Here is a 72,089-nt window from a genome sequence, read left to right as displayed (position 1 = left end):
TAAACCAGAAACCTACACTATCGAAAATTGAAGTATTTATACTGGGTACTCCTAAAAGCTAAATGTTATGTAGTGCACAAAAAAGAAAAAAAAACACACCATAGTAAAATTTATAATCAAGTTTGCTCGGGGTCTAAAATTAGAGACATTATAAATTATAATCTATATTGGAACTGTAACGTTTATATTATCTGTTGATACATATCTATATATACAATATACCTACATATTATAATTATATGTTATTTTAGCTTTTAGTTTTGCATTAAGATTTTATTTTCGCTAAAAGTTGTTTTTAAAATTTATTTCAATTTTTGGTTTTAACAGTTAATTGTTAATAGTTAATAATTATAGGAATAAATATTTTAAAAAAAAAAGTAGGAAATGGGTATTGCTCTACTGTACGGTATCAAGTGGGTCACCGTAATGGATGCATTAAATTTTAACTATTTTTGAACTTAACCTATTTCAGCCTATATCATTGTGTATATATTTCATATTATTGGTTTTAATATTGCTATTAGGTAAAATGAATTATTTTACTATTATACAATAGGTTCAATACATTTTTACTAAAAATATTGCATTTTAAAATATAGTTTTGTGTTCCTACGAATAAAGTTTTCTGAACCATAACAAAATGATAAGTATCGTTCATAGTTTAAGTATGTAATTTTGCCCAAAATTTGACTTAAAATGTCTAAAAAAAATTTTAATTTATTTTTATAAATTTTTTGGGTTTAGTGAATTACTCAGATGATTTTTACATTAAATGTTCAAACATTAACTATAAAAGTTACACATTTTATAAATTTTTAACTTCAAAATTATTTGCAAATGTTTATAATATTGATGAATTTTGTGAAAATTTTAACTTTCAACGGTTATAACTTATAAAAATAAATTATGTCTATGTGACTACTACACATTTATAGAGAAACTTATGTAGGATACTGCATTACATTTTTAAGACTTTTAACCGAGTAAAAAATAACTTAAAAAAAAGTTAAAATATTTTTAAAATTTTACCGTCTATTGAAAATTGTGATTTAAATATTTGATGTAAATTTTTTGTATTAAGTATTAACGGTTAATCATTTTTGAATTACAACAAAATAAGAAGATGGATTTTATTAAAAACTAGATTTGTATAAAATTCCTGTTATTCCTTATTTTTTTTTTTATTGTTTTTTCAATTATTTAAAAAAAAAATTCATACTAAAATCCAATTTTTCATCTGAAACCTCCCAAAATTTAAGAATTTTTCGATTATTTATCGTGTATATACATAACACAGTCACAGGAAAAAACCTACCTAATCATTCTAAAACCAATACATTTATTGCTTTTCTAAAAATCTAAAATTTAATGATTTACTATACCGATGTAATTAAAGTTTTTGTGACGATTTAATTGTCATGAACTCAAAATGTGATATAGTGCAACTCCATATTACAACAGTATTAACTTATTAAATTTATTAATTAATTTCATTTTTGATGGCCATAGAATATAGGTAAAATTTGAGGAATAACAGAGAATGGAGGATTAAGTTCAATCAACTCATTGAAATATCATAAATACTAGTAATATTTAAAACAATTTAATGTACAAAGATGAGAAAATTTTTTGAAAATTTTCAAGATTTATTTTTACTTTCATCGTTGGATCAACATAGAAACAATTTTCCAATCAAAGAAAATATTATTTTTAGATAATATTATGGTGATTTTTTAAAATACCACAGACATGTTTATAAAATGTCACGGTCGTATATCGACAAAATAAAAACGTCAAAATATAATGAAAATATATTATGCATATACACCTTTGATAAATGGTGTTTATTAAACGGAATTTACTTAAAATAATAATGAATAAATTAAATTTACTGTGTATAAAGATCGTGGTCGTATAACCATTCAATCAATAAAATAAATGATTTAAAACTTAAGTATTTTTAAACTCATAGGCAGTTCTTACTAATTCATAATTATATTAAATATTCACATTTCTACTATAAAAAAAAAAAAAATAATAATAAAAAAATACAAACCAATCATAAACATTTTCTCGTTTTCACCTTCATCGGTATTAGCTAGCTAGTTTTGAAAATAAGCCTTCAGTATTCAAATTCCTTAGTTGCATTCCATACAGGAAAAAATATTCTAATAACCACTGACGACCACCCACTCAGTATCGTGATGAAGTAAGAAGGATTGACAATGGCTTTTTCAAATAGTATACATTTAATTATTTATTTAGTACTTAATATTTATGGTGATTTGAATTTTTGAATGATTATTGTCCAATCTCTATAGAACGATTAAATCATTGTCGAGTTATAATTTTAAATTTAATAACTGATATAAAAACTATTACTTTGAATATTTATTTGAAATTTTGCAATAATTTTTCAGTTTAATGAAATTAAAAATAGACGAAAATGTATTTTAAAATTTTTAAGGAAACCTATTTCTTCATGGAATGTGGCTTTGAAATGAAGAAATAATTAGGCTCTTGAAGTTTTGATGTATTAACATAATTTTCATCAATGTCACAAAATTTTCAATCATAAGCATTATTGTCATTAAAGCAATACGTAAATACAGAATAAATAAAATTATTTGTTGTGAACTATTATGAATCAAATTTTATCTGTGATAAAAAATCATACCTTTAAAATTATCTTAATTAACCGAGTACCATGTATCTTGTAAAGTCTATACATTTTATGTAGTTTTAGGTCTGAAAATTTTTAGAAAAATACGTTATTCTTATTTTACTTACATAGATTTATTTTTACAGATTTAAATTAAATACAAGACTTTTATTTTATAAATTTTAACATTTTCGTTAGATATTTTAGGTTTTTTCCCCTCGTTTACGTCATTTTTCATTATTTTAAATTATGATTCTTTAACTATCGTAATGTATTTTATACTGCAGTTTACGAGATTCTAAGTGCATTCAATTCATAAACCTAAATTCAATATATGAATATTTGTTTAGCCCGTGGTTAAACATAAAATATTTTAATATTGTTCTAGTCATCTTCAATTCTCAGTAGTCAGTTGTCTACATTTATATAACTTCTGTAACAAACGATTGTTCATGAAGTAGGTATATTCAGTGAAATATTTGATATTTGGTTTGGAAAATTATATTAACACCGTGTTAACAATGATAATTTCTGATTTCATAAACATTGCAATATTATTGAACAGTCATGAATTAATTTTTGTGTTCGATTTCTAACCGTCATCGATTCGGATATGATCATAAACCTACCCGTATGTAGGCAGGACTCATAATTTGTACGACTGTACACTAGTGTCCATGTACCTACATTTTCGATATTACGATGTATGTACTTATACAATACACAATCTAAATTGTATTAACGTCATGACCCGCGACATTGTACGAGTGCAGCGTATTTAAACAGATCGAATATTCACTTACGCCGTGCTATAACATAATATTATTGATCGGTGACACATAATAAAACGATTCGGGTGTGTGTTTTTACATTAAAATTGGCATGCGGCGGCGGCGGCACGCGTTGGGAAAACATTTAAAACGCACAAGGTCCTTGGCCCGGCGCGTCCGTGTCCGCGCGGCGCCTTGACCAACATTGTCCGGCAGCAAAGACGACGATTGGCGCCAATACATTTTTGATGTGTCCGAGTGGCGGCGGAGGCCGATGCCGATTACATCGTTATCACACAATTATTATTTTTTATTATTATTATAATATTGAGTACCACCTACTACTATAATATATTATTATGTCACGTCAACAGTTCGTGTAACGTATAATTATTATTATTATTATTATAGCATGAGGTTTTGATACGCCAACATACGCGGAATGTTTCCAAAAACGTATCCAAGTGCAAATCTATCCGTTAATAAACTTAGAATACATATCAGTATATCACGAACTGAATCTTGGTCTTATAATGATGCGTTATGAAAAAAAAAATATATATATAATAATTTACATGCGTGTGTAAGAATTCTATTTTCTGAAAACAATCCCCGAGTTTTTTGCGTGTCAGCATAACGAACGTCTATGTGTATGATCTATCCGTCCAGAATATCTTGAATGTTCAGCCTTAACCTGAAAACTTTTATGTACACATAATATACGTCTTCGGCTTAAATCATAAATTATTATACATTTTTCCATATAACATCTGTTTTATAGTAAAAAGTGAAAATATTTCATATTTTACTATAGATAGGTACGTCCTTTAATAGCATAATAGCTAGGGGGTACATCTCAAATTATAGTTGTTTGTAGAAAATTTTTTTTTTTTTAATTTGTATTCTTCAACAATTTATTTACTATTTTAATAGGTATTTGTCGTGTAAGGTACATACAAGAATAACATAAAATATTAAAATATAAATCGATTTGATCATAAAGTCTCTAAAAATTACCATATAAAATTATACTCAATACTCTATAATTAGTATAACTATTAGTGATATTATTTTATACTTAACATACTACATTATCATTAAACTTATCTAAATTATCTAAATTTATGACAATATTTAAACATTGAAGTTAGTTTGTTATTTCATAAAACAAATTAAAACAAAAAATTTCACGAAAAAAAATATTGACATTGATATTATATTGATTAGCATTAATAATCAATTATATATAAATAATCATTAGATATATTATATAATATATAAAATTATAAATTTGTATACATTGTGATCTAATTTTAATTAGTTATGTATAGGAAGGGCACGGTTAATAGAGATAAACTTTTACCCCACTCCTATAGTATTTTCACCAAAGAATTATTATTATTAACAACATAATTTTACTCCTGATGCCTTGATTTAGATATTAAAAATCCTATCCTATTTGAAATTCCTGAGCACGCCCCTGAGCACATCGTTAAATCTACTACACGTGTGTAATTATTTTGAGGTATAAAATTTGATTAAATCTTTTAATGCTAGTAAAATATACATGTTATGTTTCAAGTTTACTTCTTATTAAAATGGACTTTGTAAAATGTGCACGCACAAATAAAATACAGACATACATACAAAATCTAATACAATTGAATTATTTTGGAAATACGAACTATATTATTTATTTAACATATAAATAAATAATACTTTAGTCCAAGGATCAATGTTATTTTATAGATTAAAATAATCGGATTGTGAATCACCAATGTCCAAAATAATTTGTGTTCGTAATACGTAGTATCTACTCCATACTAGTATACTACCTTGGGGTAAAACTGAAAAACGCTAATATATTTTAAACTTCTAACTTTTTAAATATTTTAAGATTCACCGATTCATGGTTGACTCATCATAAATAAAGTCATAGACAAAAATTAATAAATATATATTGTTAATTGTTAATTTTAATATCCACGACGATCATTTGGTATTATATGTATAGGTATAATAAAGCGGGTATATACAATTAGTAAATGATTGTGCTTTTTTGGTACTACAAAATTGTATAAATACAATAAAATATTATAATTTTTTAACTAATATTAAAAAAATATATATATTTATAAAATTTATGAAAGGTAATATGTTCTATTAAATTAAAAATACATTTGTTGTAAACAAAACAATTTTAAAATACTATAGTTATAATCATGCATAATATTAATAATCCTGAGTACCAATTCGTATATTATAGTAACTGGCCGCCCATGACAACGAAATACTCCAAGTTCACACTTCCTTTCTGTGAAGCTGATTAAACATTTCTATATACTTCCTGTTATCGATAAAAACTATGAATTTATTAAAATGCAGATGAGTGTTCCACAAAAAAAAAACCTGTAATAATACAAATTCCAATAGGACGAGTGACTTATAGTCTATAGATAATAGTTTGTTGTCATTACATTAAACATTTGTATGGTGATTTGTCATATTATGCGTGAACAAGAATTGGCATTAATAATCGATAAAAAATACTACACTAATTCACACATATTCATCCGGTTTCTGCGAATTTCCTAACAATATCATTAGCATCCCGTCTGACTGGTAAACGTTCAACGGTGTTGGTCATTATAAATAAAATGTAAAAATTATAAAACCAGTAAGGTTAGTGTGCCTTGTCGAGGACATTTTTGATTTCATATCAAAAAGTGTACATAATGTGTCGTAACAAACAAGATTACTGTTCGGCCATTATTTTAATAACTATGCATACATTACGGATGAAGATGTTTTTTTAAAATTTATTTTTATCATTATTTATGGAAACACTGGTGTCCTGTCACCCTGAACCCTATGCAACCTTTGTTTACTTTAATTCTATATATCAAACGCACGGCACAGTTTACATGTATTTTTATCCGACTGATTTTGAGGTCGTAGTTATCGTAAATACAACTATTTCGCCCACACGTAATATGTTACGATTTTCTACCACGCAAAGCTAATATAATAATAATATTGTTCATAAAAAAAATTACTGAAACAAAAGAGATCGTGCAAGTATTGACCATAAGTGTTCTGTGGCCTTCGTAAAATTTCTCCGTTTTACAAAACTGTAGTATTAAAAATATATATCAGTAGAACCTTTGCATGCACCCACGTTTCGTGTGTCTGGCGTTTCCCCAATGATATAGAGTAATATTAAATTGTTTTTGTTATCAGAGGGACAGCGAGAACAATGGTTAAGATAGTCCTTCGATAAACCTGGACATTTTTTTAAAAATCAAAATATTTTATTTTATTGTATGGGTGCGTCATTGGATAAGTCAAATAAAAATTGGCAAAAGTTCTATTTAAAAAAAAAATGTATCTTAGAGTTTAAGGACGAATTTGTGTTTTTTTAAATTACGTGTTTTGTAAAAAAAACATGTTTTAGAGTGGCAAAAGAGTAGATATAGAATGTTTGTCTACTACTCGGCTTATTTAAGCTATAAATATCTATAACTAATTAAGTAACAAAGAATTAATCGTTTGAAATCAAAATTTGAAAATTCTCAGAAAATATTTTATTTTTGAGTGTTAAATTTAAATATATACAATGGTTTAAAAATATAGAACTTGAGAAATGGTAAAAAGTTAAATTTTTGTCTTGAAAGTGTTGTTTTAAAACAATAATGTTATTGACTTAGGTAATGTAAAAAATAAATTTTAATAAATAAAGCAAATGTTTTAAAACATTTAAATATTTTCTGAAATAATAGATGTTTATTGCTAAAATAATCATTTAATAGTTAATATAATTTATAAATACATATAATATTATAATAATCCATAGTATATTCTCAAAAATATCCCTATAGTGAAGTGATTTATAAATAATATATATTTACCATATTGTATATTATATTATCGTAATTTTCTTCAAATATAAATAAGTAATTATGCTGTTTAAAATCCTTATTAATAATTGTTTTAAGTAAATTTAAAAATATTATTTTTTAAATGTATTGATACCTACATTTTTATATTTTAATAGTAAAATATTTAAACTAACATTTTATTTAATACCATTGTTTACAATTCTGTATCTGAATTTTAATAATATGTTTATATGTATAATAACACGAATAACAACTTTATAGTAGCTATTTACATTAAAAATACGCGTTTCTCATAGCTACTGCAATGTGTTATGTTATAGATTCACACGAACACAATAAAATTAGTTTTGAAAATATATAAATTATCATAATTTTATTTGCAAAAGTACATAATACACATATTAACGCAATGGCATCTGGAATGATAAAATCCATTGACGAAAAAGTCGATGAAGATTTCTTGTTCTTTTTAGATCATTTTTATAGAGCTTTTAATACTTTAAGATCTTTGAGTGACAAAGAAATATGCGGTGTACGTACTCTATATCCTCTAGATGTTTTAATTTTCTGAATTGTACTATATGTGTATACATACATTTTTAGAAATGGTTAGATAAACTTGCGATTGAATCGTATAAGACAACAAACGAAAAACAAACACGTAATATATATTTATCACAACTGATTTTAAATATGAATGGCCGTAAGCTCAACGCTCCATTTAACGAACCCCCCAAAATCAGATATGTTGTCTCTGGACGGTGTTTTTAAAGAAATTACTGCCAAACCTATTGTAGAAGCACAAAGTGAAAAAGAAGTAAGTGTCTAATTCGTATACACTCGAGAGTACAAATATCGCCTTATGTTTAGATTAACTATAACAAAAGTAAATGGTCCCAATTTGTTCGAAACCGAGAATTAGAAATTATCGACTTAAATCACCTATCAAATGATGGACGAACTTACATAGCATGCAGAGCTTTACCCAAAAATGATGGTTTATTTGCATACGTAGCTGTAACTATGGGCGATACGTCATGTGGATGGGTTAATGCATGTGGTCAACCAATGTAAGGTCATTTACTAAAATATATATTATTATCATTCAGTTACAAATTTTATTCAAATGTGAGTGGGTTTAAGGCCTAACTGTCATCACAAATATAATTTAATATTTTAATGGTCCTTTTAATAAGCTGAACAAGTAATAAATCTGAGTTAATAGTTAGTACAAGTATACTACTTGTACATTGCAGTATTTATATGTAGGTATACGTTAATTATTTATTATGTAGTAGTAATATGAGAATATAATGTTAAAAAATATAATTATTAATAACTGCCTACAGTTTTACAATACAATAATAAAAAATAATTTAAACAAATTCTATACTTAAAATAAAATATACAAAAATATAATGAATATATAAGAAAATAATTCAAAATTTCGTGTTTGAATGTAGAATACTATTGAAGTATACTCGTACTAGTACCAATGTTATTTTTTCGAAGTTTGTACCTTAAGCTTATACACCATTTTTAATTTAGACCCGCACCTGAAGTAAAGCCATTAGATTTAAAGGTGGACTTATCTAATGTACAGAGTGGTAAAAATGGACAGGAAAACATAATGTATCAATTTACGGCCGAAATTAAATCAATTTTGTTAAAACGAAAGGCACCGGAAATTCGAATATTGACTTATGAATTTTTCAAAAAAGTATACAGCAGTATCGAACAAGAGATGTTGAGAGAAGAGGATCCTAACAGTACTGCATGTCACGATCCATACGTAGAGATGCTGCTTAAAAAACTAATAGTGAGCCAACAACGAGAAACAGTGAATAATATTATGCAATCACTTTTAAATTTCAGATTGAGAGCAAAGGATGTGAAAATTTCAATCCACACCTGTTTAAAAAAATTAAAATGTTATCCACGTTGAAAAAAAGAGTGAAGAATATTATACGATACGTAAATATAATAAAGCATAATTAAAAATAAAATCAATAAACATAATTAAAATATTTTTGTTGTATTTAATATCTAATTAATATTAAGGTAATCAATACATATATAGTGACCTAGCTTAGATTTTTTGCTTTTAGAATTATTGAAGATTAAATTACCTTATTAAAATTGATTAGTTGGTATTAATATTATTGATTATGATCTGGAATCATTCATGACCAATGATCCCAATTATTTAATCTAATCCATTTAATATTATTTCTAGATCGAAGAGCGTAACAAAAAATTATCCGAAATAGAAGTCGCTTCGACATCTACAATACTAACTCTAACTAGTCCGGCATCTTCATGTCCAAACTCAGTGTCGGAATTGATGTGGGGTAGAGCTTTAGCGGAAAAACCTACTAGTAAGGTAACCTACGCACTGGAAAAGACTTATCCCATTTGTTTAGTTCAAATGTAAGTACCATTTATATGTATACAATCATGTGACTTTAACGTATAATAATTCAACAAATAGGTTCTTATCTATATTGGTGAAGGAACGTCAGAAAATCGTTCTTCGACTTCTGGAAAAACAAGAGAATCTCATAGTGGCAATGAGAAGAGACCTACAAAACGAAATCATACGCGGCATATTGGATTATAAAGTTGTTAAAATTACAAGATTGATGTTGACGATAAAAAATTATCATTCATACAATCGTTTTTCATATTTTACAGGTTGCCAGAAGAGAATGGGTGGACGTCATGAGGATAATAATACTTTACAACAAGATAAAAGCAAGTCTCGCCGAAAAAGACAACGGAAGCAACTCGAATATTACCAAAGGTGATTATCTAGATGATGCGATTCACAAGGAAATTAACGATACTAGGAGACGCCTGGATAAAGTGAATGGGAAAAACGAGAAGTTGCAAGATGATATTTGCGAGTTGAACAAAACATTACACGAAATGATGGAGAAAATTGATATGGAACAAATACAAATTGATAACCTGTTGCGTGATTTTCAAAATGAGATAAACAATGAAAAAAATCTAATTACGGAAAGGGCTCAAACTATCGATCAATTGGGTGGGATGTTAAAAGCACGAAAAAAATCTGTTCTTTGATAATAGTTACACACGTTATTTTTAAATGATTTGTTTATCCTATAGATACATGAAAACTGACACTGTTGTTTCAAAATGTAATAATCAAAGTATAAATATATTATATTTTATGAGTATGACCTATAAGATTTCGTCTAAGTTTCCAAATTCTCAAATTATTTTAATACCATAGGTATTCGATGTATTTCATGTAAAAAAGAGAGAAAAATAAGGAACTACTTTGGTGTACAGTAGGTGTCGAATGTATATCGCACCATTGACTATGTAACTGTAATTTATGGGTCAAATTAAAATTCAATGATAAATCGTTGCACGCGAAAACCGATTCTGAGGGAAGACGTTCTGTCAGTCTATATTATTAATACATTTTATGATATATTTATATTATTATTAAAATAATTTATTTTACTAATAGTTTATATAATTGTAGGTAGATTTCAGTTTACCGAAAATGTTGCATTCATTATATTATTGATAGTTATTATTTACTTTTGATTAAAAACCGTCCTACCGTTGAACATTTTGAACAGGCTCATAAAACTACGTACAAAACTTATAGTTTAATTATAATATACCTTTATCAGCAAATTAAAATAGTTTTATCGTTAAAAGTAGCAATACAAAAATTGTACACTTTAATTTTTTTTTTCATATGATTTTTTATTTATCTCTATTATTTATGTGGTTCATATTTAGTTTATGTATAAAATGTTTTATTGTTAAAAATTTCATTGTTAAAATATTATCTACTGTAATACATTGTCCATTCTGGTATGGAATAATTTCACTCAAGATTTTAATACATTAATATTGTACATGGATATATTCAAACATATTGCTTCGCTTTTTTATATTTAGCTAAAATAATTATTTCTATTTATTAATAAATTTAAAATCTCTTTCAACCCTTCAAGTGTAGAATTATATTATTTTTATTTTAATATAAACATGTGTAAACGTATAATAGTTCAAGTTGTTATGTAAAATAAATAAAAACTGCATTTTATTTTATTAGTTAACTTGATCTTTAGCTATTGTCGCTTGTTTTAAAGATAGGTTAGATAACTCGGAAGTCGGAAGTTTACCTTTTGTGGATATTGCACTTGAGAATAAAGTGAAATTATACTTGTTTCATACATTTTATTTTGTATATAACAATTATAAAGTAAAAATAAGTAATTAATTCATCATACACACATCAAATCATTATGAATTAAATTTTTTCATATGTATTATTTGTTTTTACACCATAGATTGTTAAATACTAATAGTTATATAACATAGTAATATACGTAATTGCTTCTTTTAAAATATTTATTTTATTTATTAAAAAAAAAGATCAGCAGTTGAAAATTGAAATTATTAATTTATTTATCAGTCCATCAAATGTGTAATTTGAATATTGTAAAATATATTTTCATGTGTTTAAGAACTATATACAAAACTTAAAAAATATTATATAGATAATTTCGTTACCTAGAGATTATTTTAAAGAATAATTAATACGAAAAATCTGATTGGAATATAAGAGTTAAGTCGCAGTGTTCGTCACTACTCATTAGCACTATCTTGGCAAAGAGTAGCGTGAGCGTATATGTTAGGTTTGCAAATTATAACATTTGAAAAACAATTCTAAGCAGAGTAAATGAAACTCGTCGTGGGTTAAATCCAGTGATTTGCAAGCTTAATGAAATCTTTTTAAAAATATTCGGTACATTTAGTTTTCCTCACGCTCGTATAATCATGTAAGCCATCCAGAAATTTTAAAATCGACCTCATCATAAATCCATATTAAATTTCTACTCTATGTTTGTATCGAACTACGCATTTAAATAGAGGTTGATTGCCTGGTTTATGTATGTTTATGTAAGGTCACATAAAACTTTATCCCGAAACATTTAGACCACATTGCTTATTATTTAATATTAATATTTGCTTATAAACGAGTGTTTTGGACAGATTTATTATAATTTATACGTTTATAACATAAATTAGTACCCATAATATGTCGCGCATTGGCACCGCAGTGTTATATTATCTAAATTCTGTATTTTTGCGTGTCAAGTACGGGTTTCTCTCTATATTTATAAATATTTACGTATAATACAACTGTCTATACTTCATAGTGACAATAACGCAACAACGTAATATTACAAATTTACAACGTATTGATGTATAAAAAATGTTTAAGACATAACAATATAGAAGCACGGCCGGTGGAGGGGTACGGCGGCTGTGCGAAATTTCACTTTCCGTCGAACTACCGTAGTGCCGTCATCGTCTACTCAGACCGTTCAGTCACCGTTGCGTGCTCGATGTGTATAGTGATCAACCGCGTAGATCTATTGCCGTAACGGACTGGTCGCACGTGGACTTGTATATTATAGTGATCGCTGGCTGCCGGTTAATTATTATTATAATTATACTTTTTTAATTTTTGTTTTTAATACTTCAGACATCGATTGCATAGCACCGGTCATCGGCTTCATCGCAGATTACCACATGTGCTACGAATTACTTACAGTGAGTTTTTTTTGTCGAATATTTTTATATTTTTGATATCTAAGTCAGCGTTTCCCAAATAGTAGATTCCGACCCACTATCGGGCCATAAAAATATAATACCTGGTCGCAGAATTAATAACATTTTCATATTAAATTTTGTTATTTATCATTTTGTTTGTTAATTTGAACTTTTTAGTAAAAATATTTACAAAGTATTTACAACATAAATAATAATTATTGAGATTATTAATTAGACTTCATAAAAAACCCATCTATAAATCTATAAAGTATGCATAAATTCACTCAGACTTATTTAAGGAAGAACGGCCATTAATATATTTTTGGTTATCTTCTCGTCAAGATTACTCAATTTTAGCAGAACAAGCGATAACATTTCTCATGCCTTTTTTACAACTTATACTCGTAAGTATGAAACAGGATTTTCAACATTTGTGTTCCTGAAGAATAAATACAAAAATCAGTTGGAAATCGAACCTGACTTTAAAATAAAACTAACATCCTTTCCAGCAATTTTGGAGTTCTAAGTTAAAAATAAACAGCTTCATACTTCTTACTGATAGAAGTCAACTAATATAATTAGTTTAACTACATAATAATTATTACATTGTTGTTATAAATTAACGATTCAATTGTATTAAAAAATTATATGTGGACATTCAAATATGTTATATTTTGCCTTTTTTTTACACAATGATAAATGTAAAATATTTTGGTGAGTCACAAAAGGGAAAAAATATTAATTATCAAGCCAGCTCAAACAAGTGTTTGGGAAACGCTGATCTAAGTAATTTTCAGTATTACCTAGTAAAATTGTTCTTTTAGGCCATTATATCATATACCATTAACTCTTATTAAACATAAATACTAAAACTACAATATAAGTGCATGACTATCCGGTATTATATAAATTATGTATTATGTTATAGATTATTTTATCGATACATTGTATTGTTATTAATTGACATATAGGTGAATACATATATATAATATATTTTATCATTTTATGCTTAATTAGACTAAATATTATTCTTTTTTCTAAATTTTTGTAAATTATAGTTTATGAAATTGTGTTGAAAATAAATTAGATGTATTTTTAAAGTATTCAAATGTAGTGCTAGATTAAAAGCAAGTGGCATTTTATGTATTATCTTTGTGGTTTTAAATTACTTGATTATAATTTACTATCAAAATTTTTAATGAAAAACTAATTTGAAATGTAAAAAAAATAATTTCAAGAAACTGCAAATCAGAAGTAATGTATGAATAATGCATAATTCAAACGCCGTCTTAAAATTTGTATTATCCATGTGCATTTTTAATTTTTCTATTCAATACATAATATTTCTTGAATAGGTATTGAATACAAAAATAATAAAATTATTTTCATTGTTTTAAAAGTGTATACAACATTTTACAAATTTTACTTATTAATATAGGTACAAACAATATTTGTAAATTAAAATAAATACAAATTTTGAAGTTACTTCTTAAAAAATTATTTCAACTATTCCAATATATATAATGTATAATAATGCAGTTTTAATTCTTATCAATTTATTATAATTTGCAAGTATCTACTGTATTTTATGAAACACGTACGTTTTTTTGTAAATAAAATAAAGTAAATTTGTACTTAATATTTATTATTATTTTTTTTTTTAACATTTATTGTTTATTTGAAATATTGTTTTAGATTTTAGTTTAAAATTAAACTATTATCATTGTTCATTACTAATTATATAGAACTTTGTTATTTTAATAAAATATTTATAGTTCAATAACACACTTTTTATCTTTTTATATCTTATATATTCTTTTAAATTAAATGATATTTTATAAAAATATAAAAATTCTTTTTAGATTAAAAATAATAATATATATTTGAATTTAATATGATAACTTTCATGGTAAACCCAAAATTCAAATTAAATGGCTTATTTTACTTGTTTTAGATTTAATTTGAATACCTAACATAATTATTTTGTTATTTTTTAGTTCAATTGTAATTATGAATCATACAAATTTAGTAATAACATGAACTGTTCTAAATTAAATTCTATTAGTTACCTTTTTTTTTGTGATTTATTCTATATTTATGTTTTCATGCGAATATTGATTTAATGATGCAATTTAATAGCGTTAATATTACTGATATAAAATATCAAAACCACAATAAAAATATTTTTGAAAAAATTTTATTTCTAGAAATCAAAATTAAGGGTACTTTATTTGAATAGTTTATATTATTTTAAATCAACAATAATAGTTTTAAAAATTCGTGTGCGAGATAACAATACACTATATGTAATTATAGTATATTATGCATTATGTATCCATATAGGCCTCGTAAGAAGATGATTTTTTATTAATTTTTTTTCAACGTTTTAGGGGATGTTCTTTTAGCCTAAAACTTAGTTCAATTACATACAAATCTAAATTGCTAATTTTTACTATCCATTTTTTGATATTTTATTTTTTATTATTTAACAAACATCCACTAATTTAAATAAAAGTTATTACTTTTATCTTTGATAATTTATGTCAAAAATTGTATGATTACAATAATTTAAAAATGCATTAATTTTTAAAACTATTCATTTTAAATTTAACATAATATTTGTATTTTTTATTCAGGATAAACAAATATAAATTAATTTTTTCACAAAAATATAATATTATTATTAAATTAGTTATATTTTATTGAGTATTTAACGTAAAAATTATAACATGTATAAAACTTAGTTTTTATACCATTACAAAAAATTGAAATTGTCGTTTTTATCATAGCATTCATATATTTTAACATTATATCATAACAACAAAAATTGAACAATATACCAGAAGTGTTTATTTAAAATATATTTTAAAAATGCTAAGTCATGATCTTTTTATTTGAAGTTATGCACATTGTCATGTAACTACTGATGCGTTGTCATTAAACACATTGGCTAAGTTATCTAATACATTATTATTTGTTTTACACTTATTATTTTCATAAAAATATCCTAAACATACATATTTTAATATTATATAAAAAAAAATCAACTAATACATCAGCACGGTTATGTAAAGTTTATTTACATATAACACCATAAAATTAAATAAGCCTATATCTATTATTTAGTATTTACATATCATATTATAATAGTGAAATATACAATTCGAATGATGCATATTCCAAGGCATCCCGCACGAGATTCGTGGTAGCAAGACTATAAATTATAACATTTTAATAATAATTTTTTTCGAGAAGCTCGACACCTTAATACAATTTTAATGATTAATTATTATTCATTGGAAAATATAAAAGCAACAGAAGTTGAAGTTTAAATACTTGCTTTTATATCCCATAGTCGTTTAAAAGTCATCCATAGGAGACGAAGGACAAGGACGATTTCGTGGAAAATGTATTATTCATAATAATTATTGTATTCACACTAATAGTATTTAGTTCATTGAAAAATATTATTAAATTTCATTAACTATTTAAAAATGTTGATACTTTAATTGTACTTATTCAGTTAATAATGACACAAATAATATTATAGTATATAAATACAAACATTATTTACGTAATAATAATAATTTCTTTCTTAATATCAATAGATGTAGATAGCCAAGGCTAGGAACATCTTATCCTATCTTAAAATAAAATAAAATAAAATAATAATTTCTTAAATTATAAAAATGTTTAATTTACATTTAATAATTAGTTTTATTTAATAAACATATTAATGTATTGTTTCTTACCATTTTCCATCTATATACTTATTGCAAATATTACAGATCATGTAGATGGTTATGTAATTAAATTATAAAAATATTGTTACGTAATAAGATCGATATGAAGATTATATTACAGTATTATGAATATTTACTATCATTTTTATTTTTATAATGGAAAAAAAAATATATTTATAAATTATTTAAAAACAAAATACTATTTATTAATTTATAATAAAAATAATATTTAAACAACACAATTTCATTTTTTTTTCAAGAGGAATGAAATTTTCATTATATTATGTATTTTGTCATAATATAGATAGCTCAATAAAAACATCTCTAATAATGAATTAATTAAAATAACTTTTTACATAAAAACGTCTTGGATCGTTCTAACATGGAGTTATTATATTAAGTACCTATAATATTATAAAAGCCTGAAAATATATTTTATTATTAAATAAACTTGTTATTTTTATGTAAATAATATATCTCGTAACGTTATAATCTTTTTACTTGATTATTTTAATTAATATGAATAGGTAGATAATGTCTTACTAAAAATAATATTACAAATGAACAATATACAAATATAAACGAGGAAATACCTACACAAAACCAACTCCAACACATTTTCTACGATGCAGGTACCGTCAGAAGAACCGAGTAGACATTATTAATGTGTGTGTATGAGTGTATATGTATGTATAATGTGTAATGATTACATACTAGCTGCTAGCAGTCTAACCCACCAGAAAAAGGTTCCGTATGAATATAAAATTAAAAAATAAATAAAATAAAACCCCTTGGTAGGAATAGGTGTGACTTAGTGTATGCTTGCCAATGTGGATTTGCTATACCTGTATATTATACAGTATATACACATCCAATCAGTAAGAGAGAGATACAGAAAGAAAAAGGCAAGTTAACATTTAAACAATTTAACAGTTACTATAACAATACATTACCTGGAGACTGGAGTTATGTCACTGGAATGTTGACGTCTAGTATAATAATAGGTAATGAATGTACATCATGAAATAAATTACGTACTAACAGAGTGATTCATTTAACATAACCGAGCAACAATATTGAAAACACAAGGAATTAAAAATTAAATTAAGAACGAATCATCTTAGGAAATTTGTTAAAAATTACTTGACCATTGTTTTTAAAATTAAAATAAATATAAAATGTATAAAGTTTTTTGTATTATATTACCTAGTTCGTGATGAAATAATCACTCTGTATATGATTTATTTAATAATAATACTTCACATTTATATTCTATACATTAATAGTATCGTATTTAAATTTATCTCATCACTAACACCTCATCCGACAGCATAATGTTTTCTTTTCTTCATGACTACAGTTACGATTAAATTTCTTGAACCCTCCACTGCGATTTAGGCTAATTTATATAATAATAATAATAATATAATATGTAGGAGTATAAAGATATGATTTCTAAATCCATACATTATCTTTGTTTTTAAACGTACTACTTTATTGGTTTTGTAATAATTTGGTCAAATCATTAGGACGAACGGAAACATAAAAAAATTACTTACCGTTGGGTCGTTATACGTGTTAATGTATTCGCTTCCGAGACATTCACGATCACGGTTTTTAAGAGTGTAGGTAGGTATACGCATAAGAAAATACATAACTGCAAACCGTTTGATTTGGTTTTTTTCCACGCGAATTACAGTCTATAGCTGTATAGTCGTATAGGTGTGCATTGTTTATTGAGCACATAAGTCCACATTCAAATTCAATGATAATACTGCATCGGTCGATCGTTCAACTATTTGCACATATTATAAACATACCTGATTAGTAATTATTATTGCGCAATGTGGAGAACGGCAGTACGTTCGGCCAACGTACCTAGGTAGGTATATTATATTGCCGTAAAGTATATACATTACATTATTATCATAATGTTGTGTAGACGTATTCTAATGAAATTAATTTTCCAGTTACGATCGACTTCCGTTTGCTACACCTTACACCGACGAATGACGATCAAAATCGAAAATCATTCTGTACATCTATCGGCGTATTGATACGCACTACGCTATAATATTCGCGTGGCAAAACAATATAATGACTGACCGCTACGGTACCGCTATACGTGCTTTCATTTAATTACATCTGTTGTCCCGCGAATATAATCATCACACGCATATATATATATAAATATAAACTTACGACACGTACATACAAGACATTTAATAAACTCGTAATATAAATAATGTTATGAAAATAGAAGTCTGCATGCGCATAAGCTTCCAATGCTCCCTCCGGGCAATCGTGGGAGTAATAAGATTTTTGTCTGCATGATAATTATTATACATGTTATGTTGATAAGCACCTATAATCTCAGTTATCTAAATAGTTGCCTAGTGTTAGTATATATATAAGTTCCAGCTTAAACGCATGTATAAGATGTCTCTTATTCGTGTTATTGCTGTATCTCTAAACGTATAATACTGTTATTGCATTGTGTTCGAGGACGTTAGTTTTTTATTCAAACACAATTTAGTTACGTAAGGACCGCGACTCTTGGCAGCAATGTGATGTCATTCAGTATTTTCCAGAAAAGTTCACTCACTCGCCTCCGGTTTATATCATGTATAATTACATTGATTTTTTTTTCATTAGTCGATTCTCTAGTCCCGGGAATCGAATAATTATTTTCCGGAGTCAAACAATATATATTATGTTTATATCCCTCGAAATTCCGATTTGCTGTATAAGTGACATGGTCGTGAATACATAAATAAACCTACTATGTTATGGACCGTGACAAACATGTATGGACGCGTGTATAGAGGTACCACGAATTTTCCTCACCAATGACGTCACTGTAGGTCTCAAGTTCAACGTACCTCTATATTATTATAATGTGTATGTATACATTTTATATAGGTGGTAATATAACAAGAGAAAATCGAGCACTCGCTCGCTCTGTATATATACGAGAAACAAAATCATGTCGCGTATACAATGTATATTATAACAATATAACATATATATAATATAATTATAATTCATCCATGAGCGTTGAATGGTATACGATGACGATCTAGTGCAGTTTGAATAATCTGTTTTTAAAGCCTGCACATTATGATATAGTTCACGTTGAATGAAAATATAAATTATAGCTCGCACAGTACGAACAAAATAAAAAATAAAAACCACACCATTGTGTTCCCCTCTTGGCGCATAAACGAAAAAAAGAAAATATATTATAGCTTGTCGAATGCTATACGTGAGCGCCAATGGCGATGGTGACAAATTCCATACAGTTCATTATACTCCCGCCCAAAATTACAATAATGAATGGTCCGGTCGGAAAAAAATGAAAAATATATCGGCATAACATAATATGTGATGTAATTGTTTGACAGGTTTATATACCTATTATAATAATATGACACACCGCGCGCGAAGAAAATAATTTATGCAAAACCCATTACAATGTATACACTTTATGTACAGAACCAATATAATAGACGTATTACAATAGTTTTTGCGATTTTTCAAAATTGTTTCTTGTCGTCTGAGATTAAACTCGAACAACGTCACAAAATAAATAAATCTTTTATTAGAAAATGTATTAGGTGAAATTTAAGAAACAAGATGAGACTAGAGTTATTTAAATTTGTTTATTTATTTATTTGTCCATATAAAATGCCAAACTGCTTTAATTTTCATTATTGACAAATAACAATTACAGAGAAACAAAAACATAGGAATGAAACAGAAACAAAAGTGACATATGTATACTAATTAGACTATAATTATCTTAATCAGAAGTTCCTTTTTTGAAAATTTTGCTTACGCATAAAGACAATTAAAAGCTATCCTACTGTTTGTTGTTCTAAGAGACAAGAACCATCTATCTATATAGCCATTTATGATTTAATAGTCTATAAATAAAATCGTTTGATATTATTGTAAGTATATTTAAATCTTTACTACATTTATAACATTATACCTAGTTTATAATATCGTTTACATATACTTATTTATGTATATTCACGCCTACGTCCTACAGTCTATTCTAGTATTTCATTACATTTCAACACATCTATTCACTAATTAATATTTTCCAAATTACTTAAATAAAATATTCTGATTATTTCAATAATAGATGGTTTAAGAAAATAATTGGCCTACATGATTGAATTTTGTTTTTTTTTTTTATTTGTCAATACAAATAATACACATAATAATCTTATTGCTATTATACATTTCAGTATACGTACGTTTACCTCAAACCGCTTTCTAAACTCGTTTTTTGCAAATTATTTTAACATATTTCGAGTGTGTCTATATGTCTATATATAATATGAAGCACTAAGATATATTACAAGTTCAAAGTTATTACATATTAATTGTTTTAATTATTCGTTTATCTTGTTTCATGTTTCATTGTTTTTTCGATATTTATTCTGCGAAATTGAATAGTAAAAATACAACACGAATATATGATAAATTTTTATTTCTTTTATTTTTGTATTGTTTTATTAGTATATTCCATCTCAACAAATAATATTTTTTCTGAATATACACTATTCAATACAATATAATATATATTTTTAAAAATGTTATCTTAATAAACTATACAAGAATAGGACAGTTTGATGTTGAGAGAAGAATATAATCAACCAGAGTTGGACGAAAAACTTATATTAGATATAAGAAAATGCCTGTGAAGAGACATAGTATTTTCAAATTTTAACTATTAGCTAATGAGTTAGAAAAATTAAGTGGTAGAAATTCGATATTAACTGATGAATTAAGTACTTAGTGATAAGAATGAGTGACGAAATTAAAACATTTTAGAAAAATTTGTGCAGTCAGTATGGATGGCAGAAAGAAAATAGTATTGTGAATAAGTAATCATAAGTTTCAAAATCTGATTGAAAGAATAAAACCCATATATGTATTATAAATTTTAATGTATACTACATATTTTGAATTTTTAATACATTGATATAGTAACTTAAAAATCCATTTTTTTTTTAATATTAAAACTTGGTTTCTTGATTGTGTTAATACTTTACAAGTTTTAAAGTTTTTTCTATAGCCATTTAATATAAAGTATGATGTTTATAAATTAAAAGATACTTTAAGTGTTATGAGCGTTTTAGTTTTTTACATTTTGTGAAATCGTTTTTTGAGTTATTTTATCAATGTATAAGTACAATTTATGAATCGCTAACTAATTGTTCGAAATAATTTTAGAGCAAATAGCTATTGGCGATAAGATTATAGAATGTATTTTCGCATACAATTGGTAAATTCTTAATTAAGCCTTGTCGGGTATATGATCCCATGCGAATACTGACTGTCCGGTGGCCATATCTAAATTACATATAATTTTAACTCGACTTATTATTTGCACGGATTATGCAACGAAAAAAACAAATCTAAACAAACAAATGATAGGAAAAATAACGACGATGGTTATAATTTGATACTTATATGGCTACATCAATCGTCTACACAATTCATGTTCCTATAATGACTAACTTAGTCATATTTCGTCGTGCGATGCTGCGGGTTTATTGTAATAGAAGTGCAGCGGCTATAATTGCTCGCGATTCATAACATAATGTCCATTCCAGAACAGTTATATTATAATATACGATGCATCCAATCTTATATAGTAATTGCCCAATATGTATTGTGTGCATTGTATACGTTAATGGCTATTATAGATGTGGAAAAAGCCTCGAGACATGTATATATACACTTTAAAAATAATTTTTTTCATAATAGAATTGATTAAATTTTTTTTTTCATTTTGCATCATTGTCTAATGACACAATACGAGAGTACTGGACGTCTAGACAATATTGGGTTGATTGAACTTGATTGTGGCAAGGTTGCCGATGCATATTACGTTTAATACTACAACTATATAAGCATTAAGTTTAACCCATAAGCTCGATGAGACCGATGAGAAACTTGTCTTACAACTAATCAAAGTTGTGTAATTAAAAATATTGTATTGGTCTAAGAAAGTTAAAATTAAAGTTTCACATTTTCAAAGTTATTTTCTTTATCTAAGCTCATATTTTTATTCAGTTATCTGAACAATTAAAATGAAACACATGCTAAGTAATTATTATTTACTTGTTTCACTAACATATAATTAAATACATATTAATTTGAACTTAAACTTTTAAACTTGAAACTTAAAAGTACAAACCATTTAATCACCTATACTTCATAATATTATAATATTATGATATCAATCTAACAATATATTTATTGTATAGTATTCTTTAAGTCACAGATTTTTGTTAATAATCAATAAAATAGAAGCTTGTTTGAGTATAAATGTGTGATTACTAGAAAAAGTTATTGTCTGTACACTATAAATAAGTACCTAATAAATCTAAAAAAGAACCAAATAATGTGCGAGCATTTTTACTTTCAAAAATAAAAAATTTGTATGAAAAATAATTGATTTTATTTTAAAATATATACCCTTACTACCTTTTACTTGAATCTTTTCTTTTTCCTAAAATTCTTTCTAATGTATACTACATAATTTGCAAATAAAACTTAATAAGGAATCTAGTCTTCTTACTGACAAATTAAGTACAAAGTATTTTAGTATCAAATCATTAGTACTACAACCGTTTAACTCATACGTATGCTATTACTTTAAAATAATTTGTTTTTTAAATTGTATGATGTTTATTTTTTTTAAATTTTAAATAAAAAAATCATTGGTATCAAAAAAATACAAAAAATCAATGACTTGTTAAATCAAACTGAAACTTAATCTGTAGAATAATATTACGAAATATAAATTCACATAATATTATCTGGTTTTATATTTTGACATAAACCAAACTAGTTCCCTTTCGTCTTTTTTGTAGTAAATTTAAATCGAAGATGCAACTGTTTGTAATACTTTTACAGTTCTACGTTAGTTAAAATACAATTTTTAATAATTAACAGTAACAACAATTTATGTGTTAAGATACTGTATATGCAATGTATTTTATCATGTACCTAATATATTAAGTGTTTAATGTTTACGTTAGAACTTATAATAATACAAATTATACTTAATAAAAATCAATAATTCCTTTTTGTTCAGTAAATATGATAATTTATTGATGATTAATAATTATAATATTATATTAAAATAATGTTTTTTCGACTATTAAAATATAAATAAATTCCAAAAGTAATATAGTGGTATTACTAAAAAGTTATATAATAATAACAGTTATTTTGATTTTTGTTGAAGCGTGCTCAACGTATTCATGTAAAAACAGATCACGTATAAAGGTGAAATAAAGGGTTTAATCATTATCATTATTATTATAGTTACAAATTATAAGTTAAAAATAAGAAATATTTATATTAATATACTGAATAACAATAAAGTGAAACTTGTAAAACGATATAGCAAAGTTTATCGAAAGTGACAGTTAGTTCCTATAGTCATTGATTAAATATGGTATGATGTAACTTCTATAATATTTAAATAACCCAGATATCTTATGTCTATATTAGTTTAACTTCGCGTTGATAGCTTCCTTAAAATTGTAATTAATTTTTAATTATAAATGCGTTTATAACAAAATCAAGATAAATAAATCATATGTTAAATGTTATATTATATAAGTACATTAGCTCATGACGATTTATTTATAATATTACAGGTAGTATTTGAAGTGTAATGGGTGCGTGTTTCTTCAGAGATGCACAAATGGCTGCAATTGCCGGCCAATCCTACAGAAGATCCGCTGGCCACTGTTTATCCAATCAATCACTACAAGAAGTCCCATGTCTACGCTGTTACTAGGTAAATTGTTGAATAAAATTTTGTAACAACTAACAGAATATACGTATAATATGTGAGTATATTAATTATAGTGTTAGTAAAGATGATAATCATTGCCATATTTTTGTGTAATTCATTCTGATGATCCGATGACAGAAAACTTCTAAAACGTTCAACAAACAAAATTAAATACATACCTCTATCTCAATCTTAATAATATAATATTATGTATAATGTACCAATGCAACAGCCGATAAAAGCTCATAATTTTAAAATCACATGGTTTTAAAATCAAAATTTAATACAGCGTATTTCTTGTAATTTTTAAAAAAGAAATGTAGAAAATAACAAATTGTGTCTTCAATATAAATCTCATTTCTCGTCAAGAAAATAGAACTAACGTAAGAATCACTAAACAGATAAATTTTAGTTATGTGACTACACTTCGCTACGGTTTTTTATCTTTCACGATAACTATTGTTAATATCTTAGGTTTTATAAATGTGCAGTAACATGTTTTTTTTCGTTCCTATATTTGTAAATTCGTCTTCATTCCGATTTCCTGCTTCCGATTGGTTACAGTGGTTTATCTAAGGATTAGAGAGCGACAGTGAATCCCACGTGCATAATTAAGCCGGCAAAAAACTGGTTTCAACACATCATTTAAATTAACGATGACGATATTCAGTCAGTGTTTGTTGGTTGTGATAGTTGAAAAGTGAGATTTTGTTTTTGCCGGAATTGTTCACACTTAATTTAGAATTGAATCAATTAAAATCAATCTATTGTTATTTATTTTGAGCAAAAATTATTTATATTTTTTTTCGGATGAACACATTTTTAAGTTTTTTTAATTAGAAAACTCAACTAAACGGTGGACGTTTTATATATTTATTATATAAACACTCACACGCCACACACAGTATCGTCGACGGTATAACAATTAACTCGTGGATAATAAATATAAATAATTTAGATATATTGGTATTGTAACGCATTTCTATATAAATATTATAATAACCGTACAAAAAACTTATATTTTCATTTAAATTTTGGTAAATTACACCAAAAACTCGTTCACGACAGCGTGTATTCAAAAAAACCGAAACCGTGAACTCTGAACCGCAGCCATGGTAAACACGCGAGGATAATATTGTTATTAATGTACTGCGATTGTGAACCCAAAGATCGAGAAGCGCAACTAAATCTGCACGGGATCCGCGTATTAAGGCGGCGGTGTGTGGTATTTTGCCGGTTATGGTCCAGCAAACTCGAGAGAAACCTAATAAGGACGTACTTGGATATTTGAGATGAAAAATAAAATACACACACACACACATATACCTACATCTCAAGGTCACTATATATATTTTACTACGGTGGTGTGCTGCAGTCCACGAACGATGTATTTATTTATTTATGTATAGTGTCAGTGTACGAGTGCTTATAATACAGCCTATATATAAATAATATATGTATATGTAAGTAACAATATCGTTTTACCTTCATATCCTCGGCACGAAGACACGGGGCCGATACGAGATTTACGGCCGGCTTCGAAAAATTTTCACGAACAAAAATCAGCTCACGCGTACATGACTTACTTATCCTTCGGTTCTCTTTTGTGACAATTTGTCGGACGATTGATATGCAGCGTGATCGGCCCCCATTGTTCGTGCATTATTCTCCCCGTAGCACAAGAAGACCGAAATCATGTTGCAATTCCCCCAGCTGACCTTATACGGTCTGACGAGAAAGAGAAATGCATATAAATATAAAATATAATATAATATAATATAATGTATATATAAATATTTAGTAATAATATTATATTATATTTTATTCTTTTATTTCCATTTATCGTTCGTGAATCATGACTATTCGGGTTGCCTGTACGATTCTACACCACCGTCCACTGTTCAGAACTTATTTCGAGTAAATGCTAAAACCAATTATTCGTTTCATTTTTTCTCCCGTGAATATCTCAATCACTAAAAAATTCAAATTTTAATAGACACAAGTCTTCGTAATATCTAATAATAATATTATTTATCAATTAAGTTTAATTAATTCGTTTTATAAAAATCTACATGTATGTATAAATAAATAGGTATAGGTATATTTTTAGTGAATATAAATATTTTCTAGTTGTACTATACTTCGCCATACTAATAAAGTGTTATTTACATGTATTTTTCTAATATTATTGAATCCATTGGCAACAAGAAACTAAGTTACAATAAATAATTATCAAACTAGGTCTTGTAAAAATTTCATAAACAATACAAAAGAGGATTTTAAAAATAATAAAAGAATTACAACTATATCTTTTTAGATTATATCTTGATGATAGTTTGCTTTGACGGAATATTAGTTGTTAGTTACTGCAATTTAAGTTGTAAAGAGAAATTCTACGATACTGATGAGAAGGTCGTTGTTTGGCGTGTAATATTTTTATCTGGCCGAAATTGAGTAAAGATGATGTTATGATAGATTTACTACATAATGAAACAAACCCATAACTTAATACTTATTTTGTGTTGCAACATATTTTTAAATGAACCTTCATTAGTTATCTGCAATCTCTATTAATTTTTTAACACAAAACTCACTGTTGGAGATATTTATAGGATTTTTAAAACATTTTTCGAAAACTTTGAAAAAAATATTAATTTGACAACAACAACTATTATTTATATTTTTGTAAGTCAATTATTAAGAATAACTAAGACTTAAAGTATGTTTATTTCTAATTGAACTAAATAGTGCTTTTATGTATCAAAGATCGTAAAATTACTTTCATGAAAAATTTCGTAGAATTCGTAACATTAAATTATTTTTGAAATTTTACTTTTAATATGTTGGTAAATTCCTATGTAATCACATATTATTAAGTAAAATAAGTTTTTTTACCTTGAAATTACGTTAACTAACACGTTGTTGTATAAACATTTATGTACATAGACATATATTTTCAACTATATAAGGTATTTTAATTAAATGCACCTATATTAACTATTAAGTATAATATTTGACGATGATTACAGTGCTATAGACCTAAATTAACATTGCGTGATTTATTTATTGTATTTGTACATCAAATTATAGCGTAATAATACTTACGTTTAAGTATAACCTTCCGCGATAAAAACTTAATTTTATATTCATTCATGATTCGTTTGCGCCACCTTGTGTGAGCATAATAAAATATATTATGAATGATTGTGATAATCACAATTATTTACTACTGTTAAACTACTTATATACTATATAAGTAATAAAATGTTAACTATTATTTATTTTGTAATATCTATTTGATGGTGTGTATTTGATATTTTACAACAACAGATTATTAATTGTATTATTATTCTTTAGCCAAAAGAACTTTACTAACTCAATGTTTCAGTACAAAATTGTATTTCGTACTTTATAGTTACGAGTACAAATAAATATTTTTGTTAAATTATTTTAAATTTTATAAATTTCTTAATTTTTGAATGAATATTCACTGATATTGTTAATCAATATTAACAACATCAAAAATCGTTATTTTTTTTTTTTTTATATGTATTTTATTTTAATTTTAAAACAGGATAATTATTGTTTTTTAAAAAAATAATAGGTATCAATTCATGATAATTTAACATGATTTAGAGCAGTATATCTATTACTGTGAAGGTGATTTCAAGTAGAACGTTTTATCTAGTTATACCTTAGGGGATCAGACATAGAACAGTCTCAATAATTATCTTGATAGTTATATAACCTAACAAAAATCATACGAAAATCGGAATAATAATGCAACATCAGTTTTCGATAAAATCACTGTGGTTTTATTGATATTTTAAAAATAATAATCGTAGAAACTTGACATTTCACCAATTATTTGGACGTAATATAATTTTAAAAATATTTTTACTCTTTTAGATATCATTAAATATTTAAAATTTTCTTGTACTTTTTTTTTTATGTTGAATTATTTTTGTTCCTGGATTGAAAATGTATTACAAAATTCCTCATAAGTTGTTCTTATAAAAATTAAAATTTATCGAAATTATATGGTAGTCATTTTTTATAGAATATGTTTGAAGTTAAAATTTTAACAAAATTGGATCTTTAAGGTTCAAACTAAAAATAACGAATTTTTTTTCAAATGAGAAATTGTTTTAGCTGTTTTATTATTTGTTGTAATTTAAAAAATATTTATCATAGTATCTTCAATATTTCCAACATAACTTAAATTATTTTTCTTTTATACTTATTGTTATTTTCATTAACCTAAATGTAATATAATATAACATAAAATATTTTCAGCAATAAATGTTGATCTACGCATCCCTTATTCTATTTGATATCATTATTTGTTCATAATTAATTCAAACTGAACACATTCGTGACCTATCCAATGAAGAGTTATATAAACTTTAAAACAAAAACATTTTCCCTGGTTTTTCAATATTTATTTTGCAATCAATTGATAATGATATAATATTATATTACAAATTATTATAAAACAGATCTAGTTCAAAACCTGTTCATTCTCTTTTTTATAGTATATTTTAGTAAATATCATTCGTACTCGTAATTGATATTTGAGATAACACGTCACCATGATAACTGTTTTTCATTTGGCCATCTAGTAAAAATAACGTTTTGCTATTAACTCACGTATCTGACCTAGTATCACCCTACTCCATTGTAATTTTTAAAGTTTAATGTTTGCATTTCGAGTATAAAAAGTGTATTTTCGCAATGAGTAACTCAACTAAATTCTACACTTTAATAACAACTTCAATTATTTTTTACTATATAATTAGAATACAAGAAAAAGCACAAAATGTAATTATAATTTGTTAAAGATAACATAAGTGAAAATTATTAGTGCAGAATAATTGTCATATAGTTATTAACTAATACTTTACGTTCATAAACATAATATTATAATACAATTTAAATATTAGCCGTTAGGTATTCATATACTAATACATAAGTACTACACTAATGCAGTAAGTATAGAATATATGATTTAAGAATATCAACTACCACCAAGTCTCTTACTACATTCACGTATAATAATAATAATGATAATTGATAATTACAAATATTGAATATTTTAATTAATTTTAATTAATATTTCCGACATAGGTTAATGCCACGATGCAATTGATTTATAAAATATTTCACATTTAGCCTGTTTATCTGATAACATGTATTATACAGTTATTATACGCGATAATCTTATAAATTCTGTGTATGATATTCCTATTTAGGTTCCTTGTTAATACTAATAATTGTTGTAATTATAGATGAATAATCGTATATTATATATAATGGCGTAAGTCGATAATAATTAATAATTATAATCGTCGTTGAGAGCGACTGAATAACAAGTAGTGTACAATGTAATATTAAGTCAGTGTAATAATTAATAATAATAACATCATAATATCGTATTATTAATTATTATATACCACTACGACATACTATAATACGAAAAAAAAATATTAAATATATATAATTGATAAAAATTTAAGTGATACTACTATTTTTAAGACGAATATACTATAAAAAGTAGTTACAGACAGAATAAATTTCGTTAAATGTTTTTAAGCAAAAAAATTATTTTTAAGATGATATTATGATAAAGTCATTATTTAATTAAATTGATATAATTTAAACGACATAAATAACCCATTCACCAAGCACGCTCATTTCCATTTTTTCATTTAATAATAAATTTACCAAAATTCTGATTTTTGGAATTTTAAAATATAGGTATTTTAAGATTATATTTTCAAAATCTTGAGAGTTTCAGTACTACTTAAAGAGTGTCCTATAGCGATACTAACTTCAGGTTTTTAAATGAGAACCCTCACTTCTTATTGATAATTTTTTTGAAAACTATGGTGTACTTAATTTAAAATCTGAACGAATTGTTTTTCAGTTATTAAAATGTTTATATTTAGAATGATAGTCTTTGAAAATGATTTTACAAAAATGTTAAATAAATGTAAATATAAATATCGAAAAATCAATATAAATTATTGAAATTTTCAAATCATTAAAACCCTCATACTTTTCAAACTAACTATCCTATTATAGTATACTAAGTTAAGTAGCTAAAAACCTATTCTAAAACCTAAATTTTCATTTCGATACGTCAACATTAAAAAAAAATAATATTTTTCTAAATAATTTACAGTAGAAAAGCGAGGTTGTCGTTATTCAGTGATATTTACTAGACTTGATAGTTGTTTTATTTTATGCCCCCCCCCCCCCAAAAAAAAAAAAAAGACGCCTGCTCTGTGATCGATAGGTATTGCAGTTACGGAACAATTATTCTGATTATAATTCGTGTTGACGCCGTTACAGAATAAATCCGATTTACGTGGACGACGAGAACGTGCACCACACCAGCAATGAGACGTGGAAGAACAAGAGCGGCAGTTCCGGGTACGACAGCCAACCGCACTCGGACCACTCGAGCTTGGACAAGGGTTCGCCGCCGGGCACCAAGTGTCTGAGGAACGGGACGACGCCACCGTCGTCGGACGAATCGTCGGGCAGTCCGGTGCAGAGGGCGGCGGCGCCTTGGCTGCTGTCGCCGATCAAGGAGGGCGTCATCGATGTGCATCAGTACTGCATACCGCGGCCGGTGTGGCCGGGTCACGGGGACGGCGGCACGCACGGATACCCCGCGGACCTGGACCGCATACCGCGGGTCAAGTGCTGCAGGCACTGCGCCCGTTGCCGGTGCCGCAGCAGTAGCAGCACCAGCAGCAGCAGCACCGGTAGCACCAACAGCGGCGGCAAGATCGTGAGCGGCGGCGGCAGCTTTTCCGGGTACTCGTCCGCGTTTGGCGGTGGCACCATCAGCACCGGCAGCACCAGCACCACCTCCAGCGGCGGCGGCGCGGGATTGTGTTTGGACGACGTGAACCCGTCGCCCGCGGGCAACGGCCCGGTCGTCTCCAATCGGTCGCCACTGACGTTGGACCCGCGTTTTAGCGACGGCGTTGGCATCAACAAAGCTCTGGTGGACAACTGGAACACCGTCGAACTGAGGCTCAATCAAAAGACTGATCACCTACACTACGTGAGTACACGATCGTGATATTGTTGTTATTTGTTTAGTTTTAGTTTTCTTACGAACGACGTACTACGGGCTGAGAGGTGAGAATGACGAATAATAATAATTGATATCGCCGAGAATGACGACTCCCGTCGAGGCCGTTCCGGCTGTTGAATATTACGATATCGTTGTTCTTGCCGACTGGTCCGATCGCGTTTTGTTGTCACACGAACAATAACAACAATTAATACGTTCTCTCTCTCGGCGATTCGATCGTAAACTTCACTCAGTAGCGTAATGTAGAAAAAAAATTAAACGAATCTTACGAAAAATAATAGATTACTTTACGGTATGAGGCATGTTTAATAGCAAAAAAAAAAAAAAAATCAAACAAAATCTTTACTACGAGTTAAATATTTGTATTCATATTTTGTGAGACTGCTTGTCGACGGATTTGAGAGGAGGGAAAGTTCGTCGAGAAAACTCTCTATGTCGATTATCACAGATAACCAAACATTTGGTGACTGCGCGATCATCGCGTTATATATTATTATATATTTTATCACTCTTACGAATATAGATATAAATACTATGGGTTGCACAGACGCATATATCCTAAACGTTTCGTAACTTGTAATTATACTATTTGCCGAGTGCAGTCGCGACCATATACGCATTTTGTTTATGTACATTAAACGCTAACCGCTGTGTGTATGTGTGTATTCTCGTAATTGGATATTTGAACCGTTAATTCGCATTATCGAGTTTTTTGTTCGGATATGGCTGACGTTCGCAACTGCCTGCAGCAGGTAGTTAAACCACCGTGGCCGATTGTTTTACCTCTCGGATTATTGCAACACTTGTCTATAGTCTATTATATAGATTATAGATGGTACTTAAACTCTTACTTACCTAGTTTGTGCAGTCCTCAATTTTTTTTGTATTTACCCATAGGTACGTTGTGTACAGGTATTTGATTATTTCTTTTTTACCGGCAATATATGCTTAATGATAGTACGGAGTGCGGACGACGACAGCGCACTGTCCTTGTAACGAATTGATATTTATTTGTTTCTCCGTATAATAATATCATCATCGTATAGTGTATCATACGTGTGAACATACGTATTTTGTACGCGCCCCGTACAGAAAACACGCAATATACAACAATTAAAGAATATTTTTTGCTTGTGAGTTGCAAAACGTTATTAATCGGTTTCGCGATTGTGATACAGCCATACAGGTGTTAATTTTTGTAATCATTTTTAATTAAAAATTTATTATTTGATTATTGAACGGAATTTAATACACATATTGCAAGTACCATCGCGGCTGGACGTTACAACGAGATTCACGAAATGGTTTGCTCGTTTTGTATAAATATATACATGCCTATATATCTATATACATTTTATAATCATTTATGTATAATATACTTGTGACACACGCATAGTATATACATAAAAATATATCGTTATAACGTACATTAAGTTGGTTGTTTCGTCAAGTACTCGTGGTGATCTGTTGTAGGTAGATACAGTTTAGAACTGCAACGTTGTCTTAAAAAAAAGTTTATAAAAAACCTTAGATATCATTGGGATGAATGACAACAATTAGTGTTCAATTATTTTTTTCTTATTCAAATACAAAGATTAATTAATGAAAGTTCTGCTCTCAGAATAATCACCCCGGTCCATTTTAGGAAATTGTGTTTGAGTAACCTTGTTTGATCGACAATCGTTGAATACCAGAGTGTATATAATTACATATTATGTACATACAATACTGCATACCTACTTCTTTAGTGTAAATGATCACTCATAACACGTTTCGCGATTGTGATGTGATGAACTCTCAAGTATGCGCGCAATGATGTAACTTGTAAGTATAGGAAGTTTATGCCGCGAGATTAAATTTTAATTTGAGATTTCAGCCTCCGAAAGTCTAAACTATTATAGGTCGCCATTTAACCTAAATAAAAAGAGGAAGTACAGTTTAATAATATTATATATGTGTCACGAACGTGTTATCTATAGTTGACTTGCGCTATAGATCCAAGTGAACGAATCCTATTGGCGCTAAAGCTGAGTTTTACATAAAGTACGTTATGTAGGTATATTATCATAAACGACATAAACGACCAGACAAGTCTAGGAATGAAAAAAAGGGAGCTAGATACGAGATACGTCTACGACTAAAGTCTAAAGATATAACCTATATAGAGATACTCAAAATTTAGAAAAATGATAAATCATAAACACACCATATAATATGTCGTGTGTATAGACACCCATTGAGACAATGTATTGCTCATTAACACATTTGTATAAAAATTATCAACCAATCTAATATAAATGAGAAAGGCGCGTCTTTCTATAAGTGATAACCCGTTGGTTATGGTTATCCGATAATTTAGTAGCTTAAATCCGTTAAACTCGGTTAAACTTGGTTTTATGGACGTTTATAGTAAATTTACCTACGTATATGTTCGATATATGTATTTTGTCACGGGTGTGTTTCGGATCACTTCAGCGCGCATTATGTTAATGCACGTACACCGTACACCCCATATATTGTGCGTACTATTACGAAGCAAAACACAATCTACGATGTTTGTGACTTGTAAATAATTTCTGATTTCATCTGTTAAATCGTATACCACCCGCTAAACGCGACTGTCTGCACAACAACTCGAGAATCCCGGTCCGACAGTCCGCGGGCAGCGTGGAGCCTGTCCTTCGATTTTGCCCTTCGCGGACTATAAAATCGCGACGCGCACAATAATAATATAATATATTAACTATGGTAATGCGCGTCGTACACTCATACAGTATAATAAAATATTATTATTATTATACCGCGACACACACTACCGCAGTTACCACTACTCTACTACATTACAATATTATCACTGTTACCGCTATATCTACCTACGACTCCGTATAGTGTTCGGTATAATAGCCGTATGCGATGAGATTTTAATCAACCGCCGTGCGACGGACGAGTACTTATATTATTATTCACGACATGTGTGTGTGTGTATCGTTTGTGAAACGCGATGGTCCGCGGTGTCATGACCATCCGCCGCCATGGCGAAATATCGATTACCCGTATATCTATTTAATATAATGTGACTGCAGCTGACTATTATTGTTGTGTTTAACCGTTGGCAATGAGTCTCTGATTACTGTTAATTTCTGAGCGATTCCTCGCGGTGTTCGCGCATTTCTAAACCGTGCCCAAATCGGGCGAAATCTGCGAAAATTGCACGGGTCGGCTATAAATGAACAACGGCTTTTACGTCGAATTGTCGTAACGCAAAAGTCCATGCGTCGTTTGGCGGGAATAAGAAGACGAGATAGTCGTATCTTATTGTCTTTTAATTTCAAAAGCATATCCCTCCCCCCACTGGTCATCGATGAGTTCGAACTTACTTATTATCGATATTTACTTTAATATGCATTTTTAATTTTTTTTTTTTTTTGTAATTTAGTAGACTTACTATAGTTTTTGTATTATTATTTATTATTGATGGGATATTTTTATTATTATTATAACACAGGTCCATTTAACTTTTTTTTAAATTATTAATTGCTTTTTATTTTTTTATTTTCAATAATACGAAATAAATATTTAAAAATAACAAAAAATGTATTTATTTATTAACCAACAGGAGAAGATTATAAAAATAAAATTGTTACAGCCATTGCAAACACTGTTTTTTTTTTTTTTAATGACTAATTATAATTTTACCAGTCTTTAAAAAAAAAAAATTAAATTACGCCACTGTAACCATAAATTGTATGCATTCATTATAAATTATGATAAATACCACTAAATTTTAATCAATAAAATAATTTGATCACTCCACTTGTACCTCTGAAACGATGACTCAAACATTAAGCTTGTGAGATTTTTTTTCATTTAATTTCTCTCTGCTTCACTAATAATAAACCACGCATGAAAATATTCGATCTTATAAAATTTATTATACTACTATAGTTTATAAATTGTAATCACTATCAATAATAATAAATGCAATTTCGGCTATTTAAACACGTTTTTATCGTTTTATTTTTGAATAATTACTGTCATTTATCGTTTGTTTATTTTTCAATATATCATTTATTCATTTTTGTTAGGTATATATTATAACTTATAAATTAAAATGTCTGTTTTTTATCGCATAATCAAATAGAATTTATCTATATCGATGATATAATTAACTAATAAATCATAATAATTATCATAAGTTATTAATTTAGTTATAAGTTTATTACTACATTATCGTTGACTATCCTACAGAAATAAATTATTATGGTTTAACAAAATATGTAATATGTATGTGTATGTGTATTATACGTACTACACAACATAATTTTATATAAATTATTAGGATTAAAAACATTTTCTTCGACAAATTTTAATAGAACTATACAAAAACAAACTTTTACAACTGTAACAACTCAAGGGATATTCGGGTTACCTGTATAGATTATTACACTCATGATAGTCATAATACATATGTCTTAATTATTGGATTAAGTGTTGTGCGACTGAAGTGAGAGCGAAAGTGAGGTTTTAATGTTAACTTTACAATTATAGTGTTTCAAAGTGTGTAATATTCTCTACCGTACTATAAATTACATTTTTCCATTAACCTTTTCAACACGAAAATGATTACGTGTGTTCAATATAGTTACACGTATAGACTCAAGTCATTAACAGTATTTTAGTGATATCGTAAATTTAGTTTACAATGTTTACTTGTAATATAGTCTGAGATATGTAATATTATTTCAAATTTTCACCGAAGCGGTTAATGTGTGGTTTTACAATGATATTATGTATGTGTGTGTGTTTTTTTTTATTGTCATCACTTTTGGAGCAGTAAAAATGCTTCAAATTTTCAACTTAGAGAGTGGTTTTTGGTTGAAAATTTAATTTAATTATTATATTGATACTAAATTAAAAATTCTAAGTACTTACAAAAATAATTGGAAAAAAACAATAAAAATTATGGACTATGGTGAAACAGGAAATTTTACGTAAAACTAGTTTTTGATGAAATCTGTGATTCAAAAAATTTTAGATTTTAAATTTGTACAAAATATTTAAATTAGCATTTTTTTAGGTATACTATAATTTTCAAAACATATTGGTCTTTTTAAAATATTTCTAAACCATAAGTATTATTTCAAAATGTTTATGTTACAAATTCTGTTTTTAAGTAAAAATTAGTTCATTCTACCGTATTATTAATAGCAGCTAGTACCTATAATATTGTATGACAAAATATAGAAATTAAAGCTGATAAGCCGTCTCCACTTAAAATCGTTATTCGTTTACAACAATTTATCAGAAATTAAAATTGTTTACATCCATTTACGGTAATACTTTCTTCACAGCAACTTCCATTGTTTTTGTTATTTAATTATTAAAATTATATATGTGTGTGTAAAGGAAATTTTATTTTTATTTTTTATTATTCAATTTGTTTTTTCTAAAACGGTGATATATTAACCAAATTATAGTAATGACATGCATTTAAAAGATAATAAAACTATATAGTTTATTTATACTATAGGTTATAATATATATTATACTATATAGTATATTAGTATACACTGTAAGTAAACAGCGGTTCTTAACCTTTTGTAGACCATAGACTCCTGATCAAAGATTTTTAAAAATCACAGACCCCCTTACTAATTTTTTTTTTAAATACCTTTCTTTTACAATACGTCACGTATTGATACATGTTATGGATTAAGCTGCCACGGATTTCCAACATGAGAATCACGCACCACCGGGGGGCCGTGGATCACAGATTAAGAACCGCTGCTCTATAGTGTATATTATAGTATTTGAAAAACCATTATTGTATATTTTACACTATAATTATTATTTATTGAGTGTTCAGATTTTAAATTAAATATATCTAACATATGAAGTAAAAATAGTAGGTAGATAGTAGGTAATAACTATTTTTAACAAAATGCTCAAGAGAATTCAATAAATCATAGTTCGATATAGGTTTTTTTAAATTTAAAAAAAAAAATGTGTTTTAAATATCTCATATGTGTATAAACTCTTATATATTACACTTCAGTGCTGAAATATAAAATTAATTATCTTCGTACAAAATATTGTACAATGTTTTGAACTTTTAAAATAATGTTTTGGATGTTATTGGGCAATGATATGTTTTTAGAATATTAATCGGGGATCAATAGTCTATATCATATTATTTATTGTATCATAAACGAGGTCGCCTGCATGATTTTGCATCGGTTTGGGGGGGGATATGCATTTTTGTGACTAGGATAATTATGGCGTAATTGTGTGTATACATTATATTATACACGTACGTATTACACATGCGACGTAATACGCATATAGATCCTGTTTTTTCTTTTTTCGATATCAGTTCCCTCCTCGGACTTGAGATATTATTTGTGTTTATCTTGGAATTTTACCATGCACGATCTTCCCAGGAACCTTGAGATTAAGCACACGGCAAACACACTTGGACATAATATATATATATATCTATTACTTTCATCGGACCACGCGTATAAATATATACCCTCGGACCTCCCTTCCAAAAAACCAAACATAAAAATAAAAAGGTCCTTACGCTCGTGACCTACGATAAGTGCAATCCGATACGTAATATACCCGCGTATGTATGTGTACATTGAATAGGGAATCTAACCAGTCTAATGTTTACGTGTTGGTGACCGTCCTTGCAAGGTAAACGGGCGTCCAGACTGGATACAACAATAATAATACTGCCCGACCTCCTATCACTGCCGCCGTCTCAACTACATTACGTATATTATTATTATTATTATTTTCGTGTTTACAAAACTCAACATTTATAATACGAATCGACAAAATATGTGTATTCCCATAATGTATTGTATATTTTATTACAAATAGAAGTATATTATGATAACCGATATCCGCATCTTACAGAAGATCCACGGTCAAATTGACACATCCGGGATAAAACCTGAAATAGTATCTACATTTTTTTTGTGATTCAAAACAATGCATTATGTACATTTATGATTTTTTTAAAAATTCGACATTAAATAAAATTGTAATTTTATTTGGTTCTATAACATATTACTGTGATGATAATTATTTAGCAATAATTAACAACGAAATATTTCTTCACTCTAAAATTTTACTGTAAACAATATGATTTATTGAATTATAATTATTACTGATTTAAATGTCACTTTAAAGTTATGAATTATCCAACCGCTTTAACTTATACTTATACTTTATAAATGTATATTTTGTATATTAAAAACGAGTTTATGATGAATTATCTCAAAGTAATTCTGAAATTCTGTTCATATTTCTATACTTTGTATAATATAGGTACCTAATTATTAGATTATTATTAAAAACTTCCCATAATGTACAAAAAGTAGAGCGAACTTATTACGTGTGCGTTGTTAGATAGGTATATTATTTCTTAGTTAAAAATTTAAATTTTTATTTATATTTCTTTATTTTAAACTTCATTCAATGACACTTTATTCATTGTTTTTAGTATTATATTTTAATTAAACTCATCGAACCGTATAAGAAAATGAAACGTTCAAAAATGTACTACCTACCTATATACGACTTACCACCTTCGAATAACATTTTGCAAACAAAAACCTTCATAATACAATGTTAATGTAAGACAGTTTTAATAATTACCTTAATTAATTTAGCTCAGTATTTAAACTATGTCAAAAAGAACGGATCTGCTTAGGTCATACTCAAATTATACTACTGATGAGGAATATTATTATTGTAATGCTCTGATTATACCGTTAATTTAATCCGCGTACGGTTGTAACTACAGCTACATACATGAGGAATTGCATAATACCCTGTCTCATCCAATCAAATTCATTATAATATAAGAAGAAAAAACTTATCGACAACATAAAAAAATAAATATATGTAGGTATGTACAGTGATTTGATAGTTATACAAATATTATATTATATCATTTGTAGAGTACCGAGTGTTTTATTTATATGAACATATAATAATAATAACAATACAGATCGAGTAAGTATACTTATATATTATTCGGACAAAAGATCAATACCTGGAGTGTACGTTTATAATACTCCAATAAAATTATGATTATAACTATATTATGTAATAAATAGCTGTTAGGTAGTACATTTAATACAATATTTTAGATATACCATTTTATAACTATAGTTCTTAAAAAAGTGAATAACTATTACGATCATGCACTGTGGAAATAACAATTTAATGGTGTTATTCATCGTTTATGATTAAATTAATAATATATATTTATATTTATATAATTTATTAAAAATATATTTACAATTAAAACTTAAAAAAAAACCAAAAAATAAATTTGATTAATTAACAAGAAAACAAATAAAAGACATGAATACATGAGAGAAGTAAGCATTTATCAGTATTACCTCTAAAATATACAAGCATATTTATTTATTTATACTTTGCAATAATTCTAAAATAATGTATTGGTATTAGTTGATATTTTTTAGTTAGACTTTGTTTATGACTTAAGTCAAAAATCATACAAGAAAGGTAATAAGATTTTTCTTCTCGGTTCGGATATAAAGGAAATTTTAATTGTGAGAATAGATCTTTGACCTTTGTATTCAAATATTTACTTAATTTTCTGGAATATTAAGTTTGGGATTTTTGGTAACATTTACCTATGAACGTAGTCGATTTTTTTGATCCATTTGAGAAGTGTTATTAAATTGTTACCAGTGATAACATTTTGATTATTTTTTTCAGTGTTGGAAATGTATTTATGTTGAGAATATTGTTGTTTTTTTTAATTGATGTAATTTTCTAAATATTGCACATTCATGATAGTAGGTTGTATGAATATTTCCACAGTGAGCACACATTATAAAAAGCTCAGATATATTGTATAAGATTCAAAACTTTGGTATTTACTGCAATTGACATCACAATGAGATTTACTACAACAGAAGGAATATAATATGTAACCATAGTCCTTACTGACGATATATTATAAATATAATATAGTATATTATTTTGAATTTGCTACGAATACTTATAATATTTTCTATAGAGTAATATTTATAATTAGCTTTTGCGTTTTTAAATACTGCACCTACGTTTAAATAATTGTATAATACTGTTGTAAGCTTGTAAATAATTATAATAATAAAGTCAATACATTATATACAATATACTCAGTGTTACATATAATAATTATATGGATAATTAAAATTCTATTAAATAATTATATATTCCAACAAGTTTTATTTTTTTTATGGCTCACATGTAACACAAATACGTATTTATAATTTGATAATAGTTTTTAATTGAAATCGTGTTTTCTAAGTGTTATTAACCAAAATATAGGAATCTATAAACATATTAAAAATACATTCTTATTTATATATATATATATTCATAAAAAATATATACTACTAATGTTTAGTTATAAATGAAGAAATAACTACAATTTGTTTCGGTTTAATTAATGACCTTAAAATATATCAAGTCATGTATGTAAACTCACTAAAAAAAAAAAATATATCAATACCGTTATGAGATTATTTAACAGAAGCAGTATCTATATATTATTAATCTAGTTATCCATTTATTATTAAAAATTACAATACTTAATCGTTTATGATAAAAAATAAAAAGATTTATTATATCTTTTAAATTTTGATTAGAGATAATTGTAATGTTTACCAAGTAATATTTTACTCTAAATCATATTTGTTAGACAGTTGAAGGTTTTTTCATCAAATAAGTTGGTGGTTTGTGTAGTCAGGGTGAAATCGTTAAGTTGGTAGATAATAAAATAAAATTTCAAATTCTAATAATTTTAAGGTCAACGTCTATTGTAAAAACAATCATAAAAGAATATTTTGTAAACAAACATTATTTTAACGAGTCAAAATCAATTTTATTTCTGAATTTCATGGTGATTGGTATTGTAATATGTATTCTCATACATATATAATATTATATAAATATATTAAATACATACCATTGCTAACTTATTTATATTTTATAACTTTAAAAAAACAAATATTTATCATAACCCCCACTAACACTAAACACATGCATATAAACTAATGTATACATATATAGATATATATAATATATTAATTGACGACTTTATAAAATTAAACACAAATTAGTGTCTAATTGACCTATATTACAAAAAAAATTTAATAACTACCGAATAAAAAATCTATTTTGCATTAAAAAATGTATATTTTCTTTATCACCAATTTATAATACTAAAAAATAAATAAAAATTATCTGCTTGTCAGTAGTCCACACAGATCAAAAAAATATCATTTAAAAAACAAGATTTATCTTGAACAGCGTATAACATAATGTAAAATTTAAACACAGTGTACAGAGTACGATGATTCGTAATATTATGATGTTTTAAGAAAACATTTAATGTTTCTTAATTTCTTACACTATATAGGTACATTAAATGACAATCCCATTGGCTCTTTAGTTATTACGTAAACAACTTTATAGTAGACTATAATGAGTAATGAGTATAAATATAGAATAATTAGGTATCTGCAGATAATTGATTTTCGTTATACATTTCGTTGTGCGTTTTTATTATTATATGAACATATACCATATAATATAGAAGGTTAGGAAAAAAAAGCTAGTGAATAAAAAGCAAAGGAAAAAAAAGCAAGTGAAAAAAAAGCATATGAAAAAAAAAGCAAATTGAAAAAAAAATGAATAAAAAAAAGCATATTGGAAAAAAAAGCGAAAACCAATTATTATTATAGGTATAAATTATTACAAATAGTTTGTTAAAAATAAATCAAATAGGTAAAACTAATTAATTAATTAAATATATTATGTATATAATATACCTAAGTTAAACATTTTCGGTGCATCGCCTCGTACATAATAACAAAAATTACTACTATAGTATTAATTTTGGGTGCCAGTTAAAATTGCGAAAAAAAAATTGCAAAAATAAAACAGCGAAAATAAAAATCGCGAAATATTTTAACAGCAAAAACACTAATAGCGAAAAGTAAAAATTCTATTAATTTTATTTTTTAAACCATAGGTATAAATTAAAACTATCATCTCTGCAGTATTATAAAATAAATTCGAATTCATTAAAAAAAATATAGGTGATTTGCAACCAAAAAAAAAAAAAAAAATATATGTGAAAATATGCAAGAAAAGTTATTTTTACTGTGTACAAGATACAATAATAATAATGATGATAATTATATCGAACAATTTATAAATGCTGTAGCTTATCACATACGTTTTAAATAAATTAATTTAATTTAATTTTTTTAACAAACTATTTTATACACAATATATTTAATTAATTAGTTTTATTTGATTTATATTAACGAAATATTTTTAATATAATTATTTCTCAATTTTAATAGTAATATATAATATACTAATACACTTATGACTTATTATAAAATTATATACATAATACATTTAATTAATTAATTAGTTTTATTTGATTTATTTTTAACAAACTATTTATAATAATTTATACCTATAATAATAATTGGTTTTCGCTTTTTTCCAATATGCTTTTTTTTCATTCGCTTTTTTTCAATTTGCTTTTTTTTCCATATGCTTTTTTTCACTTGCTTTTTTTTCACTTGCTTTTTTTCCTAAACTCATGATATAGGCAGTTATCATCTCGAGGTGTCGAAGGAACTAGATACATATATAATATAGTATATATAGATAATATATATTGTACATATATCTTCATAGACGTGCACTGAAGTAGGATATGTTTTAATATAATATATGCACTATTTAATACTATACAATACATGTCGTATGATGAAATATTTTTTCTCATTCATTGCATCGACTATATTTTCCTTTAAACCCAAACGATACCCGCAAGAGTTACGTAATTCTAAATGTTGAAGAACTTCGTAGATCACACTGTTTTCACTGGTAATGACCATCATAAAGCGTACAAACATATCTATACTACTTACTACCTAGTATATATACATCAACATATAAACTTATAGTTAATTAACTTAATTGTACATGGATGCAATTGTGTTATGCGCGTCTTACAAATGATTATAAGGTACAACCGATATGTCCAAGCACAAATTTTACACAGTACACAATATATATTTAAGTATATTATAAAAAAAACTATTAACAATAAAAACATTGTTTCTTAACGTATATATGTTCGTTCCTGACATTAGGCAAAACAAAGTTTTCACATACATTTTAACGATAGTTATTAATGTTATTATATTTTTATATATTACAATTCTGCTATGGTATACACAGTCAAATTTTTACAAAATATTTGGATTAGACAATTTTAAATTATACTTAATTTATAGATATTTCAAATTTTCGGTTTATTTTTTAAATTGTTGATATTAAAATGCTTGAAAATTGAGCACGAGATCTCACTACATAAGTCTTTATACTATAGAAATTTAAAAATATTAAAAAATCATTCGACCTACAATTTTTTTTATAGACATTTTTACGAAATAATGATTTTGTCCATCCTTGATCATGGTTATCAACAACTCTCTATGGATTTTATTTGCATAAATCGAATTCGTAAACACTACCCTGGTCCCTGATACCCTGCTGTATTATAACTACATTCTGCAGATGATCGCTCATCTCGTGACCTATTCTCATTCTCAAGACGTACGGCGGTGTTGACAAATAATGGTGGTTGTTAGGTAAGCCTATATAAATGTATAATGTATAATACACATATAACAATGTCACAGTGCATATACCTATAGGTATATATATATATATATATATATATATATATATTAATATATTATATGCAGTTATATCGCGTCACGAACTGCACGCAGACACGTATAGGCCGGAAGACGAAACGCGCTCTCTGTATAATTATATACACAATATCCATACATGCAAGTGTATAAATACAAGACACGATCGCCACGCCGCATGTTCAATATTATTGCGCACCTATATGTACAGGTACATTGTTTACACCGCCGATCAATATTGTACTGGCAGACTATAACTATAACCCACGGGATGAAATCTCATTATCATCACAACATATACGACGGGGTTGGATGTACCACATGCGTATACAAATGCCCAGCAATAAATCTTCCTATCTTTTATTTATGTATGCTCTTACAGCAGACGGAAACGCCGCCCAATTAGTTGCGAAGCTGCAAATATCTATTATTACCGCACCACGACCGCGGCGACGGCGTTATAATAATAATAATAATATATATTTACTAATACATATATCACCTATAATACATAGGAATATAATATAATATAGGTGCGCGATTCCAGTTTATTGCGGTTTGTAAGTTTAAGACGATAATGCTTGCTGCAGTACCTATACAGTCAATGTTATATCACGGATATCTACGGCCAGCGACGATTGTGCAACAACGGCGTCGCAGTGGTGTGGTGACACAATAATATGAACTCGACGATTATGTTTAATGTTATATATTCTGTACATAATGCACACGGTTGACGAGCGTGCGCAAAGATGTGCTTGTTTTTGAGGTCGTCTTCGGGCGGTATGTGCATAGTAATAATACAATAATAATATGAAATATATTATAATTCCTGGTCTGCGCTTCGGCCGACCCCGCTCAACCGCAACGCGAAATGCGGTTATACGGTACCGTGCGCATTATTGTGTCGCTACCACATACCCATAAGCCAATATTATATCGTGTATTAACGTGCTGCCTATTGTATTGCGGTCGCAGTTACGTATGTCGATCGTCCTTAACTGGCGAGCTTACGCTAAGCGAATAAGAAACAATTTGCGGACGATTCGTCGTCGTGAATATAATATGAACATTGTTACGATAAGATCACTATACCTACTCGTGAGAAACCCCATCGAATACTTAAAAAGAAAAATAATGTTTAGAGATAAAACTGCAACTAAAGCGCATGATATATCAGTTGGCAGCTATATACTGCATGAGACGAGTCAGTCGTCATATAATTTGCCTTTTTACGCAATCATCTGAGTTTTGATTATGAATATATTATTTTTGTGTCCTAAATATGTTTTAGGTACTTTTACAAAAATTAAAAATTAACTGGTATTTAATAAATATAGGTTCTACATTTGCAATTAGTGTATCATTGTCGCCAGGTAAAATTGAATGACGAATTACAAATGTGTATCGCATAACATTGTGTTATTATAATAATTACAGTGTCTCGTGTACCTTAATTATATGACCATGAACTTGATGTATTGCACGTGTAATCGAAAATTTCGTTAAAACATATTACACTGCGAATCTTGCACAAGAACTGCCCCCTGCACTCGAAAATTTGTGTAAAACAAACCTAGAATTTTCGAATTCTGAAACCAGCCCAAAAATACTGTCCATTGAGTTTTTTTCGGATTATATACATGTAATGGTGGTCATCATAGTACTTGGGATTGAAAAAATAATTTATTTAAATTATACCTACGTGCAAACAGCGTTGTTGTAACTTGTTTAGGTTCACGGATGCCTTCCTCGTCTTATATTGTTCGATTATCGACATCGTCATTGTTTCACATATACTACATACACAGTGTATCGGTATTACTCTATGACAGCTGAATCAGAAGAAGCGACCGATATCAGATATATACCATCATCATTATTATTATTACACATTATTTTTATTCATACAGCTGATGAATTCGTTAGATACTGACTTTTTGTCAGTAATCTCGTTCCTACGTCCTAATCCGGAAACGAGATCCGTAAAATACTATTTATTATTTACTATAGATTATGATGCGCTGTAATTATTGTTAAACTTTAAACTGCAGCACCACTGTATTCATTATAATAGTATAAACTATATTGCATAATGCATACACATACGTACGAATTCGGGACTAGGTATAATATTATTGATTATGCTTTATTACCTTAATTTTTAAGTAGAAAACTTATTTTTAAATATTATACACATACCGACCGTGATTATAATGTGCCGTTTCTATTTCTATAGGTTTAGTTAATATGAATAATATTGAATGTTACCACGTCTGAAAATGTCCATGTAACGTTTAAAATACCAGTATAACGTCTATACCACCGCAGTATAATACATATGATATATACATATATATATCGAATAAATTATACATAAAGGTACATACAAACACACACTTGGTAGCTGGTATATTACAATCGATTCTGCAGATCCACTCGCGTGTTTTTGGTCGACGACATAAATTAAAGAATTATATAACATTGTTATGTGTAGGTACTAGGTTGTTATTATAAAATATTTATAACTATTTTTTGATGTTTTCTGCTGTATTATCTGCAGACCTATAGAATAATCGGTTTCATGTTGGCGACGATGACCGAAAAAATGCAGATGGTTCTTTCCACGTTGACATGAATTACCTACTCACTTATGGCACGTAGAAAGAAGTTATATATAGGTAGTATATTATACAAAAGTATGTTTATGTATGCGATTATGAAATCATAGTTACGATTTCGAATTTGTGGTATCTTATACCACGTTTCACACCGTTTCGAAAGAAAATACACGTATATAATTGAATGTTAGTCTCAAAATACATTTAAGCAGTATTCACATGAATTAATATTGTCTAATTTAATACGATTCAAATTTAATATTAAATGCAATCAATATTTTGAATATATATTCATTAAATTTATTTTTGTCTTTTTATAACATTTTCAAAACATACATACGTAAATAATATTTTACTATAGTAGATGCTTACATAGACATGTACGATAAAATATGACTCCTTTATCTTTTTGTTTTGTATTTACAACCATTTCTCGATTTAATTTAGTTTTATTATAATAGTAGGTATAGAAGAGCCTAGTGTACTTGAACGGAAAAAATAGATTTTTTTATATCAGTAACTCGTCTTTTTACAATCATCGTTAAGTTACAAATAACAATCGATTTCTAAAACAAACATGGAATAATAGGACTAAATGCATATACCAAACCTACCCATATGAGTACTTTTAACAGTCTGTCAACGCATTTACCTATGTGACTATGTGTAGTGTTTTAATTTGTCATTCTCGTATAATATTGATCGAAAATCTCAATAAAAACCTAAAAAAATCAACAAATTTGTTTGCAGTAAAAAAATGTTACGTTTTTACTAAAAATTATTCTTCTATAGGTAACAATTATCACGTTACAACCTCGTGAATAGCGACGACGACAGCTTTAAACACGATCAGTCATTTTTATTAATTTGTTTAATGGTTTTTAGTCTAATGCATGACGTGCTTATTAGGTGTAAATAAACATAAATCGACTGAGAATGTATACTGTACGTGGCATATGCGTGTACACTGTACAGTGAACCATACATACGCCGTTTAATATTATAAACTTTAATAACGTATCTACGGGGATCACGAAAATCAAAAATGGTCAAAAACTAACTCAAAGAAAACATGATAAATACGTATATATTATGTTTACGTGTATAAATACCTAAACGAATATGGAGTTTCGAAACACACGCGAGCCTTGGAAGCGATTCGAATTGACCCAAATTACGCGAGAGGCGATGTGAAAATGGCAAAGCACGTTGTGGCCTTGGAAGTGCACCGACTCGACCCGAGTCAAACACCATAATATTATATAGTATACATATTATGGTTAGGTACCTAAATATAAATACTCGGGTGCTGGCCGCTGGGGAACCTGTAAATGACGTCGACCACGCGGTGTGCCTTACGCTGAAAATAATATCATAGTTTCATAGTGTCATTATCATTATCCGCACTGCGACAACTTATCTCTATCGTCGCTGTTTTTATTATTGTTGGACTTGTGCGCGCACACACATATGCGTAGAAAGAGAGTGGCGAGGAGGGATACAGAAGAAAGACAGTGAGAGTGAGAATTCCGTGCGCGCTACACACGTGTTCCGCATGACCGCTTATTTAACGCGGGAAATATAAACATAAATCTACCTACCTAGGTAGCTATTATTATTATTTCAGCTTTTTTAATAATTTTTTTTTTAACCCTTTATTTTAATTTTTTTTCTCGAAATCTAAAACCATACAATGTAGATGTTTATTGTTATTTGTTCGTTAAAAATCATTTGTATTCTAACGGAACACGATGTTATAGTAAGTATACCTGCGCTATTTTTTGCGCAGAAATATAGAAATAATATGATTTTTGACGTAATCTAGCTCGGCACAGATTGAAAATTAAAATTATTGTTCCCAAATCATCTACGACAATGAACATTTCTTTAGAGTGAATATCTTCCTAGTATATTCTATTCCCTTATATCTCTACTGCCACTCTGTCAGAATGTCAAGTGCGGAAAGGTTTTTTCACTTGATGGATAGCAGAGAATGTATCTTGATTGATTCATGCCTATATTGTATTTTAATTATGTATGTTTAAATAATTCATTCGATTGTCAGTATTGTCACTTCATTTCAGAATGAACATTCACATATCAATGATTTATTGATAAACGGACAAACACGCAATGATTAGATAATATACAGATATACAGTCTTTGTGTTTAATGGTATTAGTGTATTACAATATTAAAATATTTTGTAGATTACTTCCGTAATTATTTACGTTTTAAACAAAATTAATATGTAATACCGTGAAATAAATTATTATTTATTAATTTATTATGCACTTTGATTTCTGATTTTTCATTATTTTAAGTATATTTTTTAAATTTTAAATCATTGGTAAATGGTAATACTTTCCAAATAATATAATACCTGCTAGGTATGTACATTGCTTATTATATTTTATTTCATTATTACTTTAAGATATTGATATTCTTGCTATGTACACTAAATACAACAGACTTGATTCTGAAACAAGGCCATATGAGTTATACTGAATATGCATTTCTTAGGTAGTTTTTGTTTGTTTTAAGGACACTCTAATAAGTCAAAACACGCCTAAACACTAATGTATTTTACTGAGATTTGAATTTAAATAACAACATGAATAATTTTTTAAGAATATCTATCAGTACCTGGTACCTTAGCTGTATTCTGTTAAACACATCATTTATTTGACAACTAAAGTAATTTATTGTATATGCTATAATCCTTTCTACTATATTGCCCATTTCATAACATTTATTGATACTTCAGTCCTTCAATGTTGGTTCAAAATACATAATAATATTATATGATATCATAGGAAACATGAAATAAAAATAATAATAATAAAATTATAAACAGCTTCTAATGATGAGCAATAAATTCGTATTTAAATAACATTAATGAAATGTTAATTATTTTTATACTTGTAGAATCAAATATCAATACAGAGATAAAATGTACATATTATAGCCATAAAACTTATACATCAACTTATTGACCAATATTACAAACGAACATATTTAACAAATAATAGGACTAATAAACATAGCGGGTTCTCAGTCAAACGTGCGCGTGTAAACCACATGATTTTCTATGGAGTGGAGCTGGTTTGTACTTTAGCTGGTACTTAAAATAAATATACGTACATAAAGGGACCTTGCGTTGTAGTGGACACGTTTTCTACGCTTTGCTTGAATAGAAATACAAGAATATCACTCGTGTTATTTCGTGGAGCAAATGTCACATTAAACGTATATCTTCTATTATGATACCCAATATAAAAACTAGAGTACAAATAAATTATAATATGACACACTTAAACATTTTCATGGCCCAAAAACACCGTGGCGTTTAATCTCCGCCAAATAAAATATAACATCAATATATTTAAAATTTAAATAGTTAAATAAATACTATGATACGTATGTCTTTGAGTCTTTTGCAGACAAAAATATAGACGTGCATACATAATATATATATATATGTATACATATATTATCATATTCTATATTGCATGCCATCAAGCGACGTGTCTTGATGGTGTTGACAGGGAAAGTTTAGTATATTATTAATGTTATTTTAACATGTGCGAGTTAATATTTTTATCAGTATCATCTTTAATTAGTTTCTTCGACAAACGTATATGTATAATGTATACAACTATACATAAATATTTAATCGTAGAGTACTAATAATATGATCACATCGTGGTATATTTTATAGATATATAAGAATTGCATTCAAATGGTAGATCGTTTAATGCATTTCCTGAAGGTATTGTTGACGAAGTACGTGTTTAAACATATCTTCAAGAATTCGCCTATGAATAAAATGTGTTAAACTTAATATTATAATATCTATTGTAGTATTGTAATGTATTTCGTTTGTAATAGGTAAATATACTTATAATATTGTAATTAGCGACAAGTCATTATTATGGTCTAATGGACGTAGTTAGATACACTGTCTGATGGTTTTTTTTATATTCATTTAAGTTACAACATATGCATGCAAAGTGCATTTTTATCGTCTCTACTAATAAATAAAAACGAAGTAGATATTTAATTTTGAAAATGGTAATATATCATATCAAAGTGTAATGTGATTTAGACCATATAATGAATAGGTGTGGTATTAATTTACCTATTTTAAATTCAAAGTATACAACATTTTATTAATTATTAATGTTATTACAGTATATTATTTAGCAATGATAATATTCTAATTTTATTTTTGTAAAATTTTAAAAATTGATTTTGGTTCCAGTTTCTGTTTAGTTCTTAGATTGTAAATCGTAACTATTGACAACTTACATAATAGAATTTTTTTCGTATTATATTGTTATCATTGTTTATTGTTTATAAACTGTTTTGAATAGGTGTCTTTGTAGATTATAAATACTTTTAATTCGTATAAAATCAAGTTGTGAATAAGAATAACTAATACAATCAAGTGTCAATCGAAATTTTGCGACGAGGGCACGCTAATGTTTTTAAATCGACCGTCGAAGAAACTCTCATACTTACTTGTTAATCAAAATAAATTACGAACGATGCCATTACCTACTGCAGTGTTGATAAAATGAACGTACATCATAATTGAATATCGCTGTAGCTTATTGTATTACAAGTTACAAAAATGATGTTATAATAGGTACAGACTTTTGCACTTTTGCTTTTCTATGTAGTTGTAGCCTGTAGGTATTCGACATTTTAACTTGTTGATCATATTATGCTAACGCGCAATATGCTACACATAAATAATAAAACCACCATAATATTTATAACACTTATTGACGCGTAATTATTTAACGTGCAGATGGCATTGGAGTGAACGGTTTGAAAAAAAAAACACGTAAAAAAAAATACGAACGGTTATAAGCTTGCTTTAAGTACGCTACGCTATGTATCTTGCATGCAATATAATATAATATTTTATTATTATGATGAGTGAACGTTTAATTTAATACACCCGAATATTATATTGGTAGTTACAATTTATTACATTACCATAAAATACTGCAGGTCACGTTATCTATACTTGTTTCCAATTACCGTGTGTTTATAGTTGTATATTAACACTTAGACACTTTATCATGATATATAAATATCAAACTGAATAATAAATATTTTTAATTTTTACATAAACAGCTATACCACTAAATTACTCCATAAAAACAAATAATATTACAGCTACGTTTGTTATTATTATAAGTTATAACTTATAACATATTAAACACGATCAGAATCACGATTCTAAATCCGAGGGAGTTCGCACTTTACATTATTTATTTATATCTGTTCTAGTCTACGACCGCGACGTAGCAATTGCAATATTATTATATGTTTAGTGTTTTATAATTGAAAGAAATGTAATATATCCTAAATATACTCAAAGTTATGATTACTTAAATTGTACATTCTTAATGTCTGCCAATTTAAAATTCCCATTTAATTGGTAAGGGTGGGTACAATGAAGATTGAGGTATTCTATCCCTCAATTTTATCTTTTTAATTCTATTTATGAATAATATGTCATATTATTTTTAAATGATATAAGATCTTTGTATTTTTTTTTTTTTTTTGTTTTTGATCTTTCAGATTACGTACAGTATATAATATGTATTATATTCAACGTTTTGAATATAATTTATAACATTGTAATTTCTATTTCATTTTAGTTTTAATACTATTTGTACTTACAAATATATTGTTGTGACTGAAATTAGTTGACGCTTGGTATCATTCCTAACCAAATACATTATTTGCCAGACATACCTAATGAAAATGGTTTAATTATTAGTAAAATATAATTGTTTTTTCTTAGAATCGTTTTTAATTTACAAATATTCAAAAAATAATAGATAGGTACACATCGCAGATAGTTAATATGTGTTTATGCAATTGAAAACAATTTAAATCTGGAGTATGTCATGGCCAAATGGTTGCTATTAATAATACACTTAATATACATACCTTTATGTTATTATACACGCATACACATAAAAATTTGCTTACACCATAAAGAACGGACAATAACCACGATTAAAATCCTGAGTAGTAAATGGTACCTACGTTTTAGTTCACTATAATACTATATTTTGTAACAAGTAATGACTATATAATAATAAATCGAGATCGTAAATTATAAACAAGTAAAACACTTTTCAGTTGTGTATACCCATCTGCATGATTATTTATGTATTTTAATCACGTTATTTTATAAAATTTGTTTTATGGAATCCAAACATATACATTCTATACACATTTGCTATTCGACATTTGTAATTTTACCAAAAAAACGCAATTTAGTTTTTAAATTCTTGATAAAATATAGTATAGGTATACAATTTATATATCAATTTATTTAAAAAAATAATAAGTCATTTGCATATTGAGTATTTTAATTTATAATACCAGTGTCTAGTATTCTGTGTATAATGTATCTATGCAATACATATATTATTTTAATTTGATTTTTATAGTTGATAACGGAACAACACGAGAAAGCTAAAATATGTATTATGTCTATATCCGTGGATATTTTAATATTATTTATATTGGTACCTACCATTATACTATTACATATAAAATTGCTCTCACTCTCGTAATTTAACAACATAATATTACGATTCTACAAACTTGTCTGAGCAACACATTTAGTGTGTTGTACGTGTTTATAATTTTTTCTTGTAATCTTATCATATGTCTCTTTACCATTTAGATATTATTATTTCTGTTTAAAGATTTAAAGTATGGAATAAAATAATTAATTTAATTTCATTCTTAAATATTTTGATTTTTTTGATTTACTTAAAATAATATAATAATCATAGGTATTCAGTTAATTATTATTGTACGTATGCTAAATATACTTATTGATAATTTTTTATATACTTATGTTTAACATAATATTATCTATTATCTACTAGTTATTAGTGTTAGTCTTATAATATTATATGCTTCTAAGAACAATTTAATATAATTAATTATGTTTACTTGAAGGTAATTTAAAAACTTTGTTTATAACGATGATAATGATATATTCAAAAAATATAATTTCAGCTCCTTTATTTATTTGTAAGTAATCATGTTATGATCATTTTTTTAAATTCATACAAATTGAAAGCATACCAGTACAAATTATAATAAATTATAAAGTTTATACTATAGAGTATAGAGTATAGTCTATAGTAGTTATAACTTATAAGCTATATAAACCTGTGTAACTATTCGATAGAAATAATGATACCATGAATAATAATTATTATTGAAATTTTTAGTTTAGTTGAAAACTCAGTTCACAAACATGCACTTACGACTTACATAGCTAATATAACATGGGTTATTAACTAATATAATTATGCATTAATCGGAAATGGAATAATATACGTATATATTGATTATGACCGTTAATATAGTTAAACATATTTATTATATGTACAAGTGGTAGTGTAAGATTGATGATAAAAGATATTTTTTATGTTTTACTAAAAATTGTAACAATACGTAAAAAAAAAAAGTTAAGGACCAAAAATTTGCAGTTGTTTTCTTAATATAGATCTTATATCATTAATCTATTTTCAAATTAAAAATTATTTTTCTAGTTTTCTACTATAAATTTACTTTTCTATAGGGGTTTTCAGTTATATTTATCTAATATTCAATTATCCTTATCTGATGTATTTTTCTATCAAGGAAAAAAGAAGAATAATAAATGTAATGTCTTATTGGATGTTATTTATATGTTTATTTTGTAACCTAAATTTATCGGTTTAATTTTAAATAAATTAATAAATTAATCACTTTACATAATTTAGTGGTTCCAAATAATTTTGAGACTATTATCCATAAATTAGATTAGATATTAGCAAATGCTGCCCTTTCCCTTACCCCCAAAAATTATAATTTATAATTAATTAATTATCAGTGTCATTAGTAAATTAGGAAATCGCAAAAGTTAAATTAACATCAATTATATTATTTTAATACTACAATATTAGTTCACGTTACTGATACAGAGTTAATAATAATACATAATACGTACAATAAAAAAAAAATTGTCGTCTTTTCCCCTCAGAAAATCCTGTTTACCCCCTGGTTAAGTACCGCTGACTCATATTATAATATTTTCGACTACATTTTTGAATAAATATTATAAATTGTAACCTCGATTCTATTTATTAGTATATAGGAAATATCACCAAAAATATAAAAATAAAATAACTCATCATAAAAATTGTACTTTTTTATTTTTTTTTCCGCGTAGTATATTGATATCATGCATTATCTATTTTCTTTTAATACTTACGTGAAAGTAAACTTGATAAATATAATAGTACAATTACAATACGTCAACATCTGATGAGTATATGCAAATTATGTCAAATCGATCATAATGCATGTACTAAGTACATTGTTCAAGTACAACAAAATATATTTCTTATAGATGTCCACGTATAATAATAATTAATAACAGATACATTATTAATTATTTTGTATGTAACACGTGAGAAACGTAATGAAAGCAAAAAGAAATTAAAACCAGCGGGTGAAGGAGTTTAAGTGTCTAAAGGTCAAGTATCTCACGTTAAATAATCAACTTTTTACCAAAGGTTAATAATTTGTCGATACATATAAGGACAGATTGACATGCTATAGCCTATATAACCAATGTTAGGTTTTATTTCGATATAATATAACAATAATTTATTAAACAATTCATATTACACTAATATCTTTGCTCATTTTGATTTACTCCTGTACTTATATTATGTAGTTCCTACATCTAGTTAGAATGAGGTACCTATTTTTCATTTAAACGTACACAATTTTTAATTTTTATTGCATAATATATAATATATTATATTAAATATTAATGGAATATTTAAATATTTAATATTATTATTATTTTTTTTATAAATAACATTATATTTTGATTGAAAAAATATATAGGTACTGTGTTATTACAATATTTTTGTAAACAATCAGTCATTTTACTTGATTGGTCTATACATTTTTCGAATTTGACGTTGGATATCTACGAATATTATTTATTTTCAATTCAATAGTTTTTTTATAGTTACTTAATTGTTTTATTTACTTTTTATTTTTATCATACTTAACAATTATTTAATACTAATGAGTGAAATGAAGAATTATTATTTTCAAATTTTCTAGTTCCAATATGCATATTGTATGAGTTATATGGATTAGAATAATATTCCTACGAGGAACAACTGACAATAATTTCTTATATACTGCTAATTACATTTATAATAGGAGAAAGTCTTTTATTAAGTATTTTAAAGTTGAATTGAAATGCAATTAATTTTATGATTTTGAAATTTGATAGGTACTTATTTTGTTTAAATATTATACAATTAGTTTGTATCAATAAATATAGAATATGCTATAAAATTTTCATTTTTTTCATTTTGTATAGTATTTATTTATATTTATTTCTAGTTATAATTTATTTTGTATTTTTGACTTTATATCTTTATCGTATTTTTTCATTCTGGATATGTGAATGTATTTATCATCGACAAATTGTACAAATTTTAATTCGATATAAAATGATTTTTATTATTTTATATTATTAAACTTACTTTATTATCTATTGACAATAATTATTCATTAGTGATTTATTTATTATACTTTATTATAAAACATAAATATATTTTTTCATAAATTTTCAAAGATTTTTTCTATAATAACTACAATGATTTCGTTTAAAATAGAAGGCATTCAAAATCTTAAAGAATCGAAGTAATGATAAGTTATAAATAAACAAACTTAAAATATTTGACCAATAACTTAATTCTAAGTCAAGATTTCACTATTTTAAATGGATAATTTAAAACAATTACTAACTTACTGAATCGTGCATAAATTATTACAGTATTATTCTAATACTAATTTTTAAAACCACTTTGATTTTTGCTTATTTTTAACTATACGATGTTATTTCTTATAAATTTAGTACATAGGAATATAAATATAATATGTACATTGTAAAATAATATTAATAACAGTTTTAAGATACTATTATTATAGTAATATAGATTTAGTTGAATATTTACATAGCTATTGCTCCTATCAACTATCTACATAAAAACAATACAGTAAAAAAATTATGTTAGTGTATATACTGTACACTAGTGGGTACTTACTCTAATTATTATTTTTTCTTTTAATTACCAATTATATAGTAAACTCGCGACCCAATTTGTTCTGAAAACCAATTAAACAATATTAGTATGAGCATTGTTATATTCTTATTATCTTTAATGACCACAGAATAAATTATGTGCGTAGGTTAAGTATAGATATCTATGTATTATGTATGTATAATACGAAAACGAAGGTAACACGCTTGTAATGCTACAATGGGTATATTAGGTATACCGAGTATACGTGCGTTAATAATATAACATAATATTATATAGTATACTGTATAGACATATTACGTGCGTATAACTATATAACTTACTATATGACCACTTGTTGCTTGTTAGATAATAATAATAATAATATTGTATATAACGTATAATAATGATGATAACATGTAATATTATGGGAAACGAATAGTCTGAAAACGGAAGCTGATAATCTATATAATATATAGTATACTAATATAATATAGAAGGAAAGAACGTAGCTAAACGCGCACAAGCAGCTCGAAACCGCATACTACATATATTATAATATTAAAATTAAGTAAGTATACAATATAAGTTATTACATAAAAATAAAATCTGTAGGATATACGATACACAATACCTACACATATTATGTTTTTATATTTTTATAATACGGGTGGGAGGGAGAAAATAGGTGTTCAGTTTTAAAATTCAGATTATCTGAGTCAGATACAAAGATTAATAACGTATTACGGGTATGTATAATATTTATATGGAGTCTCACAACGATTTAGTAGTATTAAGAGTATTTTTCCTACGTGATTTGGCATTGTGGTACTGATCGGTTATCTACTACCGATAGGTTGTCCGATCGTTAAAGTCCTGAGTTTTGAAAACACGTCACAGTCATTTTAAGGTACCTACATGACGTATTACTTAACACACAGATTTAATTTAATGCCAGCCCGGCTTTGGCGTGGTCGTTATATTCGTCATTCGTTAGGGAAAAATATTTTCAAAAATAAGTAAAACATAATTAAGTATTCGTTTTTGAGTCCCACGCTCGTGGAAGATCGTATACCGCAAGATCGGTACACACTACGCCTATTTCAAGTTTCAACAATTGTTGTAGTCGTATTGTATTATTTTAAATTATAATGATTTATTATAATACACGCGTGGTACGTATACGTAAAAAACAAAACTAACATTTCTCGCTTATGGAATACAATTGTTGATCGCGTACTCCAGAGGTATTTTCGTAAAAAAAAAAAATAACAATCGTTGTCAAGGTGGTCGAGGCATGTATGTTGGAAATGAGCGTATCGTCCGATAATAAACGGTGTGTACGGCACGTGTATATATTATATTCTGCAATCATATAGGTTTATTTCGAAAAATCATAAAGAATATGTACAGGGTAATTCTTAAAATGTTTATTTTCATAATACAAACTCATTAGAAAACAATATTTTTGAAAAAAAATTTATTATTATTATTTTTTTGACAACACGAGTTTCTAAATTTTATTTTTCGAATTAGATTTTTTTCGGGAAATTGTTGTGTATACAAATTAAATTATGAACGATTAATTTGATAATAAATTATAGTTCTTTAGAGTTTAGAAGAGCGAAATTAAGTGAAATTAAAAATTAAAGTAATTAAATACCCTTTGAATTAACGAGTGCCTTACGTTGAAAAATTACCTTGTATATACTTCTACATGTGATATATTTACATAAGTTACATTTACATACGTCATGATATATAAATATATTGTATAGTATTTAATATATACATTATACAAGGTGATATTTTTAAATTTAACATTCGTTTCCTCAGATAAATTTTGTTTTTTTTTAAAACATTTTTAACATACGCTTTGTTGTATCGAAAAATAATCGAATGTTTTACTACAATTTATTAACATTTTTTCTGTTTTTTTTTTTCAATTTATCAATATATGACATTCATATTCTGTAATGGAAAATACTAATTTATAGTTAATAATTATCGATAATTATCGATTAGTATAACTGCACCTGCAGTGGTTTATTTTGAGTGTATTAAAAGTTTGATCTAATAATTTATTAGTGACAAATATTTATGTGTATTGATTACTCGTCCATAGTAATAATATTAATAATAAAAAATAATGTATCAGCTACAACCAACTATGTTATATATAGATTATGATTTTACGAGTACTGATAAAGTACTGCTGCAAATACTTTAAAGTTTAAACATCGTGTTCCCATATTTTTACAAAAATTACCTACCTAAAGCAAAAGACGCGCGATTGTCAGAGAAAATATGTGGCGTCTTTCCCCATATATATTATTATAATACTTGAACGCATTTATCGTGGTACATACGACATGACGACGATAATCCCTCTACGAAAATCCTCCCGTTTTCTTTCTCGGGTCGGCTTTCACCGTTTCGACCGCGACCGCTTTTTCCGGATGACCTTGAAGATATGACACGGTCTCAGCACCCTCGCTACACACGCGCGCGCGTGTATAAAATGGTATATAAAACCGATTTTACGTAATATGCGAACAAACGCGTTGCACAACAATAATATAATAATAATATTTTACAGTCGCCTTTGTTCGTCGTTTGCGCATTCTCGCGGCGCATGTTTTGCACACGCACACTCCTTCCGAAAATCGACTAAAATATATAGTCATTAGTCGGTTTAGTGCAAGATGATTCTTTTCGTCACTTCGTCAGTGTACATTACTCAATGTATCAGCAGAGAAATAATGAATAATGATTACAATTTAAAAAATTATTTTTTGTCAATTTAATCGGAAAACGCAACAAAAGAACATTATATCGTTTATATGGTCATAAATATTTATGTTTGTAGTGAAAAATTTAAATTATTAAATTAATTTATAGATATGTTGTCAATCTGTCACTCAAACTATTAAAACACTCAAATTAATAATTTTTAATAAATTGTAAGATTCTTAAATATTAAATAGGTACCTAATAAAAACGTTGTTATGAATAATGACTTCACAAATTATGAAAAGATTTTTTTTGACTAAAAAAATAGTTTTCAAAAACATTTATATAATTATCGAAACAAAGAATGGTATTCTTTGATAAAACGATCGACACGAGTATAATATGTGATCTAATTTAGAACATATGACGTGTGTGCGTGTGCGTACACGTGAGTTTTTTTCAGTTAGACTTTAACGTAAGTAGACAATGTTTAGGTAATATTTTACTGAGCTGAAGCACACCCACAAGACCACGTACGGCAGTCCAAGTCCATTGTATCAACTATGCTTGTTTATAGTCGTATTATTACATCGTGTGAGATCGTTGTTATATGATTCGAGACGTGATCAACGCTAAACATATGCGGCTCTGGCGTAGACGGGTATTTTTATTTGAAAAAAAATAATACCTATCGCGTACCTACAGTGTAAGAGTGGGATATTCTCTATTTTGATTCTGTTTTCTTATTTTTTCATGAATCTAATATGATATTATACTATATATTATACTAGAATTGTCGAATACCAAAAATTCAACGAACGTCGTTGGCCCATGTACAACCAAAATTACCTCTTATGTATAAGATACACGTATAGTTTTCGGCACGTCGCTCGGTGTAAAGCATAATATTAGGTAATAATATAATATAGGTGGTCGTGTGTATAACATGCACGTATTCGTTTTTATTCGAGTCTATATATATATGCAAGTTGCGCTTGTGCATATTATATATTAGGTACTAAATTGATATACTTTGGTATATCAAAATAATTATGTCATAAACGCATAATTTGTGCGTAAAAACTCAAAATAAGTCAACTTAAAAACCAGTACTCGGCTAAATTGTATTATTTACAATGGACAAATGTACATTTCGAAAATAGTAAGTAGATACATGATATACTAGGTAATGAACATAATCTGTGATTTGTTGATTTTATTTTATCGACTGCGTGAATAGACTTAAAATAATTGCAGTTTTGTTGCAACGCGTAAAGATTTTTTACATTTAAGGTTTTTTTTTCTAATTTTATAGGTATACGTTTACTGTATTTAAGTTATTAAAAAAAAAAAAAAAAACGCCCAATTACAGTTAAAGTTATTCTTTATTTATTTTTTCTAACAGCATTGGCTTTTGACAAAAAAAATATTAATTTTTTAAATACATTTTTATAATTTTTATCAGCGTATTTATAAATAATAGGTACAGTAGAACTTCGATTATCTGTGTTTGCGATTAACCATGCCCACTCTTCCGAAAATGTATATACATTTATATGTATATATACGTCTTCTTATTTATATTTCTAAATTCTAATTATAATTGAATCAAGATTTTTAAAATTTCATTATTATAAAAAGTCTCGATTAACCGTGATTTTTATTTATCCGTGTGACCCTCTCCCCATCATTACCCCAGATAATCGAGGTTCTACTGTATATTGAGTTACATTTTAATACTTGTACATATTTTGTATATTAATTTCAAATGTTAAATTCTCATTTATCTTATAAATTTATCAAAATTGTTTTAAAGATCATAACATGCACTTAGTTTTCATTAAACGTATTTTATAAATTATAATATTTAAGTTTTACTCAAACTATCATATTATTAACTATTGTTTACACACATTACTCAAATAATTCAATAATCTGTTATAATATTGCTTGTGTTGGTTACTTTTTTAGATTTTATATAAAACCATTTTTTTTCCTGAAATATTTAAATTAAGTTATGTAACAATGAAAAGTGTTCATGCGATCAAGACGAACAAATGTTTTTAGTGTTTATACGTTACGTATGTATAAATACAGAGTATAGGACTCCAGAACCGGTACCAAACGCATTAAATATTTATGACAGGAAATAGAATATATACAGTCTACTTGTACATAATACTTTATTTGTCGACATGATTATACATAAAATGATAAAATATTAATGACATTTTTAGAAGGACAGTTTTATTAAACAATGTACATAGAATTAAATCGGAAAAACAATATGCCACATAATACAAAATATCCATTTAAGTGCTAATGATAAGCACCTATACAACTAAAATAATATTATTAATATAATAAACATTATTCTTTGCGAGTCTTTAATACTTTAATAAGATTTTATACATATTAAATGAATGTAACTTATTTTTATGAATACTTATATTTCATATAAATTATATATTTAAAATAACTACACAAATCAGTGCGTAAAATCATGTAAAATGTAGTATTAAATTCTATTCTGACATCTAAGTATACACTGTATAATGTGATTTTATCATTATTTCCTATAAGGCTATAGTAATATAGTATGGTAGTATTAGTAATCTATAGTGTATTATTACTAGGTACTTCATATAATTGTAGAGGCGCCATGTGGATAATTAGTATATTGTATATAGGTATTTTATTACTTACTTAAATGTAAATTATTACTATTTAGTAATCGTAAAAAAATAATCAGGGAAAAATTCGTTTTCGTTAAATGACTTAAATATAAATATTACTTAGGACAGACTATCAATTAACTTCCAAGAGCCATAGTTGCTGAGGCTTTATCTAATTAAAATAGAAACATAACTATCATTTTTTTTTTTTTTTTTATCCACGTATTTGGAGCAGAGCTCGAGACGTATAGCACTATACTATTATAATATCGTAAATAGTGTCAATAATCTTTTTGATTATTACAAAATAATTCATACGATGTTTTAGTTGGTCAACAACCAATATTATACGACAAATCACTTCTACTCATCATAGCCTTATAAGTTATAACTAGCTTTAAGTTCTTGACGTCAATAAAATCCTATTACAATAGCCGCAATATATTTAGATAATAAATAATATATCAAGTAGATTCGTAGATATACTTATATTATCTTTATAGTTTACAAGTTTACAACATATATTGCATAAAGTATAAGCGTGGGAACTGAGAACCGTACGAGTACCTACCAACAGAAAAAATAACCTATCATAGGTACTATTATCATTCAAATCGTTCACCACGACCTGGTACCTAATAATTTAACAAAGAATAAAATCGAAATCTCCGAAGCCAGGATTAATTCAAATACATTAATATAAATTTGACTTTTACAGTAGGTACATTGAGGATTCCGTAATCGTGTCTTTGACTTGACACATTGCACTTTCGATGAGGTTTCGATAATGATTTAATCGTACATCTTTGCATACATATAAACCTAGCTACCACTACCTATCGCCGTTTGATCGATCTAAACCATAGAGTAATAAGCTATGATCTAAACACTTGATCCTCGTGGAGTGAACGGCCCGTCGCATCGACATACATAATAATAACACATAATATTAGAGGTAAGCCGCGGTAACTACCTATAGCTAAATTTAAATTTTTTACCATCACAAACGATATGCCCAACACTCACTCGAATTCCGGCGATCGAATGATTATACTATTTCGAGATTCAAGATTGCCCGAAAGCCATACTATTCGAGCAATCAGATGATAATGTTGAAACGCGTTTGGATAATTTTTTCTACAACGTATGCGCTTACCTATTTTATCCACATAATTTCATAATGATATTATATATGTAATAACTGGACTGAGCGTCTAGGCAATGATTTAATATTATTTATTTTCCCTTTTCCGTTTTAACTAAACTATAATAGTTAATAAAATACCGCTTGTATGTTTAGCTATGTATAAACGCTAAATTCTACATTGCAGTTCCTTGGGCATTAAAGACTATCTAATTGTACTTACTGAATTGTTGATATATATACTAAGACCTGCACTAAAATAGGTACCTATACCTATGTATATTATACCTTCTTACACACGTAATAACCACAATAAAAATAAAATAATAAATTACAGACAACCGCATAATAAAAATTATAATACCTATACGCAGTGTTTTATGTTTCATTATAAAATGAACTGGACGCCGATGCACGCAGTAATTGAGAACTCAGACATTTATATTTTCGTCAGACAAAAAAACATTTTTATGATCAAAACTCATTGTGGTTTATAGACATTTCTATCAATAATTATACAATATGTATATAGTATTAACATATCATGACTTATAACCCTCCCAATAGTTTTCAGTTAAACAGTATTTTAAAGTACTAAACTAAAATTTTATGTAGTAGTTCTAAAATGGTAAGGTACCTACTTACTTAATGTTTAAAAATAAAAATTGTATGACATTAAAGCCCACTATAAAAATCAAATCTCAAATTCACTTTTGTTAGTTAGTATATAGGCGTAGGCGTGCGCCGACTTGAATTTCAGGGAGTATCTATAATATTTTTGGGCCCATTTCTTAATATTTTTCCTTGAATATAATATCTATCTAAGATAGATTCAATTTTAATTTATGATTTTTACTTTTGTATAACATCTTGCTATTATAATATCATAATTTTTTTATTATTTTCCTATTATAAAATTCACATTCGGGCACCACGCCTGAATTTAGTCCAAAAGAAGGAATCACCAGGTTAAAAATTTAGTTACAATTATAAAATTTGATAATTTTGGGAATAGGTGAAAATTGTCTATACATTTAAGAGATTCATCGTGTCATTATTTTAGTAACACTATTATAAGTTCAAACGGCTCAAAAAAAAAAAAATGGTTCGTGTGAGACCTAAAAGACCAAGCCCACTAAAAAATCGTTTAACTCCCTTAGTCCCTTCTCACAAAAAAAGTTGATTAAAAAGTAACTGGACGTAAAAATGTGCATAAATACACTATAATATTAAATATATTAATCGTATTTTATCAAAACAACTTAGTCCCGCCCCCACACAAAATGTAAACCAATATAGGTTTAATATAACAAACTTTTATATTAATGCATATACCAGGCAATGTTGAATCCAGACAATTTCTCTGAGGGGCTCACTTTTTTTTTCATTGGTGAATGGTGATATATTTTAGTATTATGAGTCATTACAATTTACAATTTAGACATTAGGTGTGATAATCGTAACGAGTATTGTGCATTTGTGCATTCAATAAATAGGTACACTTTATTAAAAGTTGTATTTGTCAGGAGGTGCGAAAAGAAATTTCAGAGGGGTGGGGGGGGCAAATACCCCCTGAAGTATACCTAGATTCAACACCTAACCTAGTATTACTAGGTATCGATAAAGTTAAAGCTAGAAGTGTGGTACGTACCCCTATGGGTCCTAAGATTTGTAACTATATGGTCTACTTGCTAATCTATTAATATACGAAATAGCCACTTGATATTTTTTATTTTCATAAAAATGCAGTTTTTACTGGAATACATGTAAATAGTAAATATTGATAGTTTGTCTTGTCATTTTAGGATTGCGGCGCCATGTTACGCGGACTACAATTCACGTTGGACACGCAGCAAGCCGAAAAGTTGATGCAGAAGATCAAAGTGGGGAAAAAGCATAGGTGTTGGTGTCGCTTCATCACCGCATGCGTGGGTCTGATCATGTTCCTTGTGTCCGTGGTCACGGTGAGCCTCACGCTTACCAGGGGACAAAAAATGTTCGGCTCTCTCTGATGACATCGCATTTCAACTCTCGTCTCTCAAATAACGTAATAACAATAATAATATTACTCATGATACACCTATTGATTATTATTATTATTGTTGTTATATCGTCAAATATAAAATTATTATTATTTATTAATACATTATCATTGTTAATAAATTTTTATATTTTTAGTACGTACATTAAATCACATTGTAGGAACATTTTGTGATATTCGACAAATATACTGTGAAAATAGCATGTTTATCAATTTTATTGTAACTTGTAAATTTTAATTAAAATATTTATATCTATAAAATATATACTGTATTATTTTTATATTATACATAATCATATCACAGCATCTCCTTATTTGTTATTAATAAATCCAAAAAATATATTTAGTATTTTAGCATTAAGCAATATACTTATATATCATCTCCTATCGTATAAATATCCAAGTTATAATAGACCATCAGTTAAAATTAACAATTACTGATGTGTTCATATTTTAAATATTTATTTGTTTCAATATTTAAATAAAAAACTTATTTTTAATTTTGTAAATTTTCAAATTATTTAAAAATATAGTATTTATATAATTTGTGATCATTGATTGTAATAATTTATAGCCATATGGTATTTGTAATAAATGTATGCTCATTAAATACTTGAACTAGATATTTATAATTTAGGAACATTACTAGTATAAAATTTTTGAAGAATTTATATTTGGTATTTGTATACACTATATTATGTTACATATTTCTACATTAATTATTAGTTTATTGTTTATATTATACTTATTAATTAGCTTAAAAATTAATTTATTTTAAATTAATTATAACAATAATAATTTATAAAAAAAAAACATAATAATTTAATGAACATTTAAAAATGTGTCTAAATATAAAATGTAATATTAAATTAATTTATTTTAGATAAAAGCATTGTAATTAATTAAGTGTAGATGAATAAGAATATCAATCACAGTTAAATAAGTACTTAAGATTCTATACATTTCATAAAATTTAAACATAAATTATCATTTTTATACATATAATTAGGGACAAATTAAAAAGTCTATCAAAATATCTTGTTGATTTATAGGTATGTCATTACATATTTGTTCACTGAATGCCAATCCAATGATTTTCAAATTATTTAATGGATATTTTTTTTTATATTCAGTTATGCATCGATCATAATAACCTTTTCCTCGTCCTAATCGTTTGCCATCAGTAGTGAAACCTAAGCCTGGCACTATTATCAAATCTAAACCACCTAAACATCGAACAAAAAGATTTTATTATTTAAAAATATATTGGATATCATTCAAATAAGGTACCTGTTGTCAGTGCGTCCTCACGCAAATCATCATCAGCTGGTTGTGATATATTCCATTTGGTTTTTGGCAAACTATTGAGTTCATCAATTGATTTTATCTTTACCATAAACATTTCAGATTTGTTGTACCTAAAAACCAAATTGTTAACTTTGAAAATACATTAAAGATATTTAAAAAAAATATTGCATACTTTGGAATAAAACATATTTTTCCTGAGATGAAAATGTCTTTAACAATACTATAAGTTTGCACTTCAGAATCCATACTGAGGTATATCGAAACTCTGTTGCTTTTTTTATATACTGAATGAGATAATAACTGAAAATATGACAATCATAGCTTTTTTTAAAATTCAAATTCAAATGATTTAAACAAATAATTTATATAATTATTTACAATTTATGATTTTTAAATAGTTATAAAATGAATAATATATATTATTTATTATTAATCCAATACTTATAAATATTCAACTTGAACATGACAAGCTTAAAATATTAATAATTCAAAGTTATCTTAAATGTAATAATGTAAATTATTAAATACCATTTTTAAATGTGTAAAATAAATTGAGTTTGTTAACATTGTAATAAATAAATCATCAATTGAAATACAAAAAAAAAATAACAAAATTAAATAAGTTCTAAAACATTGTTATAACTAAAAAATGTAAAGCATGTTTATTCTTCGTATAATATAACTTACTTTGTTGGTTATAATTTTTGATTGTTCAGTGATTTCTCTGGCAGTCATAAGTGACAATTTTTTTTTTAAGTCAGAGCGTAAATTTGTTTTAGCAATCTTCACGAGCTCCATTATATGCCCAATAATTAATAAAACTTCAAATTATGAAAACAATAAAATCACCGTTACTAAGATGCTAAGATTAAAAGGGATAGTTACATACTTGATATGAAAATGTGAAATTAACAGTCAATTAAATTTTGTGTTTGTATTCTGTAGTCTATAATAAAAAAAAAAAAAAAATACATAACATAAAGTAAAAATACAGGTCTTGCCTTCAGATAATCACTATAACTAATAAATACTAATATTGTTACAGACAGGTATCTATGCGACAAACATAATAATATTAAGAACTAATAATATATATAGTAAGTGGTTACAGCCGATACAGGTCATAGGGTATAGTAGCTATCATGTATTTGTATAACTATTGAATAATAATTATTTAATTTGATTAAAAATAATATATGAATTATGAATTGCTGATGTGTATAATACCTACATTGGCTAGACTGTAGTGATGAGAGTAATTTATTATTTAAATATTCAATAATAAGCATTTCATAATAGTACAAAATACAGATTACAGAACACGTTAGATACAAGAGTAGGTAACCTACTATAAACAGTTAGACAGTAGGCAATAGGCAATACTAATAAAGTAATAAGTAATAGTAATTACAGTATACATTCTTCAGCAACCTCTACCTCACTAGTTACTTAGACTGTCTTTTGTCGGTAATTTCTACTTTTTGATCAGTAATTAGTTAAAAGTTTAAGGTTTTAGCCTATTATCTACTCTAGTTTTTAAGTCGGAACGGCGGAATCATCAACTCCGTTTACGTCCATTTCCGTATTGATTTTTTATTAATAGTTAATTTGATATTAGCTAAAATGATATTTAATAGAGCAGAAGAAGCAATTGTGATAAATAATAAATCTATATAATAAATTAATTAGCGCGTGGCAACCATTGTAGTTCTTATGTTTTACCTTCTACAGTTCTACGTCCAAAATTAAATACCTATTACCTAGTACCTACCATATACTATCACAGATCTGCGAATCTGGAATTTTTGGTTTGAAGTTGGGACTCCAAATGTTTCATATTCATTTTGTAAACACAGTTTAGGATTTAATGTGATCCAAAATACTATGCAGTATGCGTCCATGCATGTATCACATATTCACATTCATATAATCCTGACGGGCGACGGCATGACATGAGATATGTAGATTTAAAATGCAGTACGTTAGCGCCAAAAACAAAAATACAAACTTTATTTAAGGTTATAAACGCCTTGGTTGTTGACATAGACATGAAGTTACCGACGCGGTTAGTAACAAAATGTTCATAAGTGATAATTGAAACTACAATTTAAGATAATACTATCTTAACCCTGGTTAAGACGCTCGACGAAAGTAGCAGGCTCGCAAAAAGAAATAACGAAAATTCGATAATACCAAAAGTTTAAAGCGTACGAAGTGGTTTGTGACGAATAAAAGTGACAACGGTAAACGTCTAAATAGGTGAACACAAATTAATTTGGGACGGTCCCATCCTTTACACTATTACAGTGATTACACTAACTCCGACTAAACGACGCCTGCAACATTGTTGTTATATTTGTTGTTGTTTTTTCAATTGGTGGTATTGTTGTTGTTACCTATACTCGGAATCATTTGACCACATTCACCTACAGGGTTGTAAAGAACGCTTATCAAGTATTTGAGTAAGTAAAATTTCATTGAGAAAAGTATTGATACTTATATACTTATAATATATAAGTACTAAAAAAAAATTTAAATATTAGACCCACCACTCTCATTACATAACAACCATAATTTTTTCAGGTCATGTCAAGTCAATCGTCGATCAAATCAGACGTAACAAATTGTTCAGCAACAGATAACAATGATCTTATTGATTTAGAACCAACTAAAGATTTCGAATGGACTTTATCACTTCAGAGGTATTTGCTAATAAATATGAGACGTTTAAAGCCTTGTGGAATTAACAAACACCTAAGTATGCTTCTTCTAAAAGAAAAACTTAAAAAACAATTCAATATTGATTTACCAAATATGGTTATATGGGATTATTTGGAAAGTATATGGGATCTCAGATCTGCTGATATTATAGAAAATATAAGTTTTGATACTAGTAAGAAAGATTTTGTTTTACCTGAAGAGTTTGACCAGTTAATTGCCGAAGAAGGAGAAAAAATTAAAAAACTAGAAAATGAAAATTTAAATGATGAAATTAATAAGAAAAAATCATTAAATTGGAGTGGTAAGACAAGATCTAAGTCTAATTCTATGTCCTCTGTAGACTCAAAGGAAGGTCTTAATGAGACGATACCTTCAACACTATCAGAAAGCCCTCCAATTAAAACAAGTGAAGAACGATCTGAAGATGGTCCATGTACAAGAAGATCATTGCGCACAAATGACAAACTAGAAAATAGTAAATCTGATGAAAAAAACAAGTCAAAAGACTTGAAACAACAAAATAAAAAAGTATTAAATCAATCTAAAGATAATATAGAAAAAATTGAAAAAATTTCAAATTTTAGAGGTCGAAAAAGAAAAACTAGAAATGTATCAGAATCGAGTTTTAGTTCTGACAATAGTAAACAACGTAAGAGTTATAAAAATAATTTAACAGATTTAACAATTTCAGATAGCTCGTCTAGGTCGGTAACTCCAGAGATTTTGAGAGGTAAAACATCAAATCGTTCTGTTACACCTGAAACTATAAGTAGAAAATCGAACTTACGTTCTAGTGATGAAGACCAGAAATCAAAACTTGCATTAGAAAAAGCTTGTCAAAAAGTTGGTAATAATGTTGATCAAGTTTCATCAGAAATAAAAACAGAACGTCTTAAAAATGAAAAGCAACCTACACCTTCAGTAGAAACAAAATCCAAAAGTTTAATACAAAGTAAAAATGAAACAAATAATAAAGTTAAAGGTAAAATACGTAATAGAGTAACTTCCGATCTATTAGTTGTTCAACAATCTCCAGATATACAATCATTAGGTAGACGTTCTTGTAGCAACAAAAATTTATAACATTTATAAAACTATAAATTAATTCCATATGAAAGACCTTTATATTAAATCATTTATGTACATTTAATTTTAATTGTTCAATGTAACATATTTAAATATTGCTAACATAATTTTGTAGATATGTTTTATTATCTTTAATATTTTGAATGTGAATTTTTAAATAAAAGTTTTTTAAAGTCAAAGAAAAAAATGTATATTTTCGTTTGTAAATAGTACTTTTTATGAATTAAATAAAGAAAGTTACTAAGAACAGAGACTGACTCAATTGCTTGTATTAGGATAAATATTAAGAGTGATATGTGTTATAATGTAAATTTCGAAAATAAGTTGTAAATAAATGTTAACAATTAACACTTAATTGATAATTATACCATCGTATAGTTTTTATTAAAAACATAAGTAATAGCACTATTCTGTGGTAATCGTATGATAATCGTATGACTAGTATGAACTATCTTTAATAACAAATAATGATAATTGACAAGAACAAGATATTATTATAAAGTTTTTACTTGTTATTTTCTTTTCATCACGTAATTCTCGTATACATATTATGAAGTATTTTAAAGAATTTAAAATGGTTCATACCAATTATAAGAAATGAAATTTAAAATTATAATTACTACTATCACTAATCACATTAGAGTCCTGCTCAGTTGTGCCTGTACAATAAATTAATACTGATTTATCAGTTTAATATTTACAGTGTATACGTCATACCACGGACTAATCTGAGCCTAGAAATATTTTTATAGTAGTTTAAAAAGTTGTATATTTAAATTTATTTATTAATTTTTATAAATATCACACTGCAATTTACAACGTAATACATAGTAAAATAATTAATTAATGATTTATAAAATAAATTTATCGGGAATTTGATTTTTTGATATTTTTCTTTTTATTTAAAGTATTATTTAAAATGCGACGACGAGTAGGAGTTAATGTTGGTCCAATTCGTTTTGAATTTATCAACATTGATCTTTTCTTATATTTTTTAAATATTGGAAATAAATAGTCACATTTTAGGCATCTTTTTTTTCCATTTAATAATAAAGAGCACTTCTTATGACGCCAAATCCCATTATTATTTGTTACTGTTGTAATAGATATTCCTAGATAAATAAAATTTGAAAATCATTGATAAAAACTGAATGTTATAATAATATTAATAATGTAATAAAAATATAAAATACATTGAATTTAT

General features: G+C 26.9%; 3 protein-coding genes and 1 pseudogene across 3 annotated transcripts; 3 read left to right on the top strand and 1 right to left on the bottom strand.

The window, feature by feature from the left end:
- The first annotated feature begins 7,740 nt into the window (after nt 1–7,740).
- Nucleotides 7,741–10,418, top strand: LOC112600866 (annotated as a pseudogene).
- Nucleotides 10,419–12,723: 2,305 nt separating this feature from the next.
- LOC112600825 lies at nt 12,724–65,845 on the top strand. The gene is made up of 4 exons (XM_025348138.1): nt 12,724–12,941; nt 24,376–24,518; nt 30,870–31,593; nt 65,535–65,845. Exons 2-4 carry the CDS (start codon nt 24,415–24,417, stop codon nt 65,739–65,741), a joined length of 1,035 nt encoding a protein of 344 aa, XP_025203923.1. The 5' UTR covers nt 12,724–12,941; nt 24,376–24,414; the 3' UTR covers nt 65,742–65,845.
- Nucleotides 65,846–66,647: 802 nt separating this feature from the next.
- LOC112600854 (5-formyltetrahydrofolate cyclo-ligase) lies at nt 66,648–69,024 on the bottom strand. The gene is made up of 6 exons (XM_025348177.1): nt 68,850–69,024; nt 67,968–68,024; nt 67,766–67,899; nt 67,251–67,378; nt 67,061–67,188; nt 66,648–66,996 (listed from the first exon to the last, which is right to left on the bottom strand). Exons 3-6 carry the CDS (start codon nt 67,874–67,876, stop codon nt 66,776–66,778), a joined length of 588 nt encoding a protein of 195 aa, XP_025203962.1. The 5' UTR covers nt 67,877–67,899; nt 67,968–68,024; nt 68,850–69,024; the 3' UTR covers nt 66,648–66,775.
- Nucleotides 69,025–69,215: 191 nt separating this feature from the next.
- Nucleotides 69,216–70,937, top strand: LOC112600853. The gene is made up of 2 exons (XM_025348176.1): nt 69,216–69,540; nt 69,662–70,937. The coding sequence occupies exon 2, from the start codon at nt 69,665–69,667 to the stop codon at nt 70,880–70,882; it is 1,218 nt and encodes a 405-aa protein (XP_025203961.1). The 5' UTR covers nt 69,216–69,540; nt 69,662–69,664; the 3' UTR covers nt 70,883–70,937.
- The last annotated feature ends 1,152 nt before the right edge of the window (nt 70,938–72,089 follow it).

This window comes from Melanaphis sacchari, unplaced genomic scaffold, assembly GCF_002803265.2.
Source record: "Melanaphis sacchari strain LSU unplaced genomic scaffold, SCAv2.0 Contig72_pilon_pilon, whole genome shotgun sequence".
In the NCBI taxonomy this organism is placed as follows: Eukaryota; Metazoa; Arthropoda; class Insecta; order Hemiptera; family Aphididae; genus Melanaphis; species Melanaphis sacchari.
Note: the sequence above shows the minus strand (reverse complement) of the source record. Positions and strands in the feature narration are given on the sequence as shown.

Excerpts from the sequence above, each read along its gene's own strand:
- LOC112600825 (XM_025348138.1), top strand. The coding sequence starts at position 24,415 with ATGCACAAATGGCTGCAATTGCCGGCCAATCCTACAGAAGATCCGCTG. Across the intron at positions 24,519-30,869 it reads CATGTCTACGCTGTTACTAG|AATAAATCCGATTTACGTGG; the intron begins GTAAATTGTTGA and ends ACGCCGTTACAG. Across the intron at positions 31,594-65,534 it reads AGACTGATCACCTACACTAC|GATTGCGGCGCCATGTTACG; the intron begins GTGAGTACACGA and ends TTGTCATTTTAG.
- LOC112600854 (XM_025348177.1), bottom strand. The coding sequence starts at position 67,876 with ATGGAGCTCGTGAAGATTGCTAAAACAAATTTACGCTCTGACTTAAAA. Across the intron at positions 67,379-67,765 it reads CAAAAATTATAACCAACAAA|TTATTATCTCATTCAGTATA; the intron begins GTAAGTTATATT and ends TCATATTTTCAG. Across the intron at positions 66,997-67,060 it reads TGAGGACGCACTGACAACAG|GTGGTTTAGATTTGATAATA; the intron begins GTACCTTATTTG and ends TTCGATGTTTAG.
- LOC112600853 (XM_025348176.1), top strand. The coding sequence starts at position 69,665 with ATGTCAAGTCAATCGTCGATCAAATCAGACGTAACAAATTGTTCAGCA.